At 41.3% G+C, this 72,089-nt stretch overlaps 1 protein-coding gene across 7 annotated transcripts; it reads right to left on the bottom strand.

Annotated features, from left to right (window-relative positions):
• Positions 1-50,265: 50,265 nt before the first annotated feature.
• Positions 50,266-71,462, bottom strand: HERPUD2 (HERPUD family member 2). 7 transcript variants are annotated; one of them, XM_086742964.1, is made up of 9 exons: positions 71,350-71,462; positions 70,821-71,135; positions 65,064-65,141; positions 61,745-61,858; positions 59,534-59,691; positions 53,651-53,773; positions 52,991-53,314; positions 51,902-52,016; positions 50,266-51,284 (listed from the first exon to the last, which is right to left on the bottom strand). In XM_086742964.1, exons 2-9 carry the CDS (start codon positions 70,965-70,967, stop codon positions 51,123-51,125), a joined length of 1,221 nt encoding a protein of 406 aa, XP_086599090.1. In that variant the 5' UTR covers positions 70,968-71,135; positions 71,350-71,462; the 3' UTR covers positions 50,266-51,122. The 7 variants fall into 7 exon arrangements, with proteins under 7 accessions (XP_086599090.1, XP_086599091.1, XP_086599092.1 ...); XM_086742965.1 differs by having other exon boundaries at positions 71,306-71,415; XM_086742966.1 differs by having other exon boundaries at positions 71,318-71,386.
• Between the last annotated feature and the right edge of the window lie 627 nt (positions 71,463-72,089).

Genomic DNA, 72,089 nt, shown 5'->3' with positions numbered 1-72,089 from the left:
TGTTCCAGTGTTCCACCACCCTCATTGTAAAAAATTTCTTCCCTATGTCCAGTCTGAATCTGCTTCCCTCTATTTTAAAACCATTACCCCTTGTCCTGTTACAACAGGCCGTACTGAAGAGTTTTTCCCCATCTTTCCTGTAGGCCCCCTTTAGGTACTGGAAAGCCGCTGTAAGGCCCCCCCCAGAGGCTTCTCTTCTGCAGGCTGAACAGCCTCAACTCTCTCAGCCTGTCCTCAAAGGAGAGGCGCCCCAGCCCTCTGATCATCTTTGTGGCCCTCCTCTGGACTGATAGCCGTTAGATAGCTGTCGCCAGAAGAAACTTCTGTGGGTTTAGTGGAACCTGGGTACCAAAATGGCACATGCGACACCCACCTTTCCCGTCCTGGAGAGTCTTTCCCTACTTAGGTCTGAGGCCATTGATCCATGCCCATCACAAATGACAGGTAAAACATCCATCAGCTTTATCCATCACTGATATTTAAGGCAGCCTGCTTGCCTTGTGCTTCCATCGGCCTTAGAGCATAAAGACAATACAGTAACTCACTTTTCTGCCCAAAAACCTCTGGGGAAAGGGGAGATTTGGCTCCCCCATCCTCAGCCACAGCAAAACACAAGGGTGCCTTGCAAGTTTTCCTCTGCCCACTTGCAGCCTATGTCTCCCAGAGCAGGAACAGCTCAGGCCACTGCTTCCCCACAGAGCACAACCAGCAGGGATGCGGTAGCGAAGTGTCTGGTTTTCATCCAGCACTTGTTTAACCTAAGGAGGCCTTGGTAGTCAGCACAGACCGGGATTAACTCTCTGACAACCAGGTCATGGTCCTGCTTTCCCTCCAGTTCCATGGGTGTGTCATGATCTTCTGCAAACCAAAAGCAGGGAACGACTGACCCTAAAAACCTTAAGCTGCATGTTCTGACCCTCTCCTGATGCATGGGTGCGAACTGGGCAGAAAAGGTGAGCGAGGCTCAGGGTCCTGCTGCCTGCGAGACATGCCAGCAGGCTGGAGCTCTGTCACCTGCCAGACCAGCCAGCAAAGCCAGAAGAAAGCGTCACACTCAACACGCCGATACTGACTCGCAGGAGGCAGCGCCAGGCTGGGAATCCAGCTGGAAAGCAGACCTCCTCGCAACCCTGAGCCAGGAAGTGCTGATCTCCTGTTTTCTGGGTGAACGTTTTCACTACTAGCTTGAATACAAACAAGCAAGAGACCAGATTCTTCAGTGTTTACATCTTGAAACAACAGTTAACCATAAGCATGCTGCCCAGTTTACATGTGCGTATGAGGGTAAAATACTTAATTCACATTGTCTGTTCAGGTTTACATTGTTTCTGCCTCTCAAACTGATGTGCATTTCTGCATATCCAGAAAGAATTTTCACATCTGTGAACTTCTAGAATAAAACCTAAGGCTTTTAGGAATTTTCAGTACTTTTGAATTAGAGGAGAAGCTGGCAGAATTCTGCACATGGAGGTAGCATTCAAGTCCTTTTTCTTACCTCAGTGACTAAGAGCCTTGCTGTAAGTCAGACCTGTGGTAGGACATGGGAATTCTGGCTCACATGCTCATACAATATTTGCAAGGCTAGCTCTAAATCTGAGGTCCTTGTGCCAGTTTTATATTAACATCCAGCCTCTCTCTCTTTAAATATGAACGCTAACTTACTCTCAGCTATGTTCTCCCACTTGTGGTTGAAGAACTCTAATCTCCTTTGCTTCTGTCTCCAAATCCTTCCCATCAAACCGATCGCTGTGGAAATAGCGGTAATTGATAGCAGGTGCTTGAGACGTGTTTACGGCTCTGTGGCACCGCTTGCCTCGTATCTTGCCATATCATTCTGTCTTCCAACATCATGAACTTATGCTTGCTGATCCTGAACGGCTGTACAAGAAGATTGATTTAGAGATGGATTAGTTTGCAAGTATTCACTGCTTCTCTTAATAATTGAAGAAGCCAATACTAATATAATTTTTTTTACTAGGGTTCAGAGCAAGGTTTTTTTTCCCTTTCAATAAATTTTAAGGATTATAGTGTTTCAATTTCTAATTCCCTTCCCATGCTCTGAATAAAATTATACATATTGCAAAATAAAACAATAGCCCAAACATACTAGGATCAGTTGTAGATTGTCCAATTTATTCCATAATGTATAAGCTGTCCTGCTTCTCAGCCTGCTCTGTGCTGTATCCCCCTATGCTTAAAGAAAAATAAAACATACAGCAACAAAAGAGCAAGAACTTCCAGGAAACATATCTTGCCAGAATTCAAGTTGGATGGACATCAAGCAGAAGGAGTCTTCAGAGAGGAATTATGTCTGCAACAGTTCTCCAGAAGCAGTGTAGAGCAAGTTCAACAAGGCATAAAAGGGAGTTCCTATTCATTTTGCTAACACCATCCAGGTTGTAAGTGTTCCCCACTTCAGGGTGAAATTGCCCCATATCTGTACGACCTAATCTGAGTTACACAGCTCCAGTCCTCTGCTTCATTGCATATGCAAACCCCACATTTCTTTTATTCCCTGAAGCATGGGACAACACCTTAGCTCACGTGCAGCTTCTATCCCTACATAAAACACAGCAGTGGTCTTTCCCTGCTCTGCATTCCTCTTATTTGCTTCCATAAACGCATCAATATTTCCCTGGTGAGAGGGAAAAATGCTATTACTCTCTTTCACAAGAAGGGAAGAGATTCAAAGAGATATTAGCAAAACTATTTGGGGAATTTTGGCAAATGAGAGTGCCCTACTTCAGACAGCCATGACCCAAGCCATCAGAGGACCGTAACATGGCATATTGTAGTGCAAATCCCATTTAACTGCAGCTGTCATCCGCCCTGCAAATCTGGTTCCCAGTCTCCCACTGAAGGGTGATGCATTGGGGAACACATCGCCAGAAACAGACTGAAGCTGAGGTTCAGTTTCTTTGTGGGTCTGAAGAGCCCCCAGGCAAGCGGGACAGGACGGTTGTTCTTGCCAGCACAAACCTGATGGTTTTAAGCATCAAAAAAGCCACTGACCTGCCCTGGTATTTCTGAATGCCTCAAACACCACCTACAGCAATTCATTACTACCAGCATCAGGCATATGATCTGGAACTAGTGCGCTCACACGCAGAGCTCGCTCAGCAGCAAGCCCTCTACAAGCAGACCACCGAAATACTTCCTCTTTTCCTTGATAGCTGTCTAGGATGGCAAGAGCAACAAATTCAGTTATCTTCTACCCAATCCTGTGTGTGACTCCCATTCAGGTCACCCATATTCTTCAAGTTACTTGGAAAATAAATCCAGATAAACCCACAGGAGCTCTGCCTTCCAAAGTTTCATGTCACCTGCTGACTCACACACACTGTAACCTCTCCTTTCCCCTGCCCCTAGAAGTCTTGCCGCGTTGATCTGACCACCGATGGCGGTGTTGCACGAGCCATAGTACAACCATAGATGTGGGAACGGACGAGGTGTCATAAGATCTAGCATAAAGCTCATCAACATAAATGCCAATAACAGGCATGAGAGTGCCTCTCCTTTAACCCAAGGTACAAATGCTTCATGACTGGCATCAAATACTGGGTGATGCAATACCCTCAAGAGTAACATTTTCTTGTCCAGCCTGAGCTAAGGAAAGCTGTAATTCCGCTGCATTTCAGTTCACCTCTAAAGTGCTGCTGGAGCTGTCTGCTCCGCGTCAGATTTCCAGCTACTATCTCCACAGAATTGCAGATTCTGAAGAATTTTGATTGGCAAACGTCAAAACAAAACACTGTTAAAAAAAAAAAAAAAAAAGCAGCAGCATTTGACTCTCAAATGTTGATCTTTTCACTGTTTTGAAATTACAATCAAAAATGTCATATTTAAAGTTTTCCCTTTCAGAAGAAAACCTGAATAAATAGTCAAAGCTAACATTTGCTGACAATGAAAAAATATTTCAGCTAGCCTGAGAGAGATGGGGGTTTGCAGAGCCAAAATATTTCAACAACTCCTTCCTCTTTAGCTCTAAACTGGAACCACCTTTCTTAGCCCTAGCCAGCCTGACAGCACTTGGCAAACACAAATTAATTCATCCTTTTCCCAGTGGGGGAAGGAAGAGGGGCAAAACGATTAAGTGACACGCTTACGATGAAGTAGGATGTCTGTTGACAGAACTACAGAGATGTGTCGTGGCTTCAATCCTACAACATACCTGCCTGAGCACAGGTTCTCTTGCTGTGAGATGCCTCATTGTGAACACCAGCACCCATTCCTTAGCGCCCTCATACCCTGCACAATAAACCCTGTTGGGCAGAGACAATCTGTAGCAGCGAAAGCAAAATACTCCGGAGGCTGCCTGCCATAAAACGCGCTTTCAAATCTCAGTCTGACAAATCTGTTAGTTTCCACAATTTGGTCATCCTGACTACATATCCAATGCCTTCTCTTTAATCTCCTCTTCTGAAAGGGAAAGGAAAAAAAGAACAATACCCAAGAAAAATGTTTTCTTTATGAAGCCATCCAAACTTTTCATTACCTTTCTTTTTCAGGGAAAACTAATAACGGCAAACCACAAAAATATACACTACATGGTCTCGTCCTCTCCGATGTTACTGAGAGCAGAGGAACATGAAACTAAATAAAGATGTTTACTGACAGACTAATAAACAAATGGGCCCATTTTGATGTAACCTTGATGAATGGAGCATCCAGGTGTTTTCAATAATGGCAATAAGCACTACAACTCAAAGTATTTCTGATTCAAGTATAATGCATTATTAGGCCATTAGAGGCTGAGTATAGAGGGCCATTTGTGCTCAGCCCTATCAATAATGCTCCTTCCCAGCCTACATTTAGGCCAGGGGAATTAGTCATACGGATATTCTATTTAATAAAAACCTAAAGAAGACGCATCAAGAATCGCATTACATTTTAACAGGGTTACAGTAGTCCAGGAGGACCACAAGTTTAATTTTCATAAGAGCATTCATTCCTCAATTATGTCAAACATGAAAATGTAAATGGCAAATTTAATGCTAACAATATCCCTCAAAGCACATTGGCAGGTAGCAACCATTATGTTGAGTGAATGCTGGCTGCATAACAAGCAGCCCCAAACTAGACAGCATGGGATTAAAATTGCCAGGCTGAGCTCTGCTGATTACAGCTGCACACCGCCGAAAATATCCTTTGTAATATGCATGCAGACTAAGGGCGGACTCTTTACTCCTGAAGAATTCGCTGACTGTGCAAGAATCACTATTAATTTTGGCCAAAGGTGGTAGACACAAGATGCGATAGGCACTACCCTTTGGGTCTTTTCAAGAAAGCACAATGAGCCAAATTCATCCCGGGGTGTAATTCTACCAAAGAGGAGGGAGTTGCCTGCACAGATGTGCTGTGCCAGCTACTCCTTGCACAAACAGGAGTGCTTAAGCGGGAAGGAGAAAGAGCGGGTGGAGGATGGATGCTCACATCTTGCTTCAGGGATGCAATCTACAGCCTCCCAAATAATACAAGGTGAAAAAGCAATTGAAATATTCCGTGACAGAGCCAGACTATAATACTCCAAAGGTACCTCTCCAGTACATGAAGGAAACTTGTTGCTTTTGCAGACATCCAAACTACAGTGAAATACAAATGAGGGGGATAACATCATGGATTACACCCCATGCTGCCTGAACACAGCCCAAACCTCTGCCTTTCTGCAAATGCTTGACTTCATCGCCATGCCAGCAGTAACCTGGGACTCCAGCCCTGTTTCCACATAAAATAATGGGATCAGGAGTCAGATGTGGAGTGCACAAAGCATAGATTCCCCACCAAAGCCCTTAAAGGAAAAGGCATTATTTAATATGCATCGTGCTATTTAGGTGGTACTGCTGAACAAATGCAGCCAGTGCAATTCTGTGACATTCGCAGCTCAAGGGATTCGCATCAGGCTCTGTAAAGCATGCCAAGACAGCCAAGGTCTCACAGGTTTACATTTCCTCTCACAGAGCGGAAAGTATCGCTACCACTGTGGTTCCCAAATGCTTTGTTCAGAACAGAGCAGATTCATCTCTCTTACTGAGGTCACTGGAAGTATGTTTGTGCATTAAGGTTGCTTCTATACATGGTTTTGTGTGTGTCTTCTTTTACATATTAGTAAGACTACTTAAATGGATAGGTGTGTGCATGAAGCAGAAAAATTTAATGAAAATAATGGACATATTCATATACCCACTAAAGCACCATCATTGTGCAGCAAGGAAGATTCCTGCCCACCCTCACCCCTCCCTAAGATTTGCCAAACAAAACATTAATTCTAGACATATATCTATTCTGGTTTTTGAGGTAGGAAATGCTACTCAGTCACGTCATCTGCCCGACATCTCCAAATCTACTCAAAAAGCAAAGTTCTGCTGAATCAGAACAAGAATGGGATGCTTAATGAAAATAATATTTTTCAATAGCTTTTTAAAAAGTAGGCACGAATCAAGACCTGGGCTTTTTCCCCATAGAAACATCTGAAATGTATATGCAAGGAGATTTGAGGTACAGATCTGTATTTTCGGAGAGCCATGCCACTAAACCCTCCAAATGCAGCAATGCTTTAGTTTAGGTGGGAAGTCAGCTCATTATGGTGCTTGGTTATACCTAGGTGTGCATGACCAAAAATCACCTACCAGCCTCACGTTCCTGGGAGATAGGAACTGACCCCACCTACCAGTGTGCAACAGAGCCACGGTGGCACTAGCTGAATCTTCAGGATTTTCCAAGATGCCCAGAGCAGAACTGTGGTCAGAAAGCACTGAAGAAACCTGGACTCTGTGTACCCTGAAGATCTTTATCTGCCCTGATGCTCTCATTTTCTTCTTGCTTTCTCTCAGACAGTGCTAACTAAACCTCTCTCCTTTCCACAGGCCTTTCTTTTACCCACTTTTCTTCATCTCCTGGTCCCTCTAAGTCAGCAGACTCCAGCAATCAGCAGATCCTTCGTTATCCTTAATCCCCTGTCAGAGCAGTCATTTCTCACCTCCCCTCTTCCACCTCCACCCTATGCAGCACTGCGCTTGCGCCTGTACTGAGACAACTCTGCTCCCAAACCAAAATCTTGGCATCAGATATTTTTGGAATACGAAGGGATGAAAAGGCATTTCCCCAGTCAGATTCTGCAACTCCTACTTCTCTCTTTTCCAACTATCCCAAACCCAGCACTCCAGTCGTTGACAGATAAAACGTACACACTTTACCAACTGGCTTGTTACACACAGGGACTGGCACCAACCCTTGTCACACAAAATAAACTCCTGACGCCAAGCTGCCCCAGGAGAGAATTATTTCTAGTGCTTACACTGTACAAGACAGAAATCTGGAATAAGCAATCTACCAGTAGGATTTTACTGTTGGTAGTTTTATCCTTTTCACAAGTCGGCAATAACAAGGAATGAGGCACAATAGCATAAGCAGAGCTTCAGGTTAAAACGCACGCACTTGTCTGATTTAACCTTCTTATCTCTCCTGCTAAGAGGAGGAATGATTCTGCCTCTTGGCCAATAGAAGTGGTAACGTCTTGATTTGGATTATACCAGCTCAGAAGACAATTTGCAACATGTCTTTCCACTTGCTAAGCTGGCATGGACACACTCAGTGTGCATTTGGAATATACCAAATTGAAGATAAGAGAGAAAGAGAGATCAGGGAGCATGGGTATAAGAAAAAATATAGAACACAGTTGATGAAGTTACTTAATGAATGGAAAAAATTAGAAGCTATTCTTGTTTGACAGTCCAGTCATAGGAAGCTAAGTTGTTTTGCATGGACATGATTCTATGACATTTTGGAAGGAGTGGATAAAGTTTTGGGAGACTTCCTTGAATTTCTAGAGCCACAGAGAAATCCACTATGTCTTTATTTTTTCTTGGCATAACTGAATATTTCAAGGGAGCTCAGTTTTCCAGAGCTGTAGAAGAGTGAGCTTTCTTTAATAGCCTGTAATAGGAGTCACACTTTGCAAAGCGTATGCACTCCGAACGCAGCAGATGTTGTCGCATGATGATTGGTTCTTGTTATTTCAGTCTCTGTGCCCCAGCTTTCCTCCAAAGATTGCTGCGGAAACTAGCCCAGAACAAGTGCTACAGCGTGAGACCCTCTTTAGCCAGAGGCTCTTGTGTCAGCACCAGGAAAGACTCAGCTTTCATCAGCCCAAGGTGAGGATCGGTTCTCACTTCAGTTTTGAATTTCAGAAAAAAAAAAAAAAAGGGTTGTTTCATGGTGGCTTCACAAAACCCCAAAGCAACCAAGTTCTTAAGTACTGGAAGGACTTACCTATGAGTACACTAAACCAGCACCACCAAAGGCAGGGTTTCCTGGCAGGTCAGCACACCTTGACCTTGACTCACAAATGCAAGCACCCACCTCTGAGCTCAGCTTTCACATATTGGGTATTCTTCATTCAGAGTCGGCCGTGTTTTCTTTTCTGGGGCAGGTTATTTTAAGTCTACATAAGGTGCTGTCAGTCACCAACCTAAGAGAACTGCTCGGACCCCTGGCTTTGCTCTCGGCATCCCGCGAGGAACTTCACAAGCAGTCCACAGCTATATTGGCATATGGCTATCACCACTCCGCTCCCCAGACGTCTTAGAATAATAAACTGGTAATTGAAAGGCGAGTTCAGTGCTGCTGTTTGCAGAGAGCCATGACCGCTGAATGATTACCACAGCATGCAGTGCTACAGAGGTGTTGAAAGAGTCTATTAGTCTGCTTAGTCTAAGGCAGTATGGAGTGTTAATGCAAGCTCTCTGGAAACAAATACCCTGCGCAGACGACACAAGAAGAGCAAAGACTGGGGGGGACAGGGGGGAGGGGCGCTATTTTCTCCGTGGGGGTTGTCATCAGAGAAGTGTCATACTTGAAACATGTGAGAAACGCACAGAGGTAGGTCACCAGGGCTGGAAACGCAGGCAGGGAAGGAGTTGTCCTTGCAGCCTGGTTGTAGTTCTTGTAATGGAGGAAAGACAAGGCCAGAGGAAGATTGCTGCTGCTTGCTGGCAAGGAGTCACACCCATCCTCTAACATGGTGTGCTTCTGAGGCTCAATCCCTGTGACTTAAGATCACCAATAGGTCATGGTCAGGAAAAGACAAAGATTGCCACATTCAGAAGTCAGAGGAATAAGCAGGTCTGACCTAAGTTGACACTCTCCCACTAATACCCTTATGGGATGCCCACTCAGCTCCTGTCTCAGCATCCATGAAGCTCGCAAAGCCATTCCCAGCCAGGGGAGCTGCAAGCACCAGCCCCAACAGCCATCCTCACTCCACCAGGTTTGCAGCATTACACAGTGCCTCTGCAAGCTGGCGGTTCACCGCCGGTCCTCGGGGCAGCAGACACTTTGAGCAGCCCCTGGTGGGACTGCAACACATGGCACAAGCAGAGGGACACAATTCACAGCCCACTCTCCCAACAATCAGCAAGGCTAAAATAAGACATTTGCTGATGGGATGTATCAGCTTTGGTCATGACTGGTTCTTAAGTAATCACAACCTGGAAGGACTGTGGGTTGCTTTGAACAGTCAGAACAGCTGCCTATCATGGTGCAAGTCTCCTGCTACAGAAAAATCCTTATAGATAACTTTCATCTGTCCACAAGTACCTAACCCACAAGCAATATTTTGTAAGATATATTGGAAACACTTTAAATAGTTTTAACTAACAGCATGAGATGCTTTACCATATCCAGGTTGGTGCCTTCAAGCAGACTTGAAGTAGATTCTCTCTCATCTCTTCATTTTTCTCATCAGGAGGCTGATCTGGCATCATTTGAAAGTTTGGGGTTGACCTTGTTTGTGTTTATCAGCTCTTCTGTTACGATGGCTCTGGAAAAGGGTTCAGATCACCTTGCTCCCAGTTGTTTCGACACAAAAGCAATAAGATACCAAACACTGCTTTGAACAAAGAGGCTTTCAAATAAAACCTTATAAACCAGAAAATAGCACAAAAGTATCCTCAGGATCTGGAGGAAGAGATTCAATGAAATTACACCTGTCATGTCAGGTTAAGACTTTAATTGGGAACCTCAGGCACTCAAAGAAAGGCAAAAATCTTGCTTTGTGAAACCTGAAGTCAAATACTGCCCATTCCAGTCTGATCTCCCTTGGTGCAGGTAAAGCTATGTAACCAGTCCAAGCCGGATTTGACAAAATCATGGTATATTCCCCATTATTTCTCCTCAGCTTCTCAGATGCTGTCCATGGAAGTCAGCATAGAGGTGTCAATACACACTGTATGAAAACCTGGCCCTTGATATATAATGGAAAGGCAAGTAGAAGTCAGAGCTGCCCAATGCCTCTCGTCAGCTGGGGGGAATTGCAGCTGCCCCTTGTCCTCAGGGCCACCCACACCAGCAGGGAGGCTGAGCAGTGAGCAGGTGGGGTGATGCTGGTCCCTGCCCAAGGCTGGAGCTGTCTGTAAGGATGCAGTATCAGCCCTATGCTTCTTTGGAGGACAAACCAGCATGGAGGAAATCTGATTTCCCAATGCAAGATGCTCAGAGATTTCTCCCGAGCACAGGATCCTTCTTCAGGGTGGCACTGGGAGGCACTGCACTTCTCAAAACACCCTGAAAATGCTGCTACTGCAATTAAAAGTGCCTCTCGCCTTTCCAACCAGAGTAAATCCCTTTCTGCCCAAATTCAGCCAAATCCCTGTGCTCAGGTGTTGCTTCTCCGCAGCCAGCCCCCTCCGCTGCTGTCAGCCTGCATTAACGGTCCAGCAGATCTGGAGGGCAGGGTTTAACGCGCTGCCTTGTGATTCTGCCCGCTGAGGATGTCCAGTGGCATAAGCTCATCATATGACTGCATGCTGTGCACATTGGGGTAACCATGTGGAAGAGCTAATTACAGGGCAGGAAATTAGAGCACAACTTGGAGGAAGCAATCTTTCAGCACGCAGCAAAGCCAATCATGCAGTCCTTAGCAACTGTGCTTTAAGTAGCAAGAAAACTGGCTGCTCAAGGATGACCTGGGTTAAATATCTCCCTTCCCCTCTCTGTTTCCTCTCAAGTTCTGCTGTGGCTGTAGAACAGCTCAGTGGAAGTCTAAGCAATGTTGTCCAAGAGAGATAGAAACCTCCCTTCATTAACAGTTCAGCAGGACACTTAAGCATGTGCTTAAATTTAGGCGTATGGATAATCTTACTGACTTCAACAGAAGGAGCTTGCATGCTTTTTATTAGGCAGATGAAGGAGAACCTTGCTGAGTCAGATCCCGAAGGTTCATACTTTCTTCAAGATCAAAGGCAGCACACCAGCTCCTACGGCAGAACCCACACGGCTGCCGTTTATTTGCTTTACACTGACTACATTCAAGTGGGATGAAGTACAGTTTCCATGCCAAATTCAGCTCTCTCACTTTGTGTTTTGTTGCAATTTTTTTTCTTTTTGAGCATGTCGGCAGAACAAGTTGATTTTTGACAATGCAGAGATTTGCAGCTGAAACACTGGGATAGTTTGCAAGTTGCTGTTGTGCTAAAATATAGAAAAAAAATCTGCAATAGGGCTAAGTAAGATGTTAAGTGAGTTTGAATAATGTTTTCATTGGCACTAAGACATCCCTGTCCCCTCCCCGCAAGGTTTAGCAAGATGGAAGAATGAACTGCCAGACAGCGATTCCTTTTGACTTGGGAATCTGCATTTACTCCTACTGTTTACTTTGAAATCTCTACATCAGTAGGACAGAATAGTAGTAAAGTGTCTTTGAAATATCTACCCCCTCGCCTGCCCCGCCATCCAAATTATCACCAAAGCAAAGAGCACAAGCATCACCCTCCCTAGCTGATAGAGAAGCTCTGGAAATAACATCACAGTCACATGAAAATAGGCTCAAGACTAGATGGCTGCAAATAATAAAAGCTTGCTTTTGGCCCGCTAACTTTGCAAACACCGCTCTAGGTCAAGGGGTGAAAACATGGAGAGCTGTCAGATGACATACAGAGCTCAGTGGATCGGTTGTAGCTGGAGGAGAGGATCAAAGCGCTCACAGCCTGCTGCCTACCACTGAGCCGGGCAGCAAATACACATCGTGCCACTCAGCAGAACAATTCTCCAGGAAAGGCTGGACAAGTCTCCATAACAGCCATCACGTGGGCAAGACCTGATACCCCAGGAGCCATACAAGGAACCTGAAAGCTGAGAGGTGTCACAAGGACAGAGGTAGCACTTGAGATCATTTAAGTCTCCAGCATCAGCCGGGTGGCTATATCCAAACCAGACCTCTGGAGACTGAGAAACAGGAGTCAGCTGAGGACAGTAAAACAGCTAGTGACACAGATCCGCTCTGCAAAGGGTGTTGGCAGCACTCACACCCGCAGAAATGCATGCCTACGTACACACATACATATTGATCCTTTTTGGATCTCACACTTTTTGGTACAGGTTGAAAAGCAGACAGCAGTTGGGTACAAGTGACGTCCCAGAACATTTAAGAGACATAAATTATGGTCTTGCTCAGAAATGTGATTGAGGAAGAAGAAATCCTTTGTGGGCTTCTTGCCATCTCAGCAATTTGCAGTTTAAATTGCTTTATTTAACATGCACCAGCCTTTGCATCAGGTTTTCTTAAAATGCGTACCGCAAAGTGAAATTCAAATACAAAAGCCAAGTTATTTTATTTCCAATGAACGTACCATCTACTTAGCAACCAAAAAGCCTCAAATGCTCCAAACCATACTTGGGATCACTGTCAGCTGAAGAGAGCAGATTAATACTGTGAGAACACAAACTGGAGAAGAGCACAGGCTTACGTCAGTGCTTGCTTTCTCACTCCACTGCTGGTGCCAGAAGCATTGCAGAACTCAGCTAATCCCTAAACATAACCAGAAGGAAAAGCCACACGACATTCTCTGACAAAACACCAACAAGGATCAGGTTTGTCAAGTAAAAGGTTGTTGCACTGGAAGGTCACCTTTTCAGGACTATTTCGCTTTATCATCCTTGCTCACACAGATCAACCAAATAACCAGAACCAGGGAAAGTTTTCCACTAACACATCTCTAAATGTATCTTTCCTCTGAAGCAATGGAAAACTTTTAAGGCACTTAGATGCCATGATGATGAGCATGGCATTAAAAAATGTAGATAGATAAGATAGGGCAGGGGAGTGTCTGGCAGGAGTCAACAGCTGTAATTTGACATGATGATAATTTCCCTTGTGAATGCTGGGGCAGGGGCAATGTGGCTCTCACATCTTCCATTAGCAGGGCAACAAATACAAAATATTCCTCTAAAAGAGGTCTGTAAAAATCGCCCTATCTCTCTAGCCAATGTTTAGAGCCACCGAGAAAGTCAAATACTCCACTCTTAAATGGGAGGCTAAGGAGTGAAAGGGACAGCATCAAGTGCTGACAGCTCATCAGAGCTCAGACGCTAAGTGAAAGAGAGATCAGGGCTTGGATTAGGACACTGTGGTAAAAAGACAGCACCGAGGAAGAGACAAGATCATTAAGGACAAATTTTACAGAGAGGTAACAAGCAAAAATGAATTTTGCATGTTTATCAGCTTCCTTCCCTATAGCTATGAGGACTCAGAGGAAAGAAAAAAATATTGTAAAATCATCCCTTGAAACCAGTTAGCTGGCAGCCTCCTACCTCAGAGGAACGTTATGCTGCAAGGAATATTACGTGACACCAACATATGGGAATAAAGCACAATTGGAGGGCAAGTAAGGCAATGCTTTTAAGAGACATTTCAAAGAAACAATTTCCCACTTCACATTTCACATATGTACCTCGAAACAACCTTCTGCTTCCGTGCAATGCATGGTTGCATTGCCATGAGATTAATTCAATCATTTAAAAGCCCACACATCCTTTAAATGTTTTGCAGTAATTCCAGCAGAGCTTGTTTTTTATTCCCAGGCATAATGCTTAGGAGTCCCTCCAAGTTTAGTCAGCCACGAGCAATGGAGCAAATTTGGATAAACTATAGAGGACTTATTACAATTTGCTATTATAATAATTAATAAATAATGCTATGAACATCACTGCAAATTGCTACACCCTCCCCTGATTCATACACAATTCTTTCTGCATGTATTTCAGAAAACCCAAACTTGTTTTTTCTACCAGGTTTCTTTACTCACTGAACAAACGGCACCTCTGCAGTCACAGCCAGGGTCTGTGCAGGAATGCAATTCAGGCAACTAAAACCAGGATACACTCATCCCTTGATACCAAAGTTCAAGTGCAAAGGAATAACCTTCCTGCAGCTCATACAGACAGAACAAGAATTATATTTCTATTTTGTCTTTTCTATGTAACTGCTGGAAAAATTTATGAAAAGATACAGAATTGTTTTGTTTTAGAGGTCTTGAACAAATTTCAAGTGCTAGTGCTAGGGCTCAAGTGCACAGGGTTAACCATGAGCTCTGTCCTCCACATTGCTTTACCGTAACACATGCGAATGTACACACATAGCAAACCCTAGCAGCTTCTATAGCCATTAATATTTTTTTCTCCAAGTTTTTCTCCTTTGCTTGGTTTTTGGGTTCAAAGAAGAGCCCTGGCCCCCTGCAGCAATGAGCATTTGTGCTCATTTCTCTGGTGCCAACCTGACACAACAACGTTTTACAGCCTCCTGCAGCCCCACCAAGCCATGGAAATGGAAAGTGGGGAAGTCCCCATCATCCTGATATCCTGGAAGTACCCGTGGTGCTTCAACCAAGCTTCACCCATCCCTCCATCTCAGGCAGACATACGCATGGAGTTAAATAGCAAAAAGTATGTCGAGTTGAAGAGTCTGTAAATGAAATTATGCCACAGAACATTCCCGGCTGGCATCAGCATCCTAGCACGCAACAGATGCTGTTCAAAGCTCCAAATTAATTTCCACAAAATAAATATATAAAGGATATAAAATATAAACCTTCCATGACAAAACTGAGGCAGAATTGACAGTAGAAGCAAAGCAGAACATAACAAGAAGGCAGCTAGAGGTTTTAATCTACTTGTACACATATACATATTTATATATGTATACCTGTAAGTATTTTACATTAGCAAGAGGTTTTACTATGGGAGGAAAAAAAAAATCCTGTCTTACTGGGGTAGAAAGGTCAAGGTATTTTAAATTAATTTTTCCACAATTTGTGTCTGACAAACTGATGCTGTCTAGGTAAGTACTGCTATCTCTGGATGAGCTCAGGGCCAGCAAAACAAGGTGATAAGGAAGGGACATCATCTTAAAACCAATAAATCTCTTCCCAGATGGCATTTTTATCTGAGAGTGCCAAAAGAAGCTAGACAGGAAATTTGTGGACCTATATCACGGTAAACTCATTAAGAGTAAGTGAGTTTCTGAAAGACTAAAAGCGAGTTAATCTGGTGCCTCTGATTAAAAAAGGACCTCAGCACTTCAGCTCCATCAACCTAATGTTTACAGGGTATAAAATAATTTAATCCACCAGAGTATCAGTCCTGCAAATATTTATGAAGGCGATAACATAACTGGCTTGCATTTTGAAGAGGTCCCCAAACAACGTGCTAAAACCAACGAGTGCAGCAGCACGAGCATCAAGACTTCCCTGGATGGACTGAGAGGGTTCCTGCTCAAAGGATTTAAAAAAACAAAACAAAACAAAACAAAACAAAAACAAAAACAAACAAAAAAACAAACAAAAGAAAAACCCCATGTTTGGTGTTAAGATGAAAACATTAAAGCACAGGAGCTTTTCTCTAAAGCAGTGCAGTCCCTCTGCTGTGTTTCAAGAGACGAGATGCAGAGCAGAGACTGTCTCACTCATAATAATGTAGAAAACGACATCAGGAATCCACACAGGACAGCGGAGCCCGGGTGCAGCCAGCTGTGGGCATGATTTCTATTTGTCCCACGGAGCACGTCTGTCCCATGCAGACCTCCAGGCTGGGGGGGAGGGAGGCAACCACCCCCAGGCACGTGGTGAGGCACTTGCTTCTGCCTGGGGGCATGAGGGAGGTTTTGCATAGTTTGGCCCCAGCTGTCTCTGCGTGGGTTTTGAAGTTGTGAAGATGGCACGGTAAAACTCCCCTGCCTCCCAAGAAGGTCAGTGCACCAAGATACTCCAAGCACTCAACTGCTATTATAAGGGGAACAACCAAAATCAGCTCTGAGCCTCCCTGGTTCTGCAGGCAGCTGCAGCCCAGCTCCAGCAGCAGCAGACAAGGAAATCCTTTGGCTACATCACACCCACTCAACCAAATATCTGTTTGCGGCTAGGTCAGCTTTTGGCCCAGCTTAGTGCCACTAGATCTGCCCCGAAGTACAGTCATCACCCTGCTCTCATCCCACCGCTCAGCTGTGAACCTCAGTTACAGGGGAGTTAGTGGGCTCTCTTCAGCTCAGACATCAGTTCTTGAGACAGGGCTAGTGAGACCACCAAAGTTAGAGATGACCCCACCACAGCCACAAGTTGTACCACTGGAACAGATTAGAAACTAGGATCTCATCCTTCAATTCTCATAGAAATATAACAAACAGATTTTAAATTTACTGGCATCATTACTGGACAGATTGAAGCATTCATGGGAACCACCTTTCAAACTCACAATGCTGATTTTCCTTAGAAAGAGGAGAGAGTAAGTAAATACTTACTTTGCTGTATTTTTTGAAGACAGTAAAAGACTTTTCCATATACTTTTGCAATTGTAGCCATAAAGTATTTGTACAAGAAGGAAGATATTGTTGGCAGAAAAAGCATATTTTGTTCTTAAAACTAATATTTAACTAATGCTCAGAAATGCATTTATGTAATCTGTGCTGTTACACTGATGTATTAATAATGAAATTGTAGCTCTTCAAGAAAGTAATGAACATTAACAATGGAAGTGGAATCAGAATCCTATAATGCAAGAAATACTGCTTGGTCAGCTGGACACAGAAGGTGCATCAGTGATTTGAGTAAGAACATGAAAGGACCATAACGATAATGACTCACATTGCATTTGCATAGTTAGTGCCTTTCAGACGGAGAGTGCTCTCTGGACTTTTTAAACTGCTAGCCCAGGACTTGCCAAGCTTTTGCAGAAGGATGCTAAGCACCATCAGTTTTTGGGGTACCTCTCTAGTGAGTTAATTGGGTAGGTTCTGCAAGGCTTGTCTTTGGGACATAGCAGCAAATCTTCCTCCCAAAAAGCAACTGGCCTCACTATGGCCAGTTCATTCCCACCCTAGGTCTGTTTCCTGGCTTGCTAGTACCTTTTTGATGCTGGGCCATTCAGGGAGAACACCCATATTTTCTCATAATGAAGCTGTTCTTGTACAATGTTCCCACCAGCGCGTTCATCACAGGGACCACAGAGACATCTGTTGTGCCCCTGCTCCAGGGTGACCATAGGCTTGAGGTCTGCACTCCCACTGGGACATAACATGGTATCCCTTCAGGTTCCTGGTCCCCTTAGTATCCAGATCATGCAGAAATTTTTGCTTACGGGATGTGCCCAGGTTTCCTTACCATTAAAAAAAAAAAAAAATTTAAAAAAAAATTAAAAAAAAAAGAAAAAGAGACAGATAGGAGAGGAGATTCTCACTCTGAAGCAGCATCTGGCTGCAGCCACTATATGCCTCCAAACACAGAAAAAACTTGTTAGCCTAAAGGCAACCAGAGCAAATCATGCAGTTTATAACAGTTTAGACATAAATGAAAAATTCTTTTTTTTTTTTTTTCAAAAAAAAAAAAAACCAAAAAACCCTATAAAGTCTTCTGTGGTCAGTTTTAGTGCTGCATGTAGTCCTACAGACTAGGGACCTTTTTAGTGTCTGAAATTCAGAGATACTGAACGCATTGGAATTGCATTCTTCTCCAGTTTGCTTGGAAGCAATATGGGCTCATGAATAACTATAGCCCAAGAAACATCAACATTTCTATCAACTGCTACTGAACTAGAACTGAAATCTTGAAACCCAAATATAGATATTTCTCATTTCCTGCTGCAAGAGGTGAGTGGACTTTCTATGCCGTAGATCAATAACCAGTAGAAGCATCTTTATAAAAGCAGGAGCACTACATGAATCTTCCCATGCTACACATGGTGTCCTGAGGACAGTTTTCTGGTAGTCTGGAGTCTACTGAAAGTTGAGGTTTTCCCCCCTCCTCTCTCTCTCTAAACAGATTTCAATCTTCTTTGATTTTCCATGCATGAGCAGCCAGGCTGAATGAGCAGATCTGTTATCAGCTGCAAGGAGCCTGGGCTTACAGCTGTTGACTGATAACACTCTGCAAAACCTCCACTCAGCACACCAGGTCTTGTTTCCCCTTTGCTGATGCTCCTCAGGGATCCTGGGCTGAAGTTTTGCTTGAATGATCCCCTACCCCAGCGCTTGCTCCTCTCAGTGGCTTCCCCGTGCCTGTGCGACAGACCCAGGGTTCAACGATATGCCAAGCACTGGGCTGCAGCACTGGATTTTGCCAGATGAAGACACAGAGAAGTTTTGTGTCCTAGGGTAAAACCATAATAAATCATTTGCTGGCAAGAAATATCCATGATTTTGATTCTTGTGCCTTATTTCAGCAAGAACAGTGGAAACATAAAACCAATCAAGGAAACAAGAATAGAGCTCACACTGCTAACATCTCCAGCAGAAGAGCCGCGAGTTTCAGATGTACAGCCCATGACTTCTCAGAGACAATGCGTCGCCTTGGTGGTTTGATTTCCCAGATTCAAGAGTCAGTATTTCCAGAACAAAGAGCAAGTGAGTGGTTCTCTGGGAGAAAGTACAGTGGTAGCAAGCATCTTGCACACACGCACAAACCCAAACCATTTGTTTTGTGTCAAGGGAATAATTGTCAGCCGAGACCCTAGAGATGGTAAATTGAATTGTCTGTTCTGCATATACTAATGGGAGCTCAATTTTAAGTCAAATAATGCCCCGAGACGATGCAATGTTGAAAAGCAAGTTGTTAACAAGGAGAGGGGGCTGAGGGTGCTTTTCCACTCAGAACATGCTCTTGAATTTTCCTTCCAGACTCAGAGGATTAGGGTGATAAAGGGACAGGATTTGTTAGGAGTATTTTAGCTGACTAACGCATGGAAACAACACAGATTGCTTGCATCCTGTTTGCAGATTAATCACTAAGACTTTTTTTTGTTTTGGTTTTTTTTTTTGTTTGCCTACGAGTGGGAACTGTGCTGGTAAGAAAAGTTATAGCAAAAGTTTTCCCAGAAATGAAGTTACCTACATAACCTTTATACTCAATTTCTACATAGAAGAAAGAAGGGTAAATCCTTACTCAGCTTTTGGCATACTTGAAAACCTGATATTTCAATGCAACTATTTTAACTACTTATGCGTTAGCAGTCAAAGCAGCAGTGAAAACTAAGGTTGAAAAACTTCCCTTCTAGATAGACAGCAAGTCTTAGAATGACTTTCATATATTTCAAAATATTTGTTTGAAAACAAGAAATGGAGGTGGTAAGCCTGGAATATGAGGATATTTTAAACAAAATTTAAAGGAAGTATTGCCAGTAGAGTTTCCACCATAAAAATGAATTTGTTTAGGTCCTGGTCTTAGTGAATCTAGTAAAAATTTCATAAGATTTAGTAGTAATGGAAGAGCTTGCTTAGTTTTTCCTCTGTATACATTTGATTATCTTTGATCAGTGGATTAGAACTGATGATTTGCACTTTGTTTTTCCTCAGTTTCAGGTACCAGCTCTGACACACATGGACACTGCTACTGTGTTGGAGACAGCAATTATTTTATTCATGAAGAGAAAACACATTGATTGTCCAAAATGAAAAGGTGGTCAATCTTGTACACGCCTACTCATCCTGCAACCAGCATAGGTGAAAAATACCGATGTATTATTTGTTTGTTTTTAACTGCTGTTCCACAAGGGATCAGCTCTGCCAGAGGCTGACATGGAGACAAGGCAGGATGAGCAGGGTCTTGCCACGTGGTGGGCACAGGCTGGGAAATGGGGACAGCAGCTTCCCAAGCTGCAGCCAGGGCTCCTCACCACCAGTCTCTGTTGTGCTGCTCTGATGATCACGCCTCAAGGAAAGCTTCCCTGCTGGTTTAGCAGTGTTTCTTGGGCCGCTCTCCCACCATAAATCCCTGACTGGCTTGTCAGGAGGAGGAAGGCAACTGGAGTCAGAGGAACAATGAAAGCCTCAGACCACCTACCCCGGGATCAGCAACGCCTGCACAGTCCAGGGAGATGCACGCCGCTGAGACCCTACGCAGGCACTGATATCAGTGAGAAAGTTTTCTGATTTACAGTCTTCATTCCTCTGCTGGAGCTTGGCCAACGGCCACAGTGTCAGAGGCCTTTTCTTCTGTCCAGGTGTTCATTTCACAGCTCTCCTGTGCTCCAAGAGCTGTCTAGTTTAGGTTGGCAATGCTGACTGTGCATTTTTTATTTCTTTACAGATAAGGCTTTCCACTACAGAAATATTTACATCATGATCTTCTTGTTTTTCCATTTACAGCCCTGTGCTTAATTCTTCCATAGCATCTGCAAGGCATTGATGCCCAGAACTTTGCATAGGAAAGGCCTCTCATGATCCATCTGTCTTTTGGGTGTTGTCCTGCTCCACTTGAGCTCAATGGGGCCTTTACTGGTAACATCAGCAAGAGACTACCAGAGAGACTCAGATTGCAAATCTTGAACACATTGCAGCCCAGAAGCTCATAGTTCACTCCTAAGCAAGTGGCTGTTTTTGTGAATAAATACATTCCTGCAAAGCAGAGGCTGCTCCTGTTTCCGCTATTGCGTTCAGATTTGTGAAATCCTCCCAGCTTCCCACCACCAATGGTGGAAATCATATCCATTTTGGGGTGGTCACTTGATGCCAGGTAACACATACTCAAAGAATGGGAAGGATACTTGTTTTAGCTATCCCCTAACTCTTGCCCCTCACTAAAGGAGCCAGAAGTACCAAATGCACCCAATAGCCTGCACTCAAGCCAGAAGCAACATCACAGGTACCAAGTAAGCACTGCTAGTGAATAAGATACCTATTATATTCAACTTCACCATGGTTATGTATCATAAATGAGGGACCTAAAAGCATTTTCCCTTGCCTTGCTCTAGTCCATATGCAGGGCCTGTTTCCTTCTTGCCTGGGCCATTGTTTAATTGATTCAATCTTTGCTAAGTAATTTTTACATATTTACACCTGCATACTGCATAGGTATACATGAAAACATATGGGGCTGCAAAGTCAAACCTCTCAGCTTTATCTGCTCTTAGGATATCTTTTCTCCATGCCTCAAATTCTCCAGCTCCGTCCCTAGTCTCTCCTATCCATACATCTTGCAGGTGCTGTGTGATGACAGCTGGACAGCCATCACAGGCATTTTTCACAGCCATGGTCAGCACTGCTCCTAAATTTTCCCAGAGGGGATTGCTGTTGAGGCTGCAAGTCCTTTTCAAGATGGCCAAGAAATATGATAGCCCCCTTTGGATCCTGAGGAACCTCTTTGGTAAGAGCCCAAGTACAGAGAGGTCTGCAGTCCTTGAGAAAACCTTAAAACCTTCAGTCTGAGAAAGTTTAAGAAAGCAATGGTGTTTCCAGAGGGGAGTGAGAGCATGTACCTGGCTGATGCATCTTTTAGGACCTTTGTGGCACTGCTGCCCCCCCAAAAAATAGAAGCCACAGATCATTCAGCATTTCTGTTCCTTGCAAACTGACATTTTGAGAACGTTTTCTTCCCCCAGCATGAAAACTAACCACTTTGACATATTATGTCAAAGGAAGAGACTGCTCATTTTTCATCTAAGGAACATTTCACTTAGATTTCCCCACAACGGAGCATCCTGCTACGACTCCTGGAGCTCTCAGACCCCTCAGCAAATCTCGCAACTTCCCAGCTGCCCCCCAAGTCCGAGGGGATTCATAGCAGTCCCTGTCCCATAGCAGGCACCTCACAAGCAAGCCTCTCCATCCCTTCATGGGAAAAGAGGTCTTGAAGAGCAGTTTATCTGATCTAGAGTGTCCATCATAGTTTTGATATGGCAAGCAGTCCTGCTCAAAGGATAGAGGGGCCTGTGGCTTCCTGACCGCCCAAAGAGGTTTCAAGAGCAGAGCACAGAGGTGTTTATATCCTCCTGATTCAGGGCCACAGAAGGTCAGTTCTACTACAGGATGGCTCTGCTCCACCCCAAACAGGACCAATGCCCAAGGGCTCATCATTTCCTAGAGTAACAGAAAATGGCATCTTAAAGCTGCTTGCCCGGTAGAACAAACTTTCCTGCTCAGGAAGCACAGGCTGCACTTCTGGTTTAGCCCTCATAGAGGTGTAAAAGAACTCAGAAGGCATCTCTGCCTTTCTCCCTTTGTACCTCCAGGCTCTCCCTCAGCAGCAGGAAGTTGTCCCACAGAGCTGCACCTGCAGCACAGCCACCATCTCTCAGGGCTGCTTTTGGCCAGGCTTGCACCCCTCCTGAGGTAATGACTTTCTTTTCAGCAGCAGATTAGATGGTGGGAAACCTCGGTGGCTGTTAAAGCTATGTCAGGGCAGGGGAAATTTAGCCAATACCCAATCGTCCAGTGCATCAAGGCTTAAGAGAAGCTGTCAGCCACATATTATTTTAATTCTGGGGCAATTAAGAGACTTTTCAGCAGGCCAATTCATTACACATTTGAAAGCCACTTTTTAACTTTATTTTTGACACCAGTGGCAGGACAGAGAGATTGAGTACCAGCCTCCTGTTAGCAGATGCAAAGACCACGTGTCCTATTTTTCAAACATAGCATCGAACTTTCCCCCTAGACCTCCATGGTTCAGTCAAATTGAATAAATGAATAAGGATTTTTTAGCTGTCTAACTGGAAAATATTTTCCCTCTTAATAAAAATATGATGAGCAAGCACTGGGGAAATAGGGGGAGTCTTTCCAGAGCAAACTCTATGCACTTATTTCATCTTTTGTTTGACAGAGACGGGCAATTTAAAAGAATCCCATTGCAGAGCCGCATAAAACAGAGGAGCTTCATCCTCAGCCTGTCATTGATCTCAGCTGTCTATCCTTGCAACTTTGTCATCAGTCACAGTGACCACGTCACAGGAGTAAACATCAGTAGACTCGGCTTAACCTTCGTCCTGCCTCATGACCTGCTTTACACTAATATTTTCCTCCTTGCTAATTCTTTTTCTTTTGTTGTTCTTTATGCCAGGAAAGGTGTATTATTACATGCTTAGAGTACTAGCCTCACTGTGTCTACAAATCCAATGAGACTTTCCTAGAGGATGCCAACTGCTTTCAGAAGCCAAAAACTCACACAGGAACACTTTCGCTTTCAAACAACATGAAGACCAAGGTTATACTTACCAGGGAATAAATTATTTTAGGCAGGGAGGAGGGGTTGGGAAGACACTTTTCTTGCACATGCCACCAAGTGACACGTCTCGCAGCACAGACAGGCTGCAAAGCAGCAAGGATGTGTGTGCTCCAACAAGGAGACCACGTTACCCCAACTCCTGCACCACACTAAGCACACAAAGCTTTGTATGTGCCTTGCACATAGAGGCGTTTTGACATGCTATTGTTTTTACAGTTTCACATCATCCTTACAAGCCCCTGACTGTGGATCCTGCTGAAATCAGTGTCTTCACACACATGCCATATACCAAGGGACCTCTGCTACAACTCTGCCACATCAAAGGCAAAGCCATTGAAAAGGTACAGGGGATAAAGACTTACAAACGTACTGGTCCTCATTACAGCTTTAGAAGGAAGAAAGCTGCTTCAGATAGCACCAAATTCTTTATGAAAGTGCTAACAGGCTGCAGGAAAACATCACCTCAAACAGTACTGGATCCTTTAACTTAAATGCCTGGTACCTACTTGTAGGTGTAAAGTCAAAGGAGAAGAACGTAGTATATTCAAAAATAAGTCCAGTCCTCTAGTTAAATAACAACAAAATTAAAAAAAAAAATGAAAACAAACTTCAAAGGAAGGAAGGAAAATGCATCCCAGAAGTAAATATGTTCTGTGAAAATTACCACAAAATGCCAAGTTATATCTTACAAAGCACTAACCAGAAGTCTTTAAACCTTCAGACGCCAGCTTATCCAACACACTACTCTGCTCTTCTCAACTCAGGATATGTGAGGATACTTAAGGAATGCAACCCAGATGTTTATGCTTTTTTCAAATTTGAGCCTTTCTGAAACACTAAACCAGTGAGATGAGTAGAGTTTTTCAGCCACCAGACACCAGTCTGTCAATTACAAAGCAGATAGGCTTGTCTGGCTGAGCTGGGAAAAGCAGGGAGCAAGCACTCATGCTAATGAATACTGACAGGGAAGATTCAGCAGGTAGATGTACTTGTCAATATTTTTTCTTTTATGCTTGACTTTTAAATTGGATCATAGACCTCCATCTTCCCATTCGGGGAAGATCTTGTTTGTTAACAAAAAGTTAATTTTGTAAGGTAATTTCTGCTATAAATCCTGATGCATGCGGTCCACAGCAGAACCACAATATACCTCAGCTACTGGGGCAAGCGCGTTGCCAGAGGGCTGCCGAGAAGGTGGTTAATCTGAAATTCAAATTCCAACACATTGCCTGTGTCTGACTTGTTTCCGGGCTTACAGATGTGGACAAGCCAAAAAAAGAAACAGCCAGTGAAAATAATTATCACCATTATTTCTTGGCAACCACTTTCCCATGTGTATCATTTGGTATATTTTTGTATTTTACATGTCTGCAGATAGCTTTAAAGGTATTACTGGTGTTTGGACATGTGGAAGTAAACCAGATCCCTTGGCTTGGCACCAACTTCAGGTTTTTTCCCAAATTGCCCATTTCTAGTAAAGATTGTAAGATCACCAAAATCCTTTTTGGTCACAGTGACAAGCACAAGAGAAATGGACTACACTCTGAAATAAAGAAACTCCCTTAGGACAATGTTCTCCATGGATCAAAGCTGTCTAGCAGTTCACCTCCGTGCTGCTTTTGATCCATTTCTCTATCAGGATTGAGCTATGGGCACAGGAGCAGGAGTATCTCTGAGCACACTCTCCTGCTTTTCCTTCACCTTTCAAGAGCTCCACTCCAGCACAGTCTTCCCCAGTGGAAGCATGCTGGAGCCAGCTCCTCTCCAGAGCCCAGTCACTGCCTTCCCTCCCAGTGCATGGGGGAAGACAAACACGGTATGGTTGAGTGTGTACGGCTTTGGACTGGGAGTCCAGGACCTCCCTTGTCAGAGCTAAATTGACCTTACAGCTACTGAGCACCACAGATGCCCATGCTCCTGCTCTATCCTGCACTTTTCCTTCCCTCCTTCCATCTGTACCCTCTGTTCCTCCAAAAACCTCTTGAGGGATCACAGTTTCTGCTACTCGCTCTAGATGCTTAGGTAATGCAAAAAAATTAGTAAACCACAGAAAAGGTTCAGGATTTTTACTCCATTACTTCTGTTGCTGCCCTTCAGGGAAGGAAAGCCCTTATCCTGCTAGGCAGGTAATCCACAGCAAGGTAACACGTTCACTCAAAATACAAAGTCCTAGCACATGTAGTTACTGCATGGAGTTTTTTTTTTTTATTGCAAAGGCTAAAATCACACTTGTTTTTTTTCTTTTTCATAACAATCACAGTAATAAAAGCATAGCTCAGAAAATACTGAATTGGCATTTCTAAAGCCTCTTGGCTGTCCCATTTTGCTCTAGAAGAGCTATCTTCTTGGCACTCTCCTACAAAAACATAGTATGTGTTGCATCACACACTAATAGCCAGAAGAGCAACATTTATACTACTTTATATGAATGAGACATGAAGAAAAATAAAGTGTCTTATGGATAACTCAACAAGCTATTCATCTAACTGGGTCTTAATTTATTTGATCTATAACAACAAAATATTTCCTCCTTTAATTTCATTCTTTAAATTCACCAGATGACAGGAGAATATTGTAAGCAGAAATTCTGTACTAAAAACCACATTCCAGTGGTATTGAGAAATCACTTTCTTGTGGTGGAACTAGAAGCCTGCTCTTGGAGACACAAGGATTTCTTTTTCTCTGCAATAGTTTTCAGCATTGTTGAGTTGTAGTGTACACTACAGAACAGATCTTATTTTGGATGCCAATGAACCTCATGGGTAGTAAATCTTTTTTCTTAAGCAATTAAATGTCTGTCTTTAATCTTTCATTCTCTTGATAGAAGTGGTTTCCAGGATCAGGCTGAAAGCCAGAAAATAATCTGCAAAACAAAGGTTCCCCCCAGCTCTAAACTACATTTAATATTTCTTTTTCACTGCAATCATCCCTGCTGTTTTCTTTTTAAATCTTTTTTTTCTTTCTTCACTGTATTGTAAGAGACCAACTTTCACAGCTGGGGAAAAGGGAGCAAGTTTTGCGACATGCTGTCTTAAGAGACCTGAAGCATCTTTACACCCCAAATCTTGCCCTTTCTATTATTCATTAGGGAAAGTGCTAAAGCTCGAAGAGATGTTCACAGCCCTCACGCCTTGCTCTTGCCTTCAGAATCTCAATCACAACAACACTAATCTAGAAGTCCATGTCCTTCAGTACTTCTCCTGTTTAGTCTCTCCTTTCATATCCAGGTGGAGAAACTCACTCAATGCTGGCATACCAGTTGATCCCTTCTACCTGTAAATGAAATATTATTAAAAAAAAAAATCAACTGCTAAGATAATACTAATTTTAAGAACTAGAGGGTCCCAAGACATTTTACTTAAGTATTTAAATGAACTAGAAAGCATTTGTTCAGTAAGACACCATTGCTTTCTATTAACCCTACACTTTCTGCATGCCAGCAGATATATACATGCATCACCAGTGGTCTTGCCCTTTCCAGGGAGGACTCTTTGCATTAGGAGTTGTCTGACAGACATCACCCAGGGCCATATTTCAAAGTAACAGAGAAGAGTAGATGGAATTGAGATACCCATCAAACTGTGAACCTGAAACCTCCTGCCAGTTTGCATGTCAAGTCATACATTCCGCGTCGGCGTGGACATCTCTGCATATCAGCATGTTAGACTTGTCCATTCTGACTGGAATGGATAGCTTCAGAGACTGTAATAAGGTTTAATGCAGGTCCTCAAAGCACTCAAATTATCTGCTGGAAGTTGAAAAGGAGTATTACACATACAGACCAATATAAAATGCATTGTATATTCTGATGATGTCTTACACAAAATAAATACTCCTTCGTTGCAGTTTTAGGAGTGTCTAGAACATTATGGGACTTGGCATTTGGAAACAAGTTTTCATTAAAAACACCACTCAGGAGATACATGGGGCTGCATGACAGTTCTCCGTTTTCCAGACTTCAGTATGTGGCTTCTACCCCTTAATACTAGTTTGGGTTTGTTTTGGGTTTTTTTCCCAGCTCTGATCAAGTGAGCTGCTGAGCTGGTTTTTTTCCTTCTGCTTCCATAGTACAATAAACTCAGCATGATTTGTGGGCATTCAGCACTTAAGTCTGATCCTGCAGACCTTTAAGCCCTTGTTTGAACCTTTAACCCTCGGGATGTTAAGCCAAGATGCCTGAGATTATTTAGTCCATATAAACTACCTGCATTTTCTCTTTATGGCCCCTTGCTCAACTGCACAAAATATGAGACCAAATTCCAATCAGTATCATACAAAGACAAGATCAACAGTCCTGCACCCTCTGTGGGCTAACAAAAATCCTACAACACATTTCAAAAAAGTTGTCCACCTCTCTGATGCCCTTTTTAGACTCTCCACCACCAGTTGCTGCCTCAAGGTCTTCTAAGCATCAATTCATGCAAAATATTTTCATGAATTAAAACAAATAGGAAGATGTTGAAATAATTTCCTAAATCAGAGCCAGAGAATATCCCATCATACTTGTTTAAAGTCAGTGAAGGTATGCGTTAGCACTGTTGACTGGATATGCTATTGAAGGAGGCAACGGGATTAGATCAGTAGCCTTTATTTATCAGGAGGAACAGTCTATTAACTTCAAAAACCTTAGCCATTGACAGAAGATAATTGCTGTATTTGCTTAATGATGTCAGGAAAATAAACAGCTGTCTTGAGTTCTCTAGGATCTGAGAAACTGAGCAAGCATCTGTAGCCACTGAGTAGATGAACTCTTCGCCTAAGACACACTACACCTTTCACATTGCTGTGCTCCTACAAACAGGAGCCAGAGGCATGATGTGATACTCGAGTTATCGATTTGGTTGACACAAAAGACGCTGAGAAGACAGTCAGAACTGCAGATCATGTGTGTTTTAAGGGAAGCATGGCTCCAAAGAGGTCAAAAAAGTAATTGGGTGGTAATACAATTGTGTGAGATCATATTAAAGCCTAAAGTTATTCATTTTATTACATTTTGCTGTTAGCCACTGAACCAACGATCTATCTAGGTTGAAGTTTATTTGGTTAAGTTTAGAAATACACAGAAAATGAACATTTCAGTGTCATCTTTGGCTTTCTTACCTAGGGCAGAGTTCAATATACTCTAGGCTAGATTTCAAAGCTATTGAGCCCGCAGGAAGCAGTAGGTACCTAAACGCCCTGGGCAGGGCTACTCCAGTGTTAAATGCTAGCTTAAATATAGATTCTTCCTACACACCCCTAAAAGGATTGTGTTTTTACAAAAGCAGATGCTCTCTCAGGGAACTGCTATGGCGTGCCCTTGCAAGGTTCAAGCATAAAACATACCCACACTACACTTGGCTAGTGAGTGTGTTAATTCCTGTAGAGGCGCTCCACAAAAATCATTAGACAGCCCAAATCTAGAATTCTGATACTTCAAATCTAGAAGTTTCAGCCTAAACAGCTGGACTATTTAATGGCTAGCACACATGGCCTGTTTCACTACTAACTACTAGTACAGCCTCCCTCTGCAGCAAAGGGAAGACGAGAGGTGTGGGAAGAGCCAGGCTAAACGGAATTAACTAGAACAAGTTATAAGGAATTGTGTTTAATGGTTGGTGTTCCTGGTGCTTGGCCACATCAAATATTCAACTTGTTTTTAGAAACTACAAGAAGATGCAAAATTTGACTCCATTTCACTGATCTCTAAAAGCTCAACTTCAGATTAGCCCAAACTTCCATTTTCAAACAGGTGTCCGCCAGGTATTCATTTACAGTTGCACATCAAAACCATCTGCACCTCCTAGATTCATATGTTCAGAAAGAAGAATCAGACTAAAGGTGGGTTGTTTCAAATGAATATGCCTTTGAGCATTGGGTTCACTACAGGTTGTCTGAACCTAATTCACAGTTCCTTGACTTTATGAATTTTACCTGGTTATGATGTGAACCTCAAAGCAAAATAGGAGCTAGCAATAACTGACTTTCCTATAGGTTAAACACACAGCTATTTCTTCTTATGACAGGAGGTTCATCCTGACAAGTGCCTGCCCACATCACAAGAAGGGGCATCAGCTAACTGCTGCCTAGAACAGCTCATGGTCTATGGTACCTGCCTTCAACCCAGCAAAGCAGAGATACAAGCTGTCCTGCCTGCATGAGCTCGGCAGAATGCACTGGGACAAAGTTTCTGCTCTCATTTATCCCAATCTCATTTCCTGCTATCCAGAAGAAACTGGAAGACAGAGTTCATGCCAGACTTAGACCATCTTTACTCTGTTTTGCAACACCACACTTCCCATCTCACAGCGAGTACGAGGCACAGAACAAGTGACAAATCCCAAGCATCTCAACAGCCTGTTCTGCTTTAAGAGCAAGGGGCTGCTAACTGCTCTGCAAATACCCGCTGTTGGTGCAATCAACACATGTGTGCATTTACTTTCACTGCAATTGTCAAAAGCTACTCTCCAACTGAGGCAGTGAACAACCCCACGTACTTGCAGTGGTTGCCTAATTTGTTGGGCTACTTCTATATGACAGCATTACTACTTGCTATGGCAAAGCCCTAATAAAATCAACTGCTGGTAAAATTCATCAAAATCACCTGGCATAGATTTACTAGAGTCATACTTTGCTTTTTAGTGCAGTGCTCTCCCCACATGAATTTGCAAGGAGGTGCTATTCCCTTTCTATTTCCAGCCATCTTGATCATAGCTGTACTTGTGCATCTAGTCACCCCAGAAGGATTTGGCTCCAAGAAGGGTCAGTTCTCTGAAATCCTAAACAAGCCATCTGGTTAGATCAACAAACCTTCTAGAAGCCCTAATGAGAGCAAACTCACAGGGGCCGATGGGAAGCATCTCGCAGTCAATCCATTGACCACTGAACTTGATGGAGCACAGACAAACTGACAGGAGGTGTTCAGTCACCTACATGGCCGAAGCACCAGCCACACACCGGTGTCATACTGGGCTCTGCTGCGTTCTGTCTACCATTGGCATTACATGGATTTACTCAGAAAATGCTTGCTTAAGGTGATGTCATTGCAAGGAAAGAAACCAATGGATAAGACCAGCTAAGACAGTGATTAAAGAGCAAAAGTTTTTCCATGATAATTTTTTCTCTCCTCAGCCAGAATATACAGCTAAATTTTATTTCCAGAGAGGCCTCCATGTTATTCCCTTCAACCTTCACAATCCCTCTTGTCCTCTAAAATCTGCATACACGTCATTAGGCAATACACTCAAGGATATCAAACAGTAGGCAATTAATGTTAACAACTGACTCAGTCTTCCTTTTCTTTCAGCAGTAGTTTGTGGTCTTCTCAAGCAGACTTTAGAAGAGAAATAGAAGAAATTTAATACACACCAGCTAGCAAAAAATAATACATCCCCACAAGGGAAAAACAAACAGAGTTGGATGTGACTGCAGAATCTATATTCAACCTGCATCCAGTGCTCTGCTATTCACAGGCACTTTCACTCTTTGCCAGCAAGAAGCAGAATGGCAGTAGTCCTTTGCCAACTTCCATACGTGCATCTCCTGGTTACTCTTGACTACATACATTTTTCTTTTGAGTGATTACGCCAAATGCCAGGGCTTTGGCATTCAGCTATGGTTCAATATTCCAGACCTCAAGAACCATGTTCAAGTCAGAGTAGTTTTTATAAGGCAATGCAAGTTTATTTTCTTCTTTAAGGGTACCATCTAGAGTTTGGAAGTGGTTATGCTGGCCATCAGTCAACACCGTAGTCTAAAACTGTTACTAAGGGAAGTAGCTACTAGAGGTTATTTGCCATGATTAGACCCAGCAGCTCCTCTGTGATCTCCATTCTAACAAGGCAGGGATAATTCTGACATAACCTGAAAAATTAAAATCTCTACTCACTATACAGCTTTGTCTTCTGATGCAATGGACTAGATGCAATAGTAATGGTTTTACCAAAACCAGTGAAAAACAGTGCAGGAGTTTCAGGAAGGCATTATGCATTGTAACGAAAATATTTTGTCACATTTTCCAATCATCTTATTGCTTTTATTTACACAGAGCCAGCTATTAGCAAGTATTCTATTCATCTGAAGAAAATACATTTCCACCCCCAACAGCTTTGCCTGGAACACAAGTAATCAGGAATTGCTGCTGCTCCAAATGAAGGGTATAAAGATGCACAAATTATTGCTTTGTAGCTGGCAGAGATGCAATATTGTTTAGGAAATAAAAGCTAAAGAACACACTTAGCAAATCCCCGTGCAGGCACAACCCACATACACACAGAAGTAAACCAAACATTTCTAATGTCCTCTCTCATCACTCAAGAGTGAGATGTGAAAACTTCACTCACAATATTTGCCACAACAACAAAAAGAGCATTCACCTTCTACTCCTGATGGGTGGTGATTTACAAGCCCAGAGTGACAGTCTCGTTACCACACACAGAGACAGGCTCCTCGTTTAGACTCATGCCAGGCTGGGCTCCAGGATCCCAAGAGGACTCTCAGTTCCCTGCATGATGGGAGGTCAAAAAACCAAACCAAGCAGAGGCTGTTCCTGGCAAGATACCACTGAACTGCATGATGGAAATAGGTTAAAAAAAAAAAAATATATAACCAAGAGGGTGCAGGGTGTTTTCAAACTAGCATTTTAAATATGTTGTTCTTTCAACTTGGAAGTCGACCTGAAACAAAAGTACATGCTGAGCAACACTGTGCAAACAGCTCAAGACTTCCTAAGTTACTCAAACCCTGTCACCAAGAGCATCAAAATTAAAGTTCTGGGAATAAGAGCTAAGCAAGAGTTGTGCAGTGCAAGCCCTGCTCCACTTGTCCAACAATTTAAAGACAAGAGGAAGCAAATATAAGCAAGTCTCCTGAACCCTGATGTTGTGCACAGAAGTGCACTTCTAGCAAAATGTTTACGCTTGTGTTTCAAGGAGGCAAGTACTACATGGATACAACTATTGAAAAAATAACAGCATGTCTCTGGAAAGGACTATTGCAAGGTAAAACATTTTCTCTCAGAGATCAGTCCTTGATTCTCCTTTCCCCCCAACAGAGAAGTCAGCCAACTGTTTGGTGTGAAAATAAATTCTCCCAGTGTGGCCACAAGCTGAGCTAACACAAGAAACATTTCCTCTTACCCAGCTTCTGCAGATGATGGGACTTGGTCCCAGGGCATTGTATTTAGTTTCAGTCTAGAGCTGCAGATCAGCCCAAGGCTGGGAATCCCACCCTCACCCTGGTATGAAGGAAACGGTGTTGAAAGGAAAGCATTTGGCTCCAAGAGGAAATATTATTTTTAAGGACTAAACATTTAGCTGCTTAGGGTATAAACCATGTAAAGGAATTTAGCCAGAAGTATGTATTCAACCAGGGAAATAACATACATCATCTCTCAATATATTGTAATTGGTTTTGTTAACAAAATTAAAAGAGAAACAGCAATTTGGTAGTGTTTCAAACAGAGATGGTCCATATTTTAACAGAGCAATTCAGATCCAATGAAGTGTATGTGCATTTATTTACCTTTGTCTTGGTACATAACTCAAGCCCATCTAGGCAGCTCTCCTTCTGGGTTCTACTGTGGAACGGCAAACAGTGGTGCAGGCACGCACACACACAAATTCACACTGAATTTACAAAACAGTCATCAGATTTTGGCCAGATAGAAGTCATATTAAGAGAGCTCTGATTTAATGCTATTGCTTCCCAGCCAAAGCTAGGACCCCATTCTCTTCAGTGCCCAGATAAGGTCGCCTACGTGGAACATGTGGTACCTCCATAGCATTGTTATGCAGACACACATTCATCCTTAGGGCCATAAGGCCACAGACAGACAGATCCTCTCACTCACAGAATAATTATTCACACAAAGTCAGAGCAACATACAGAATATTTCTGCACATGCCCTGATTACAGGGGGGAAAAAAAAAAAAAAAAAAAAAAGAAAAGAAATGGCAAAAAAACACCTCAAAACACCCAACTCTCCTTTACACAGCCTTTTCACTTTAGAAGCAAAGCAACACCAAGTTTGAAGATTTACATCAACCTTGCAAGGCTTTCTGGGGACTTCAAAGCACCATGGCTATAACACAAAAAGCACCCAGATGAAGTAAACCCAAAACCTGGAGAGTATTAGGTGCTTAATGGGATACTCAAGAATGTCTGACTGTGTTACGCCTGTACTGCAGTCACTACTACAACTACAGTTCAGTGTGGAGGTACTCTAATAAAAAATTCAGCTGAGTAACAGGATTTCAGCATTTAGTCTTTGCTGAGCTCTGATCTAAATTCTGCTGGTTCCTGAGTAGGCAGCTTACAGTTCAAATACAGCTATAATGTACTTCAAATACAGCAGCTGTTCTGTCTAAGAATAATATAGACCGGTCTCAGCTTCCAATTTCCATGGAGCTTTGAACTCCAGCTTTTAGATCCAATTGGGAAAAGAACGGGCTTTGAGAAAGGATTATTTCTGAGGACTAACAATTTAGCTGCTAAGAGTATAAAATGTACAGTAATCTAGACATAGACAGCTCTGTGCTAAAGTAGGAGAACAATACCCAACACTAGGAAGCAACATACGTACCTACCTTGTAGTAAAGCACTAAAACATCTATGAGTAATATACACTGAGGAGGTCTACATTCAAATTTTTTCAGCAATGGGCACCAAACTGCATAGCCCTTCCCATGTGTTAACTGAGCTAAGCAAGCAGAAAAACTAATTTAGGGCTGGAGGAAAAATAATGGAACTTATACTTCCATTAAGTCTAATCACTTCCCCACCCTCACCCCCCCCCCTTCAAATAGCCAAGATTTATGCTCCCAGTATGCTGGGACACATGATGGGAGAAACAGGACAAATCATTTCACATCTGTAAAATTATGTCACTGTACCCAGCACCCACATACAGAGACTCACTGGACCAAATTAAGGGGCCCTGGTAGTTCTGGGATTTGCAGGGAAAAGCCTTCATCACTCATTCTCCTGGCACAAGCCAGGAGCCTAGCGTTTCCAGAAGTTTATTATTCCTGTTCACCAGTACACAGTGTTTCACTAATGTATCTAAACAATCTCCAGTTAAAAAAAAAAAAAAAAAAAAAGCAGACATATGCTTATCACTGTTGGGGTGTGATATCAAACTAACACCAGCCAGCTCCAGGGGAAGGTCCGAGACTGCAAAAGCCAAAGGGAAAGAGGAAGGGAAGGAACCAAGCAACAAGTCCAGCACAGGTAACACAACTCCCAGGAGAGGAGACAGCCAAAACAGAGCTCACTAAAGGTATTTTTTAGCAGCCAGCTCTGCTGAACCACCAAACTGAATTGTCTCTAGCACAGCCTTGCCAGCTGTCCCTTTCCATGTTGGCTCTGCACAAAGCTTGAATGCCTGAAGTATTTTCTAGCTACTCAAGGCATTGAGATAGGATGGGAGCTAGACATTCAGGTGCTTTCAAAAAGTCTTAGTAAGTGACTCCAAGCTCAGGATTACTTACATTATCTTTTTTAATCTTTGTATTTCCTTGCTCAGCTTCAAAGTTGTTTAGTTGCATATTATTTTTACTCTCTTCCTCTTCACTGGAACTTTTATTCTCCTCTCTCCTATCAGTCTCCATGAAGGCCAGTCAGTTTTCCACTTACCTTTTGGCCCTAGATGACTTGCCTTGTAGTCATACCAGTCTGCCCAAATCAAAGGAACAACATCTATGAAAAGATAGCACCCAGCTCTCTCCACCAATCCTTTCCTATACAGCCCTCCTACAGAATTTTACTGCTTGTTCAGGGAGCTTCAACATTTCCAAAATTTGTATTTATCAACACAGTCCTCAAGAACAAAGATCTTCCTAGTCACTCACAGTACTCAGACCAAGTTGACCTAACAACTCCTAGCAAACTTCACAACATTAAACCCCCCCCCCCCCCCCCACCTACTACACAAGGCTCCCAGCCTTTCTATAGGCTCCTGCTGGGACTGCATTAATTCATATCAGCTGTAGCTTGGAACCAGCAGCTTTCTCCCAGCTGATGCTGTTTCAAGTCATCTCATCCCGAGATAACAAAGCTTAGTAGATGCCATTAGTTTTTCTGACTAATATGTTTCTTCTTCTGAGAAAAAACACATAGTGTCATCCTTCTAAGGGCTTTTGCTTGGGAGAAAAAAAGAAAAAGACCAAAAATCCTGTAGTGCAAAATTGGTCTGGGAACTTTAAAGGAACCAAAGCAAGCATGAGTTCCATGCCCCAGGACATGATGTTCCTCCTTACTGCTCTGTGTGAAGGAACAACTTTTTCCCTTTACAAAGAATAAAGAGGAAAGACCCCAAAGTCTTCCCAAAATAAGTACTTAAACAAGTACTTAAAGGTAAGGACATATCAAAATCCATCCCAAATGAAGAAAACAGTTAAATCTACACTAAAGGAGGTATTCATTCCCACTGAAGTCAACAGGATCAAAGCATCCAGGCTTCTCTGAAGTAGACTAACGGGCTGACTACCCCCAGAAACAAAAACCTGGTGGTAGAGTTTGAATCTGTGTTTGCAAAGCAACACGTACGTGTACTGCTCTGTAAGGCTGTTGTCCAGCTGCTAACACATTGCTCTAATAAAGTGGAACAGAGGTTTTGAAATTCACTTGGATAAAAATTGAGCCGGAGCTAAAGGACATCATCAGAAGTGTTGCTTAGCAAGGATCTGGATGACTGAGATTTAATAATGGATGATTAGAAAAGCATCGCTGCACTTCAACAGTTTGAATAGTGCTACCCACTGCAGTCCCAGGAAGAGTAATTCAAGTTTATGCGAACCAGTACCAAAGGAAAACCATTCTCAGGAGTTAAGGATCAACCACTCAACTTTGACATTTGCTCTGGTGGACAATGAATGATAAAAGAACTGCTCTGTGCAGATCACTGTACTGAGAAGTTACTTTTCACCTCTATTTTTAAAATTATTGTGTTTATCCAAGGTCACTCTTGGGAAAAATGAGTGGTTAGTCAAACATATATTACTTAGTTGCAAAAATAATAAGGAACTTTTTAAAAGGAGAGAAATGAGAGTACCAAATTGACTTGAATTTATTTGACTTGCATTTTCTCCTCATATGGGAAAACAAATGAATATTTACATACTGTAAAGTCAAGTGTCTAGCCACCAAAATAATGTCTTCAAAAAGTCATTAGGAGAAAAGGTCTTATTATTTGGATAGATTTTTTTCCTTCTGTGGTTCGTTCTTCTTGAAGTCTAAATAAACACTCAGGCTGCAGCCACATTTCGTCTGTTGGAAGTCTGGGGAGGTTGCAAGCCCCAGTGTTTAAAGTGCGAAAGTTTTCCTCTTGGTGAGCAGCAAGAGCAGGGCTCCAGGGAACTGAGGGAGAGGCTTCATGGCCTGAAACAATCATCTATTCAGACTGATTAAGATGAGACAGTGTGGGAAGACATTTCCAATCCTCCCTGGCTGCAGCTGGAGGAAAACAAGCAGTCTTAAGTACACTACCAGAAGGAGATGTCCACCCTTACGTAATATACACCACAAAATATGGGATAACAGTGTCCAAGGGAACCCCACCTGAAGTCCTAGAGCTCAGACATCTCAAGCTCTTCACTGGAAATCAATTCACCCTCAGTATAATGTGTTTGTCTACACATGCTTTAGGAGGCCACGTTATTCCATAAAGCCTCCATCTGCAGAGTGTTGAGCGCTCTCCCTGTCTTTACGTTGCAGTGACAATTAGAGGCACTCCACACTTCAGAAAGACTGACCTGTGATGCCTCTACCCTTCCTAGAAAGCAATTCCACATCCAGCTTCATAGGTGCAGTGGCCACTATTAGGGAGGGGCAGGAGGGCCAAGGAGGGTTGTGACTTCCCAGCCTGGCTGGGCTGCAGCTCCAACAAGATGTGCTCAAGACATCACCTGGGATGCCACTGGCGAGCCACAGCTTTAGCAAACCAGCAACTGCCACTGCTTTTTCTTCCAATTCAGGACTGACCCAGGTGACACAACTCTTGCCAGCCAAAACCTTGCTGTGGCCCACCTCAGTTTTCAGGTGAGCCAGAGCTTGGGAGCTCGGAGCTATTGTGGATTTTCATGTAAGACAACGCTAGAGGATTGTAGGACAAATGGCAATTGTCTTACTGAAACTTCTTCTTAATTAGCAAATTTCAATAGAATTTTTCTCTCCCAGTGTCAGCTAGATAGAAATGTTGTGAAACAAACCCTTCCAGACATCAAAGCAAGAGAGTGATTGTTTGTGGGTTTCAGGCCGAGCCCAAAACTGGATCCAGATCAGTATTTGGAGACATGCTTTTTCATTTTTAAGAGCCATTGCCCAACATGATTTCCCAAGGCCCAGAGCCTTGGTCCATATGAGCTTCATCCCCCGCATTCCTCGCAGTGGCCAGTCTATTGTTTGTGAGCATCCCCAGTAAAGCTGTTGTAAATAATTTACACAACCCTCAGCCAACTGAGGCAGAGAGGGTACCACCACGGTCATGTGAACATCTCAAGCTATAGCCGGGTTACTTTCCACGTGATGCGAAATGAAAAATAAAGCCCTGAGCATTCCAGTCATACCAAGTGTGCTCCTGACAGTGCTTTTAAACAAATCTCTACTGTTCGAGGGACAGAGCAGAACTGGAGTCTGTCTGCTTCGATTTAAATCTGTTCCTGAATGATGTCCATGAGTTAACAGGGAGAATTACAAGGGAAGGAACAAATAAACATTACAAAAAGAAAAAGAAAACCAGACTTTTTAAACACTCAGGCGCTTGGATAGTTCCCAGGCTAAGCATCCATGTGTTAAAGAAAAAAAAAAGCCTTCTCAACAGTGTATAAGAGTGTACAGCTCTGAGGCTGTGTAACCTGTCTGCAGATCATGTGCAGATTTACCAGGGGGGCAGAGAAGGGTAATCCCTACCTTGTTCCCATGAGCTGTGCCTTGCAGGGGTGCATGGTCTCAGGCCGTACTACAGGGCTGTTGGTGGGCACATAATCCACTCCACGTGGGCTGGTGTACAGGTTGTCCTCTCCAGGAAAGGGGGAAGTCATCCAGGATGGCAATACTCTCTGTCAGTATGGGTGGTGTGGTCAAGCGCAAACAGCTTTAGCTACTGTACATGAAGAGGAGGTCTGGCTGCTACTGGTTTTTAGGACCATTTCTGCCTTTGCTTTCTACTGCAGCAAAGGAAAGACTTACTAAACTTTGTTTTGGATGTACCTCAGGCAAAGTCTTTCTGGTTTTAGGGCAACGGCCCCACGATTCTCCTTCTGTGCCCACACTTTCACTACTGCAGGACAAGCAGAAAGGCTGTGGAACCTCTCACTCCGCTATGTGAGACATTAGAAGCCCAAGTTTGGAGACATGGATGAGGAGCCACCGATCACAGCCTGGTGTTAATGTACAGCACTGAAACACAGCAAGTCCCTAACAAGTGACAGCAGGTCACTTAAATGGTATCTAACTTGTCCCGCAAAAAGCCATCTAGATTCCCATTTGGCCCAGATCTCCCATTTATGTGGTTCAAATTTATGCCCACGTTTAATGCAGGAATGTTAGAGCCAGAGTGTAATTTGTGTTCGTACTTCTAATAGCTATCTAGAAAATATTAGAGAAAGCCAATAAAAGGAAAAGCTTTCCTCTGTCTCTCTCCTGAAACTCCTCTTCAGCTTAACCCAATTTTCCAAGTCACTTAGAGGCCTTTAAATAAAATGAAATCCTAACGATGTTGCTGCCATGAATAATTAATTGTACCAGTACAATCTCTCAAACAAAATCCATTCTCATTAGATTAGAGGGTTTCTCAAGACACACGAGTTCATTATGGCATTTTTACATCCTTCTTGTCTCTTACGTTTCTTTGTCTTTCCTTGTCTATGTCTTTTCTTGTTTGTGTCTGAGACCCAGGACTCCAGCGCCTTGGTAGCCTCCAAAACAACATGCCGATGCCCGGGGAAGAGAGCTCCTGCACAACCAGGCACACCGTGGCAGGAGTGTGAGGGCCCCATCTGTAGCTTATGGGCAGCCCAGCGGAGTGGGCAGTTCACTGGACACTCCTGCTTCCAGAGTCCAATAACTCATTTTGAAAGGTTTACCCTCTGCAAAAAGCTCTAACCTTGCACAGTTTAAGGAACACGGTTCAAGTTTTGTGTAAAATCTTTGTTAAAGCCCTTCTCAGTGGTTTAAGTTATAGGAGATGAAATATATTAACAATATATTAACTGATATTAACAACCAGGCACAAGCTTGGTGGGGGGTTTTTTTGTTCTTTTTTTTTAATTTTTGTTTTGTTTATTTTTTAACCGAGCTTTGTATTCAGATTAACAAGGAAAACAGGTGAGTTAAGGATAGAGGGTCAAAAATCTGTTGCACATAGGAATGGATTTGTCTGCCACGGTTTTGGTAAGTAAAACTTCCAAGACACTCGGAGCTGCATTTATCCAGAGACCAAAGAAACTATTTTAAGTATAACAGGAGTAATTGACAGTATCCTTAATAACAGGCTTTGCCACAAGAAAGAAAACTTCTGTCCAGACACCATCCAATTTGAACTGCTGGCATCCAATACATTTTTTTCTTGAGCCTTTGACAGTCCAGGTCCATCCAGTGGATTTTCTTCTTTTGACAGTGACAATAGTGTAAGGAATGAGAGATCCCTGAAGTCCCCAAAGCAACTATTAATAGTCTTTTGGAAGATGCATAAAAATAAAATCCAGATCATCAAGTGTCTTCAGGAATTTAATTTGATTTTTCACAGAGACAAGAATTACTTTTGGTGCCGAGGACAGGCTCCAAGTCTGATAATTACATTTCACCTCTTTCATGTGCCCTGTGACTTCAGTGGGATATGGCATTGCCGTGCCACTTTGGATGCTTCCTCACAAACTGCAAACCTTGCAAGCACACACTGCTAACTGAAAGGGACCTCTGCCCTGTCATTGGATTCCTCAAGCACCATCTTACATCTACCTGCGGTCTTCATCCTCATCACTATTATTGGGAAGGTATCACTTCCATGGTTAGGAATCATCTTCTGGCCCAAATTTACTTCTTGAAGCTTATATCCATTCCTCTTCAGGCCAGTTTTGTCCTTTACACTAGTCTTCCTGACAGAGTTTATCCTCTTGATATACTCACATGCAACATTAGTTATTTCTCAGCTTCCATCTTCTTAGATGATTTAAATTCTCCTGATCATCCAAGTGTCCCTTCCCTCCATGCCACTCCACTTTGGAGATTATCTGTGGTGAAGATGGGAGGCTGGAACTGTACACAGCGTTACATATTAACACATTGAATAGTGGAGTTAATAATTCCTTCCCTGCTGCCAATACCTCATTTGAGGTACCTTAAGACATCAGAATCGTAGATACTTTTTTCCTGGTTACTTTGCACCTATGACTCCTTGTGAACCTCTGATCATCCAACATGCCCAGCATACTTCCTTTGCTGTTTCCAAGTGCTATGCTCTTGGTTTGTAAGAGTAATTCTTGTTATCAGTCACTAATTTCTTCACCTAGCTCTTTGCATTGCTGCATTTCATCCCATTTTCATTAGCCCAGTCCTCACTGAAGCACATCACCATCCTCTTTGTATTGCTGATGCCTCATTAACTTCATGTCAGGATCAAATTTCATCGGCACTCCAGAGCCTGGCTACAGACGTGCTCTGGCTAGAAGGACTGTAACCACAACACATAACCTACCACTGGAAGAACCCAAGGGAAAGGGATGTTACCCCATTATCATGTGGCTGCTCATATTAATCCATCCTTAAAAACACTGCCAGTTTTTATGCAAGATGATTAATTGAACTATTCAATATGAATTTTTCCCCTCAAGGCTATGTTTAAAAACGTGTCTCCAGCCCTGTAATCCCCCCATCAGCAAAGCTTCCTGTTATCTCTTCTTTATCTAGCTTTTGTATTCATCCCTATCTTATCCATCTAAACTAATAAATTCTCTCAAAGAACCATAAAAATCTGCTCTGCCAGACATGATGTTCCACGTTCCAGTTGTCTCTGCAGCACTTCCCTGTAAAGCTTTTGTCTTCATTCAAAGTAGAGAGAGGTTCCGCACTTTTGATGTCAGCAACTCCACGATTTCTCTAAAGCCAAGTCCTTGAGCTCATTAGTCCCCCTTACTCCATTCGTTACTACTCTTGAAGTTTGCTTTCCTGAAATAAAGCATCTTCATTTTCTTTAACTGCCTTTTGATTCAAAGGAACTCTGCTGGCATTCAGTCAATCCAAGCAGTTTGGTTTGGTTTTAAAAATCAATTCTTTGGTAACATCCTTGCTACTGATCATGAATGAGTCTCCAGTACTGATGACTCCTATTTGACCAATAACTGGTGAAGAAATCTGCCAGTTACGGGGCACAAGGCTACCTGGATCCTACTAATCCTAGCTGCTGTTTTCCTTACCCAGATTTTCCAGATCAAATTTAATTATAGAAACCCACTCATTTCTAAATCTAAGCCTGGGTATCTGCAAACAAGACTCCCAACACTACACTAGTAGATTTTTTAGGGATTGGTTTTTTTTTTTTTTTAAACCATCTTTCCCACAAATATTTAATCCAAAGTGGGTCGATTTGGCCAGTGTTATCCCTTTTTGCTTCTTTGTCATCTGTCATACTGTGAACACAGAATTATCAATACCTTTAGCTTTATTAATCTTTCCTGAATAGCACACCTCTTTGAACATCTGGTTTTCTTTTATGATCTCTGTTCCCAAAATGTATTTGCAATCCCACCGAGACCCTTCACCAGTAATTCATATGACTATTACAATGTTAATTACATGTTTGTGTTAATACCCTGCTAGCCTTGACACTACAGTTGTATTTTTAAAAAACTGAAATATTTGTATAATTATACACTACTCTGCACACACATATGCCCTGCTGCTTAACTGAGATAGACTTTTTTTAATAATTTGAGTCACTTCCCTGACTCTTCTCTCACCAAAATGAGCACTTAGACTTACGTCTGTCAGCCTCAGTGCTCCTTTATTGACTACTGTACCTCCTGTGTCTCATTTTCTGCTCCTTGCATATAGACACCACCAAGCCTCTCAGGTCCTGCACTCACAGGTCCAGTTCTGTTACTCACTGGTAACTCTTCCAACCAGCTACCACAGTGTATATATGCACCCTCAGGCCACCAGCAGGCCCATACTGGCTTGTTTTGCATATCCGTGGCTGCAGTCACAAGGACTCCTCCCACAGCTTTGGCATCTAGCCACCTTCCTTCTTCAGAACACCTCCACCACTATCTCAGAAGCCATCTTCTATTCTGTTGCTTTGCTTATTTAAAAAAATTAAAAAATAAAAAATTAAGTGCAGAATCCTCATCACACCAGCTTCGTGGCTCTGACTGCTGTGCTCCTGTGCTCTCTACTGATGTGTCTTTTGCAGCAGGCAGCTCCGTATCTTCATGGAAACCCAGCAACTGACGGTTCATTTACTGCAGTTAAAGGCAGAAAATCTCTCTCACGTGGTCTAGGACCCACAATTCCTCTTCTACACAAACTACCCCAAAGTTTTCCAGCAGATTCTGAGTAGGCTATACTGAATAAACCGTAGCTCCTCAGATAGACACATAATTGAATGTGAGTGAGTGCATGCGTGTCTATGTGACTATACAGAGTGAGTCAGTCTGTTATCCCTACAAGCAAGGTCACTATAGCTATTAAATTACAACGGGCAAAAACATTAGCGTAGGCATTAAAATCAAAACTAAATTGATTTTTGAAATGATCATCATCCTTGTTTGCAATTACAATTTTTCCTCTTAAAAATGGAAAATTCTACACAGATAGAAGGGCAGTACAATAAACTCTAGAGTTTTCTGTTAAACTTAGAAAACCAAGATAATTCACCCTTAATGTTCCTTGACCTAATTCCTTTGTCTTTTAGCATCACAAGGGGCAGAGAATACTAAGTGGTATCGTCTGCCATATGGGTACCAAGGCAATAGGCTCTCAGCTTAAGGATGAAGTAAAATCTCATGGTACTTCTATGGAGACAACAAAGCTTTCTGAAACCTGTTTCAGTGATGCTACTTGACCTCTCAAATATCTGATTTAAACAAAAAAACACCAAAAAAAACCCCACCAAACTTACTTCTATTTGTGATCTTGTTATTCTTTGCAGTGTTGGGACACTGCAGACCCTCAGCAATGGGCGATTATACCTCATGAAGTGAAAGACCCTCCCCAAGAAATGCAGAAATGGAGTTTAACCTGGTATCTTACAGGAAATGCTTTCACAACCTCCATCTCAATTAGTGGCATTTCACATTGCTCAATTCTTCACAATAGGCCAAATACAATTCAAAATCATTGGCAAGCCCGTTTTTGAGCTGACATGGAACTGCCAGGAGAGGAAAGAAGGGCAGAGGGAGAAGGAAAGATTTTTCCAAGCAATCATTCAGTGCTTTCATACATCACAAAAGCCAACTCCCAAACAGAACTTTTCAGCAGTAGCTTTGAATGCACAAAAGAGGACAGGATCTTTGTCTACATTAACAGAGAGGCCTTAAAAGCAGTATGAAACACTCCACTAGCCAAAGAGAAATCACCCTGGGTATGTGCAATGGAATGGAACTGAAAATATAGCCATAGATTATTTATTTGACCAAAAAAAATAATCCCTATTGTATAATAACCTACAATTTTTTGTCAATTCTTCAACTTGGTTGAAAAAAAAAATCTGATGTTGTTTCCCTTGAATAAATATTAAAGTTCTACCTGCTTCTTTAACAGACATCAGACATCTGAAAATGCTTACAAACACACAGCAAAGAATAAGAAAGCTTCCCAACAAAGTCCCTCACAACAGATTCCCTGTGCTTCACCATCTGTTTTTCACCACTGCCCATCTTCATGCTATGCCAGTCTCACACAAAGCAATGCCAGAACAAGAAAAACAAACATTAACACTATAATCTATGCCTCACATTTTACACATGGAAGGTCCTTAAATTGCAGTCACAAAAAGGGAGATGAAGCCGCTACTGAGAAGAATGGAAGGAAATTGGGATCTATTTTTCATCAGAAGTCTCTTGAGTGCTTACAGTGACCTGTAAGATGACAAAGACCTACTCTAGACACGCATACAGTCCAAAGTACAGAGGAACTGAAGGATATATAATTTTACATGTGAAATATACATCTGTACTAGCTCAGATAACCTTGGGACTAGATCTTTGTAGAGTGCAAGCAGGCCGACATCCACTCAGCTTATTAACCAACGTCATCTGGTGCATATGAAGAGGGCCAAAAGTTCCAGGGTTCTGCCTGTGTTTTACTTACATGTATTTCCCTTGAAATCCAAAACCAAGATGCTGTCCAGACCAGTTTAGTGCCTTAAAAAATGTGCATTCCTAGTCCCTGAACTGGACTTTGGAACAATAGCTGTGGTCTCATGAGACAGTCTTTGACAGCAACATCCCCTTAAGATATTGCTGCTGCTGAGCAGTGCTCTCATACCACACGATGCTGACCCGCTCCACGATCTTCTCACGCGCCCATGGCTGCGAATCAGACCAGAGAACTGGTTCAGCCTTTGCAATCCGATAAAAATGACAGCCTCTTCATGATTCAGCCCCTGCCTGGTGCCATGCTGTAACACTGGATAATATCACCAGTATTACATATAACGGTACTGGATCTCTGCAGATACAGTCACCTCACTTTGTAAAGGACCTCAAAAGCCCTCTGTCAGAGGCCATATGAGTTCCAGCCCTCACCAAAGAAATGCAATAGGCAAAACAGCATTAAGGTTTCAGTTGTCCTCCACCAGCAGCGGCTGGGAAAAACTTATTTGGATTACTTAAGACAAATGTTTGCTTCAGAAACTAAAAAAAAAAATATATACTTGCTCTGAAGAATCATACATCGTAGCTACTTGCTAGGAAGACCCGGACTGCCTTTTACGTTATAGGTAGGAAGATTAAGACATATCAAGACCAAGTCAGTCATAACTGTCTGAATTAATGATGTGCGCGCTGTAATGTGTTACACCCTATCCTTGTGGCTACAGGGGAAAAAAAGTTTTTTTTTTTTTTAAAAAAATTTTAAAAATCAACAGTGTTGGAAAACTAGCATCCAGCCAAAGAAAGTGATGATTCCACATTTCCCAGAGCTAGCTCCATGTCACATAATCCGAAGGCTGGTTTTTTTCAGCCAGATGAAGACAGCAGGGTGCCTAACTTGTTGCAGCAGCCCTTCAGCAAGCAGCAGCCTTACCCCACACATCCGAATGCGAGAACCTAACTGCTCGGGAACAGGCCCGCTACAGGCAGGACTGTTTGGAGACAGCCTTGAACATGAAGGTCTGGAGCCAGAAAAAAGGTACAGCGATGGGAACGATGTCACAGCTCCCTGCCAATGCTGCACCCACCCATCTGGAGCAAAGCTCGCGTCTGTTAGCGGCAGAGCGCTCAGCCTTCATCCAAACTGCTGTGACTCGCTTCTGCCGTGGGTACTGCAGAAGGGCTTGGATTGTAGTGATGGGGTTTTAAGAGAAAGCTACCCAGCCTTCCCTGAAAGCGTCAAGGTGAACACCACGCCCGCTGCTAGCGGAGACACTTGGTAAAAGCGGCAGGAAACACCATTTTAAACACCCAACGCACGTTTAATCACTCCAGCGCCGCGCTGCTGCGGAAGGACGAGCGCACAGAAGGATTTCGCTGACTCCCGCCCGCGGCCAAACCAGCGCTACCCCCGCCCTCCCGCTGCCAAACCCCAGCTCGCCGCTGTTTGGCCCAGCCCGGCCCGGCCCACCCCGCCCGGCCCCCAGTGCCCGGGCGCAGCCGCCGCGGTGGCGGCGGGGCTGTGCGGCGGCGCCACCTGGCGGCGCGGCGGAGCAGGGCCGCGGCCCGCGCAGGGTGCTGCTGGCACAGCAGCCTGGGGGGGGCGGAAGCGGGGGCTGGCTGCTCCCGAATTGTCCCGTCACACATGATGTGTTGTCTTATTTTGTCTATTACTCACCGCTTTAATTATCTCTGGTTAACACATTAGAGCATCGAGTGCCCACCGGCCAGAGCAGCTGCTCATTTATTTTCACAGCACTGTATTTCCTCATTGCTGCGGTTGTTTCATTACTACAGTCGCACCTCACATCAGGTTATAACCAAAACACTTCAAGAAACCCACGCAAACACGCCAGCTTTAACACAAATAACAGCTTTTGGCTTTTCTTTCCAAGCAGCAGTATAGATCAGCAGAGTCTTTTTGAAAGGGCAAAGAAAACACACACACAAAACAGATTTTAAAAATGAAGAGAACCACAACTCCATCTACTTCCGTCCCATAAACTCCTTACACCTAGATTCTCCCTCCCTTCCTGTAAAGCTGGGGGGGAGGGGGAAGTTGTCAAGTCTTTGACCTCCACCCCCTGCCACTGTGAGATTTAAACTACAATTGCAGCTTCCCTGGTATACGCTCCCTGCTCCAAAAACTACTAGTAATGTCGCAGTTTATTCCTAGGACAGCTAAAACTACGTGAGGACGAGGAAAACCAGTCAACATTGCCTGGTGTTTCATAAGAAGTCTGAATGAAATTCCAGGAGTATAATCCTTCTTTCCCTTCTACTCCTTCCACAGCCATGCAAAATTCTAGGACTAGTTTTATTACAGAAGTGGCACATAACTATGCTGTCATAAGGCCCACAGAGCAAGCCATTAAATGAAAGTTTAAACAAAAAGATCAAGAGAACAACTGGACGTCTCCAGCTTCACAACTCCAGGCCCTGACAATTCAAGCAGTGAAATCACATCACTATCATGGACATACATTTTAAAAATTAAAAAAAATAAATATGAGTATTCATTGCTATACAGCAACACTTCCTCATGTTGTTTAAACAAAGTACAAAGCTCTAAAACAAGCACAAATTAATGTCTTGGTAAAGAAGTGGAAATACTATTCATGTAGCTTGGGCATTCTCCCACTGGATACTGTGCTTACCTCTGTAAATTCTCGGAGAAGAAAGTACATCAGCCAGCCCCAGCCTTTTTATGGATCGCTCCTTCAGGTCCAGTATGTGCTTCCCTCCTCTCCAACCATTGCTACTGGGTAGCTTGTCTTGCAAATAAGTCTAAACTAAGCCTTCATAGTAGTCACCCCAGCTTCCTTCAAAAGTATGACCTTGCATAGACAGCTGCAAGTGAAAAAATCCTGCTGAGAGCAAGCAGCTGCCTCCCGTGTGACAGTGCCTGAACAAACACCAGATCTAGAACTTGTGTACAGCCACTGCCATGCAGAATGGCCGGATCCTTTTTTGGGGTGAAAATCATGATGAAACATATTTATTACCTTGTATTATGTCGTTACTCAATGAGCAGCAGCTTTGAAGCAAACAAGGGCTGAGAGTGATAAAGTAACTCATTGCCAGTTTGCATCATCCCACCTAGACTAACACTGTGCACACCACCCACACATACAGCCACGCTGGCACAAATGTAGTTAACTTGCAACACCTGTAGCATCAAAGCTTCCCCAGCACAAGTAACACAGTATCACCCCCCACACTTCCACAGCTATAGCTTGCGGAGGAAATGCAGACCTGCAGCCTCATTAAGGAAGGGTGCATCCAGCGGGGCTGCTATCTCTGATCACCCACCTACACAGTCAGAAAAAAAAGCAGGTGAACAGGGGTGAACTCTGAACTGCTTCCTTGCAATAGCAAAGGCTGCTAAAAAAAAAAGACTTACACTAGCGAACTTTCAGGCTGTACAGGAAACAAGCAGCAGAAATATGATCAGTCACACCACAGGATGGAACAAAGTGATTTTGCATCACCTGTTACTATTACAAACCTTGCACACAATGGTATTTTTTTTTCTTTCTGCTGCAGCATTACTAAGAAGGTAGCAGAGTATATCCAAGACAGGAGCAGCCTTTTCCTAAACTACCATGTGAAAATTTCTGAGTTACCTGCATTTAACTGCAAGAGAGAGCAACTGGAAAGCCAATCTGCCTGTTAAGGTCTCCAAACCAAACAGCAGCATGAGGAAGAGCTTGTGAGCTGACAAGTTAACAGGAGAAAAAAGATCCCTTTCACCACTATCCTGCTCCCAAGATTTCTCCTGTTTGAGCTGATGGTACACCTGTTTGTTAAACCAACAGTCCCATTGCCAAACACAATGTAAATTGTTGTCAAGAGGTCAATGCAGATGTTTGTATGGTATTGCAAGGTATTTCTTCAAGTAAGCACAGTACTGAGAAATCATGCAAAAAAAAAAGCAGGTGTGAACTACTCTCTTCATACACCTGCTCCATCAGTACTGCTGATCTCATGTCTCTTCACAAGAAGTAGTATTATGGATGGCACATGCTTCAGTCTTGTGTCTTTCTGGTGACTGTCTCTGTCTTAACACGCTCTGAAGCTGTTGCACATGAAGAACTGATCTGACTTATTTTCATCAAGCTTTTTTTTTTTTCCAGAAAAAAAGCACTATCCTACCTGAATTTGCTCTTCAATGCTTGCTTCATACTTATTCATGATCACACCTTCTCTCATCTCTGCTCCTCCAATTGGTCTTCCTCTGACTCCAACTCTTTCACTTTTGTTAACACTTCGTATCTCATTCTTATTCCTCACTTATTTTCCTCAGTAACCATCTTTTTGCTTTTCCTTGCTTAGATCTCAGTAACGTTCTGGAAGCTGGGAGGTTCAGTGACCTTAAAATGTTGTCGTGGAAATCCAGATTTTTCCACAAATAGCTCCAGCTCTACGATCCAATTAAAATTCTCAGAACATCTCCTTCAATAGCTAAATAACTGTCAGGATTTCCCATTTCACCATCTCAACCTTGTGTAATCTATGAACAAATTTATCCTAGTCTGAATATGAACAAGGAGTGACAATTCCATGCTTTTTAACCAAATCAGGGCTAACAGCATAAAAGCAACTTTCTTAATCTAATCATCAAATAGCAGAGAGCTGTCACCAATTGCTTCCTATAGCACGGACAACAGATGAAACCTAAACAATGACAACGACAGCAAGAAGCTATTAACAGCTGACAGCAGCTGGACAGCAGTAGGTCCTAACTGCACAGGTTACAGACCCACTAACTCCAGGACAAAAAGAAAAATGAACTTTTTGGAAAAGCAGGAGGGAGAACACACACATCAAACAGATGAAACCTCTTCAATGCATTCCACAAGTAAATCTTACGATATCCAAGAGTGTCACTCTGTGCCATTCCTGTAAAAATATAAGTTTTTGTAATGGTTCTAAAATGTTAATCAAGTTAGATCCATCCACCAAATTAAAAGGGTAAAATCTATTGGATAAGGTTTACAAATTTTATGTTTACGTAGTAAGAACCTCAATTGAGAGCAGCTCTCCCATAGCATAATTAAACATTATTTATTCATCATTGCTGCCTAAACATCAAATAAAATAATTGAGGCTTATAAGACTTAGATTTCTATTTCTCCTCTTGACAGGTTTTTAAGTTTTTTAAGGTTTTTAAGAATTATTTTGTAACGCCAAAACCATTCCATTTAGGCTGTTTAAATTAAAATACTTATTTCTTTTTTCCAACTGAGAGTCAACTCTCAATAAGGCCTAGGAGTCCTGACAAATGTTGCAGAGTATAAACCCAAAGAAAATTTTTTCAACTTTGAAACTACACTGCAAAGCTTCAGCACTTTGACATGAGCACGCAAACAATAAACCTTTATTTCTCACTTGTTCAGATCTATTTAAAAGCTTTGCCCTGTACCTAAAAATCAGAAAACTGGATAAGCTTTCTTTTGGTTGTAGTGTAAGAGCATCTTTGCAGACATTTTAATTTAGATAACACATAATAACTTCAGGATTAGGAAGAAAAAACAAATGAAACTTACTATGATTAAATCTAAAGAAAGCAGTGATAACCAAACTGACAGCAGCGCTGTGCTATTATCTTATGCACAGTTTTCCTTTTCACAGTTTCAATTACGCCAAGAATACGAATATCCTGCTGTTGAGATGATACCCATAATTGTGCACGCTCTGCTACAAACATACCACTTTAGTCAGTATCAGTAATGCCACCGTGATAACTTTATTCCATTCTCAAATCAATCACATCCTCATCCTTAAAGATGCACTATTTAGTTGTTTGCATCCAAATATGCATATAAACATCCAAAAGTGTTATTGTAACAGTTTTTATTAAAAAAACCTAATGTACATGTTTTTCCCCAGTACAGCTATATTTTTCTTAAAAAGTATTGTATGTATCAAACATTTAAGGTTTATCTCATCACTGTCACTTGTCTTTGAAGAGCTGTCAAACACCTCCACCTTTAATGAACTTCAGTATAGCCTCAAGAAAAAGCTTTTAGCTTTCTAAATGTATGAGAAGAGGCTTAGTATTTTGTGGCACGAAGACAACATGCTACTAACAAATAATCCTTGTGTTTACAGCACTCTTTCAGGAATGATGTAAACTTCAAATCCCAAGTAATAATTCATACCCTGCATAAAACTAACACAAGATACATTATTCAGATGAATAGATAGCATTTGGAAAGGTCTGTCAACATCCAGATTTTTAACAGCTCTTTAAAGAGGTAATGGTGCAGATTGAGTACAAGCTTTTTGCCTTAGTATAATACACATTTGAAATTAAAATAAAACATGGAAGACTAATATCTTTACATTTTGTTCTTCAGAAAAAGAAGAATCTTAAAGAAAGCATTTAGTAGTCCACTTGTGCTTAAAATAGTTAATGCATGAGAAAGCAAAAAGAAAAAACCACACATTTTTGTACACCATGATCAAAAAGATAACTTTATAAATTTTCAGAAATTGCACTGTATTTAAAACACTCTCTAGAATTTACTTCTCTTCTATGTATGGCTACTGAGGCTGCCTGACAGTTCCTTTTTCCACTTTAATTGCCAACCTGTGGAGGCCCTTCAGGGATGAGTGATGTGAAGAAGGTCGTGATAAAGGACCAAGCAGAAGCCATGAATCCAGGCTGCTGCTCTGTATTGGCATCTTCCCCTGCATCTTCTCCACTGTCTTCATCAATTCCATCATCCATAAGTCGCTCCTTTAAAAACAGAAATTGAAGCAATTCAACTGCTTCTTTTCTTGCTCTGACAAAAGATAACAAGCAGTATCTTCCTATATAGAATCACAGAATGGTTTTGGTTAGAAGGGACCTTCAAAGGTCATCCAGTCCAACCCCCCTGGAAAGACCAGGGACATCTCCAACCAGATCAGATTGCTCAGAGCTGCATCCGACCTGGCCTCAAACATTTCCAGGGATGGGGCATCCACCACCTCTCTGGGCAACCTGTTCCAGTGTTCTACAACCCTCAGTGTAAAAAAATTTTTCCAAATATCTAATCTAAATCTACCTCCCTCTATTTTGAAACCATTACCCGTCATCCTATTACAAACACAAACATTAAGTAACTTCTCTCAGAACAACCTCCTGAAGAGTAACTAGCATGGAGAAAGTCTGTGATTGGATTAGAATCAATAATTTTCAGACCGCAAAAAAACCCAGAATTTAAGCAGCAGGCACAACATCGAAGACAATGCTGAAAGCTTTTTGGTTAAACCAACTACTTTTCATAAAAGTTGACTTTCTGTCCAGGCATTACAGCTTACTTTACAATATAAGACACGGAAGTCTCAAAAGGCATGGCTGCTCTTACTCACCATCTCTTCAAGATCAGGATTATTTGGAGGTTGTCCATCACGGTTCACTTCCACATTATTGGCTGCCTGTTGCTGGCCTCCCTCTTGCCTAAAGGGGAACCATCCAGCTTGGTGTCTATGTAAAAAAATGGAACAGTTGAAAACCTCTCTTTTGAAAGGAATAAAAAGACTCTTCTGCTACAGCTAACTACTGCAGTAAATTCTTCAAGTACTTTCAAATGAATGAAGCTGCATGTATTTTTCTGCAAGTCTTACTTCTACATTCAACAGCTGGGGTCTTGCTAAGATCTATTCTTTAAGTTTCAGAAGTGCTGTTCAGAACTCTCTGCTCCAGAAGATTAATAATTTAGCAAGATTAGATGATTAAATATGTAGAATACTTTTTCTGGGCCTCTTCCCCATTTTTAAGTATTTAAGTTAGATTAATTTTCAAAGGCAGTCTTAATTTTCATAGTTTGAAGTTGACTTTTTGTGGAAAAAAAAAAATTAAATTTCAGCTAAGGTTTGAACCATGTTACGTTTGTAAACTAAGTAAGTCTCTCCTATGTTTTCTAATGTGTACATTCTGATTTAAACTATCATATCTGCATGAGAAACAAAAGAGTCCTTGTGAGGACTGACACTACAGTGTAAGGAAATTCTCAGTCCAAAATATCAAGCCAAAATATCAGTCCAAATATCAAGCATTACTGCTATTTTCCACATCTGTTTACATCCCTAAGGTATTTTCAGATATAAAGGGAAGTGATGACAACAGTACTGATATTTCTTAATAAAATCGAGAGTGCTTAGGTCTTTATGATGCATTGTAAAAAAATTTTTAAGTCCTTGTAATTCTACCAGAATTTCAGAGCACTATTTCAAGTATAAGTAGTATGCAACTTACTGTAAAAATGTTTTGAGAATTACTTATTTTTTCATATCTGCTTCTCTGCTTCTTTGAAATACATTTTTTTTTTAACATCACACTATAAAGGAGCAGTGCCTAAACTTTTGTATTTGGATAATTTTTCACAGTTTAAAGGGATTATACACTAGGACCATACTCCACGTATCAGATCTGCAGTTGTACTCAACTGTTGTACTCACAAATAAACCAGCAGCATGGCTCCCATTACCATGATAAATCGACTGAAGGAAGAATAGAAGTATACAATGCTTAGAAGAATTGCTGCTCTAGAGAATGTGTACATCCAGTCCAGCCAGTCCCGGTTGAAGTCCTCCTCATTCATGACTGGGCCACCCTGTGCATTCATCTGAATATTTGGGTTTACAGGTCTGTTCTCCTGGACGGCTACGTTTGGCGCTGCTGCGGGCTCATTTGCAGGAGCACGTTCCGAATTTACCGCCTGGGCAACTGCAGATCTCACTGGCTCAGTGCTGGAAGTCACCTGGGCTGAAACAGCAGCTTGGCTAAAAATGTAAACATAAAATTAGTTTGTCAAAAAACATGCACCAAAATTTCTAAACCTATTCTTGTCCTCTTTTCTACACTAATAAAAACGAAGTTTCAGATATAATAAATAACAGAACAAACTGTACTTCCCCTTAAATCTTTACTTATTAATACATTCAATTTAATTCCAATCCAAAACTGGATTTTACAATTTGCTGGACAGAACTCAGTGTAAAACAGCACTGCCAGACAAAATAAACACAGACACTTTGATCCTGCAAACAGCATTTACATTTTTAATACCTTCCTTTCATTAGTGTAACTCAGTACTACCTAAGATAGTGTAGACTTACTATTGCATGTAGTACTGACGCACATACATATGTTGCCACCAGATCATCTGTAAGGGACTGAATGCAGGATACATAGAAAATCCAGCAGGAACAGCTTGGCCTGGAAATTGGTTGCCTATGTTGCTATAAAAAGATTTAAAGAAAAATATTCAGTTCTAAAGTGCCACATTTATGAAATGCACTAATATTAAAAACAACTAAAGTAGCCTTCTTCTTCTTATTTGTCCTTCTACAATAATGCACTGAAGTAACACTGAAATAACATGTAGAGAGATCATCTCACTCATTCCAAAAAAGCTCTATATTTTCATATAAGAATAAGCAAAGCTATTTCTACAGAAAGAGGATTTATGTTTTTGTACTTAGATGTCTGTCACTAGCTGCATCTCTGGGACAAAACCATATTGAAAACTTTTCAAAATTGTGTATGTAACTGCAGAAATTCTTTCAAAAGATTCCTTTTAAGTCCAAAGGTCACCCTTAAAGGCACTGCAAGAGCTGTCAGTGGAAAACTTACTGGCTTCTATAACTTTCTTTTGGAAGCAATACCTGAAATGCCACTGTGATCAAAGACACAAAGAAATAAACAGGAGCAAAGACACCAAACTAATCTTTCAGATACAGCTTCTGAAGATCACAACTAAGAATACTAAATTATTTACACTCCCCCCACTCAACATTTTGAGCATAAGCGATTCTCATCCCTACAGGCTTTTAACTCCAGCTCACATGCAAGAGATATAAAGCTCCTATACACAAGTCTTAGTTTTGGTTTTGTCTGCTTTTAAACTTCTTAGCCTCTCTTACCTCCTAGAGCATATAGCATGTTTTGGCAAGATTTCCAACTCTTTCCCCAAATATTTTGATGTAGTGAGCTGCAGTAAAACGTAGTAAACCAGGACATCTTTCAGGACAGCATGAGAGTATAAAGCATGAAGAAAAGTTTATTCAGACTGCAGGCAGCAAAAGCTGAGACTGCTGTAGTTGTACTGCAATCTACACTTGTTCCCTAAGTAAGGCACTCCCTGCAAAGATATCACCAAGAGATTTCATTAGTCTACCAGGCACTCAGATAGACAAGACATGCCCAGAAAGAAAGATGGGAGGAAGACATTAAAATATCTTTTTTTTTTTTTTTTTTTCACTTTTACACATGAATAAGTATTTCACCGCAATTCTGGACAAGAGCCTGCCACACAACTCCATGACCTCTGCGAAAACTGCTATGTTTGTATTTAGTTATAACCTGTTTTGACAATAGTTTGGTTTGGTTTGTTTTGGGGTGGGTTTTTTTTTGGGGGGGGGGGGGGAGGGAAGAAAGCAAAAGCTACTTTCCTGATACCACATACAAACTGAGATAATCATAGGCAATACTCTGGGTTATTTCAAAGAAATTGCAAGGGTGAACTGGTAGCCCTGCTGATGCTACTTATTTATGCAAAATTAACATGCTGGAACAGCAAAGCTGTCAAGCTGCTACTGAAAAACATCAATCATGCTTTTCTCTTTATGGCTGCCAGCTTTAAGATGTGGTTTTCTATCCCCCTGAACTAGCAAACACTTTGAGAAATACGACTCCTCCAAAATTCATAAAATACTGACCCTCAGAAATCTAAAGATGATTCAAACATTCTACATGGGTGTCATTAAGTACTATGTTGTGACAAATCACTGAGCAATGTTTCAGCTTCAAGCAGGTAGAATATCACATGGTGATGTGAACAGGCAGGACCACTCACTGTTCAACCACACCTACGTCTCCAGCTCAGTCACCTAAGCAGTGCTACCCAACTTGCGTGAGTGAGCTCTGCAGGAATTTACCAAATCTTTTTCTCATCTGTTAACAGATTTTAGGGTGGTTCTTCTTTAAAGCTGTCAAGCTGAGCTCAACAAAAGTTGAGAGGCCTTAGGCTAACAGCTCTCCCTCAGATATGTCCTTTAGATATACTACAGGATTTGAACCTCTGCTTTCTTCCAAACTCTTTCAAAAGTTGCTTTCTTGATGTCTTAAAATAACAGTAGATTAAGAAACCGGTCAACCAAGACGAACCACAGAAGATTTCAGTTATGTGATGTTCTTTCCCATTCAGATACTTTTATAAGTTTTTTTTCCCCATCAGCTTTTCTAGGAAATGGGACTTTCTGAGAACTAAGACTTAACTTTTCAAGATCTGACTCCATTAATGAGAAAAAGTAGACATCAATATTCAAGAACTGGCTTCTGCCTCAGAATGTCAACTAGCTCAGCAATATTTTATCTGCTCATCAAAAAACAGAATGAGGCAGATGTTGTCAATTATGCAGTATTACAGCTGCCAGGATATTAAGTTAGGTTTTGAAATTCAGGAGGAACTCTAAAGACAGTGTAACGTATTTCACTTAGAACAACTGCTCCAAAGGAAAAGGCTCTTCTCTGTAAAGCCAGCTTGCTGTTATAAGAAAAAGGAAAGTAGCATGTGCTTTCTCTTCATTTTTTTCCAAAAGGAGGAGAAAGGCAGGAAGCAGACTATTTCAAAAGAATGGTAGCAACAGCACAAGAGCAGAGAAGCAAATTGGATAGGCATACACATATCGAGATTGGAGAACAATGCAAACTAGACAGTAGAAGAACAGTTAGGTAACTCAGAAAACAGTTTTTAAGGTTCAAATAATAGAGGTAGCTTCAGAATATTCTGAAAAGAAAGAGGCATGCTGCTCCTTAAATGGCTAGATAGTTCACAATTACTTCTTCTGGCCTATGGAAGAAACCTAAAATGAGCTAACTGGGATTCAATTTGAGGGTAAGGTCAGACTAGTTAGCTAGTGTCATCATGAAGATGCTGCTCACCACTGATGGAAAAGTAATACTTTTCATTTAGACTTTAAAAGTTCAATCTGTCATCTGCATGACTGACAGTAACTGCAGTTGTTTAATGACCTTGACTCACAAAGACATCTCATTTAGTTTTAGTCTCAAATGAGCCTGGGATATCAACTTGAAGAGGTATTTCAATATCCGCTACCTTAAAAAAAAAAATATACATACACAGCAAGCAAAGGCTACTGATGAAGCAAGGTATTTATGTCCTAGAACATGCTGTATGCTGTCAGTATGTCATTTTGTTGTTCACTTTCAAACATGACTATGTACACAATATGAAAACATTTCATCAGATGGGCTGCCCACACTTCACATATAATCTCATTGCCTTGATGTTTCCTGTCCTGCTTCCAAATACTCTCCAATCTGAGATGCAAGCCATTTCAGGACTGAGCCCATCTGTTCTCTTTGTACCTGCCTAGCACAGCGGGGTCCTGACTCACCACTAAGTCCATAGGAGCAGACAATGCTGTGCTTGCTCTCCACAGTGTAAGACTGACTTGGTAGATATACAAACTACTTGCCCAGTCCCACTTCAAGTCTAGAATTTTAGAAAACAGAATTTACAAAAGCTCAAAAGCAACAGAGAATTTTAAATTGCTTTCTCTGAAATATTTTAACAATCTGAGTTAGCTGTTTTCACAAAGGTTATTCAACTCACACACTGAAGCTTTGTGCCAGGAACTGAAAAACCATCAAAACCATAATTTAATCACCTAACATTCACGTTACTTACAAATTACTTTACTAATGAAAGCGTTGCACAATGCTCAAGAAAACTGACCTTCACTTATATTTTCAAACATATGGAGACCTTTCCCCATTAGTAGAGCCTATAGTTCATCATGCAGCTAGAATAAGTGTTTCGTCACGAAAGAGTAAGACAAATCCACAAGGTAACGCTAATTTCAGCTACGAATCTTCATTGTACCTAACAAGTCTCAGTCTATGTACAAGTTACCTTAAAGCTAGATTTCATTGCCACAAATTATGTTTAAGAGAGCAGCTAAAAAACAGAAAGCATATCTTATTACCAGAATACAAGTAGCGGTGCCCTCAAGCAAAAACAGTTGCATCTGAGAAGACTACCGAAAGCATTAGAAAGAGTTTTTTAAGATAACAAACTACAGCAGGCACTGGCACAGACTATTTGGAGGGGAGCACAGCCAGTGCCCAGTAGCCTGCAGCAAAGATCTACCTTAAGTTCTAATAGTGTTCCATTAAATTACTTTTACAAAAAAGGCCTAAGGTTATTTAGGGTTCATTTATTTTGACATTTCTTTTCAGGTGAGGACTGCATTTTTGAAGCAAATCTCCAGTCACCTCCTCTTACTACAGTTTTGTTTCACCACAGAATGCTCTTGGATCACCATCTGCATTCCTTTTGGATTACACCAAATTGAAACATGTGATTTAGATGCATTGCTAATGCTCTTTAGCCACAAACAGGCACCTATTCAAGGTGACCAAAACAGACATAGTCCAAATGAGACAGAAAACACTAAAATACGTGCACTGTGAATGTCAGGTTCTCAGCACCTCTTTCAGTCTACATATCCACTCCTCTCAATTCACATTAATGCTAACTCAGACACAGACTTCGTATTTTTACGTTATTCTTTTTTTTTCAAACACAGTTATGTCTTTCAAACAGAGGCTTCCCAGTATTTTAATTATTTCAGCTAAAAGACTGAACAATGGTCCTGTTGCCTTTTTGAAGTCCATAGGCTAGAGTTCACCACGCATACCGACGAAAAACTCATTCTCAGGGTATGCTTACGTGAAAAGCTAATTAGAAAAACATTAAAGGTTCTTACAGATTAGTAGTTTACACAACACAAAAAATTGCTTCCAGAATTAATTTATGTTACACCAAAGAACAGTCTTGACACTCAACCTAGTGTCATCTAGCTTTGTCAGAAAGGCAAATATAACCACTTCCCTGGAGACGCATGTGGTCAGAATAACATAAATGCTCCACTCACTACAAAGGCAATTTCTTCCCAGTAGACAGTGCATTTCAGATAAATAATAAAAAGGACTTGAAGGTATTCAAGATGAAAACTAGTAAAACTAGTAAAGTCTAGGTTAACTAACAAAAGAGTAAGTAAATTGAACTGAAACTAAGTGAACTTTCAACAGTTCTTGACATCAGTTTTCTTTCCAGTGACAGAAACAACTGTTACTGTTAGCAGGTTCACAGGGCTTTTTTGTTTCAACATGCTCCACAGAAAATCTCTACAATCTATACAGTATCAGGAGAACACCTTGTCAGAAAGAAATCTTTAAAGCGTTCCCCGAGGAAATGACAGCTATCATCTCAGAATGCAGTACCCTCCTGTTGAAAAACTTCCTTCCAAATGGAAAACAAGTGGTAGCAAAGCTCACGTGGGTTAAAAATTCCTAAAGCTGATTTTAAGTGGAAAAAAACAAAAACAAAAAACCCAAACCACAGAATCTTGAAAGTTATGTAATAACAGATCTGATCTAGAAGTGAACACTGGTTGTCACATGTGAAAAATGTAGATACACAAGCACTTACTCAAAACACCCGCGTATCATTTTCACAGTTGTAATGCAGAACACGCTGTGGAACTCTTCCAGGTGTGGAAGAGTTACATCTCTTATGCGTCAAAAACTAAGAACCATCATATTCTGATAAAAATTTAGTGTTGATGATTACAATAAAGGATTAGAAAAAGCAATTAGAACAAATCATTTTAACAGTTACATTACTAACTACATCCACTAGATAAATACAACAGTTGCACTTATCAACAGAAAATTGCAGGCAGAAAGCATGAAGAAAAAAACAAAAAACAGCCTGAAGGGGAGCACCAAGAACACATACTCTGACTAACTCCTGGCTAAAAACTTCAATGCTCATATTAAAATGTTTTTTAAGTGTGACTTATGTTTCCAGATAAACTAGCCAAATCATTTTGCAGACTGTGAAAGAAATGTAATCATAACTGAACATTTGAGAGCATGAAAGAGCTGAGGATTGCTTCAATCTCACTTACCCTTGCATCAAATAAGGGAACTGGTGGCTTGGTATGGGATTGCTTTGTGCTTGTGGAAGATTACGATGCCTCACTCCATCTGCACTAGTGTTCAAAGATGTAGATGAAACTTCCTGGTTTGTAAGTGAGGCAGCAGTTGATCCAGAATGGTCCAAATTCTTAAAAATAAATAAAATTGAGGTTGGGGATCTTTTTGCCACAGTTACAAGAGTTACTACAATGTCTTAAAAAACTATTTGGTTTAATGTTTTGTCATAAGTTTCATTGAGAATATAAGCACCAGGACAGTCTTCTGGGGTTTTACTGGTTCTGGCAAGCCTTTAGTAAAAACAGAAAATCAAAACTGCACCCAGGTGCACACACAAAAAAGTGAAATTTTCAGAAAGACTTAACACTTGACAGGTCCCATGGAAAACCACAAGTCACTGGGAATCAAAGTTTCAAAGCTGACTCAAACTAAAGCTTAATCCAAAGAGTATTTATCAGCAACAAAAATCCTAATGGCTACTGTTAACAAAAGTAACTACAATCTCAGGATACGACTTTATATTCAGAGATCACAGCATGCCTGCATTGGCTTAAAATATCATTCCTCTGTTCTTGTCTTCAGTTTCCCCTTCTACTCATCACCCTCTTCACTGTGCCAGCTGCCCAATCCAAACTGCTGTGCTCACTGCTAGGAGAGAGCAGGGGGTGGGAATAGGGGAGTAGCTATGAATTAATTGAGCTCCCAGAAACACACCTAAAACTAGTATGTCAGATCTTCAGTGCTTTCCAAGATCAATACTCAACCCTGAAAGCAGGATAACAGCTGGCTCTCCTAGATTATTTGTCACCATAACAAGACTGCAATTTGGCTACTGAGATGCATTATTTTAGTTTTATTAAATCCCCAAATTCTGTTGCTAAGCATTACTGTAATGTTTACTCAGTAGAAAATCCTCTTCAACTTTGACAACTCAGGAAGTGAGGAGCTGCAATTACTTAAGACATCCATATCACATTTGCCCTACAAAGGAAAACAAGAAAAATTTACCACTAGATAGTGTGGGGGAAATAAAAACAAAAACTAAATGGAAGAACAAAGGCTATTCAAACTTTGGGTTTAGGTTGTTTCCTTCAAAGTATTATGAACACTGTGCACACTGACTGCTTTAAAAGCAGTCATTAATCAGTCATTTCAGTAACTGATCTACGTGGCAATGAAACAATCACAAAGCAGGCCCCGTGTGCCACTTGCAAGCACAGTTACAAATACAGTCTTTGAAAAGATGATGCAACCACTGTCCACTCTCTACTATTGCTTAAACTGCTCGTTCTTACGGTCACATAGCAGTCAGAAACAGCACCCTATCCACAGAGGAATGAAGACTTATTACTGGAAGGGTATTACCCATATGCTGATAATCAACACACCACAGATCAGAAGTACCTACAAAGGTATTGTATATATTCCTTTCTGACTAGCCTTTAAGGGTCGCTTAGTGATACTGTCAGCTCTGGAAAAACCCAAGAGAATTACAGTGATGATGACCAAGTCACCAACAGAAACATTAACTATCCTGTCAAAACAGAGTATAACCAAAGAACATCAGCGCTTTTGGTGGGTGTGAAGAGGGGAAGACTCAAGACACCCTAAATAAAAGTGTTTTGTGAACAGCTTAACTAATGAAACAGGAACACTTTCTACTTCTCACTGTCTTACAGACATCACAACTACCTTGAAGCTACTACATAAACACCGGTCAATTCCTGCCAAGCAGAATGAACGGTGGCCAAGGTCCACCTGTCTATGTCACAACAAAGGCACTAATTCAACTGCACTCTCTTCAGTAGTATGAATTTTCACAAAATAAATCAGAAATTTAAAAAAAAAAATTAATACACTGCTCAATTTCTGCCAAAGATACGGGGATATGAAGAGAAAGGAAAATGTAGTTTTTGATAAAGTGTTAAAACTAAAGAATAGCTTTGAAAAAACAGTGCTTTATCATCTAATAAACATTATTGTGTCACAGTTTGAAAAAAGATCTTTGTTTAAATGAAGTGACATGCTTAAATAATCAAGTCTAATTGTACAAATTCATATGGCATGCTCTAATTTCACCACAATTTTACAGTCAAATTTTAAAAATTAAAAGATAAATTCCTGGAAAGCTTCCTCAGTGTAGAAGAAATTCCATGTCCTGTGCACAAAAAAAAAAAACTCACTGAGCTACTGCTGGAGGTTGAAGCTCCGTGACCTTCTCTACTGGTGCTGGGTTTTGGAGAACTTGGGGGTGTCCGGGAAGTACATACCAGATGAACCATATGATATTCATCTTGCTAAAAGTTAAAGAAATTGAAGAGCTAAAAAAACAATATTTGAGAAATTTACAAGCAAAAAATGTCTTAAAATCCACTTTCAAAGTTGCATTTGCAATCAGTAAAGAAACATTTACAAAATGGAGATATCATAAAGCAAAACTTGATCCTAGGACAAGTCTACTGTTTCACAACTAATGTTTTCTTAGCAGCTGTCCACAATGACATACTGAACATTCACTTACCCCGGGTTTTCCCTGGAACTGCCATACAGAAGAACCAATGGAAACCACACAGAGAAACATGAGGAAGTATATTAAAGCTTTATCTTGTCTTTTGGAAAACTTTCAAACTCTTTAGAGGGCTCAGTTTCCCCCAGAGTTAAGAATGCTTACATTTGCACTGAGGTATAATGAAGAGCATTATTCAACAAACACATCAGTGTAGGCGCTGGAATTCTGCAAGCAGACCAAGAAAAATGTACCAGCCATCCCCTTTACCTCACTGCACTCTATGCTTGGCTCAAGTGTAATCTGCAGACATCCAACTGAAGAGCCCCTGCAGATATTCCACATTCAGGGAACGCTATTTGAAGTGCTAGATGGGACTCGAGTATTCCTAAATATCTGAAAGTGAGGAAGTGAATGAGTGGTACCACTTGAAGCTATGTCAGCATGCAAGTAATCAGCACACACCAACTCTTCATGAATATGCTTTCCCTCACAACATGCATGCCACAACTTCAATCTGAAACTATTTTACTGTACCAAATGAAAATACTCCATTATATCAGCATGCCTGAAGCTTATAAGGCCATAGAAACAACAACAGCTATGACTGTATTTAAATTGCACACTACAGCTTCCTCAGTAATCAAATTTTAAACAAGAAAAGCAACCAAAAAAAAAAAAATCTATCCTCTTCTGAAATCAGTGTGGCATACTCAAGCTGCAGCTTTTAATGAGATTATATTTAGAAATACCAGGCTTGGAAGTTGTGGCTTGGTCTTTTTTTTTTTTTTTTAACTGTTAAAAAAATGTTAACACACACGCTTACTCATTTTTAACCTTTAGGAATAAAGAAAACTGGATAACTGCTTTTATACATCACTGTGTATTACTGCTAGCATAGCCTACCCGTTTCTACACTTATTTAAACTCGTCTGTATGTATCAGTTTCTAGCCCCAAGCACAGCCTCATTATTACATCATGGGTCCTTTCTTACTAGTTGGTGATGGTAAGCAATGATCAGAGAGCACTGAACACAGGCGATAAGCATTCTAACCACATCAAAAGCCTTTAACCTAACCAGTCATCTTCTTTCTAGGCAAGAACTTATGCCACATGGAGAGGCAGAGGAAGCTAGACATACTACTCCTAAGCTTTACGGTGTAGAGCTTTATTCAGTGTGACAGTTTATTGTCATAGATTTCTATTTATACCTAACATGTTGAACATCAACATGCTTGAAAAGTGGCACAACTTACAGCCTCAAGGTATTTTATATCAGCAAAATGACACTGCTCAGTATCAAAAAGCAAGTATCACAAAGCTGATTTGAGAGATTTAGTAAGTCCTCAGGTACCAGGAACTTACAGCTATTCAAGCAGGAAGAATACGGCAGAGAATGAGACAGAATCTAAGAGCAGTCACACCTTTTTTTCCCAAAAGCTCTCAAAAGCCTGAGCACAAAAAACTTCTCTTCAAACACAAATTAACTTTGTTCTTAAGACTGATGAGTATGTTTTTAGATTCACTAAATTTCTCTAACTTAACCCAAGGCCTATAGCTACTAAAATGCCTTTAAAGTCAAATACAGCCCCTGTATACTGAAGGAAGACATTAGTTAAGCAAAGTTTCTCCTCTAGTACATAAGTAAGGTCTGAAATTGTGTTTCCTAAAACTAGTCTGCTACAAGCAGGGCAAGTGAATTCAAGTAATTTTGTCCCTAACAAGCAAAACTAAGATTTGAGGTAAGTTTATATAGGCATTTTAATGAACTTAGCAATAGTCCAGCTCCAGCTTTCTAGTAAACATATACATAGTAAATTTCAATCATTTTCTGGTAAGCAGTTAAATTCAATTTAATAAAATCTATTTCAGAATGAATATTATAAAGTAAAAACAGTGTTAGTCTGCTCAAGATTCTTCTGCATCTGTTTCTCCACACTTAAAACGGAAGGAAGTTCAGTTGCCCACTTTCACTAAAGCATCATTCTCCTTTAGAGACTTCCCTCCATACTAAATATTAAAATGTAACCCACTCTTGCAGTCTGTACATTGATTTTTACCTTAATACATTACCATTAAAAAGTATCATTAGCAACATCCAGGTACTGTATTACAAAGCTTACCTATTTCATAGGATTAAAAACTATGTAATTGTTGAATGACCTAAAGTATTTTCCAAATACAGCTACTGATGCATTCTGATCTGTTTACAAGGAGTTTAAAGACTACCCAACATAATGCATTATGTTTTCTGTTACCATTAAAATTGAAACAAAGTTCTTAACTATCTGCCCTACATTCCATCTTATTCTACAAATTTTTAAGAACCTCAGTAACTTAATGAAGTCCCTATTGCTTGGTAGCATCAACGTAAACTATCTGGACCGATCTGAGAACCAAGCGTATGTATTTCAAGATTTCCTACATCAGATATCATGTGTATTGAAGATTTGGATTTAATGTAAATGTGGACTGGAGAATCCAAAGACAGATTAGTAAAATTGTTTTTTTCCAAGATCAACCAGCAAGAACTTTCCAACATCATCAGGAATGGCTGATAGCTGACAAACAAAACCAGGAAAACAAACAGCTTTCCTAGCAAAACCATTCAGAAATTTAGAATTCTGGTTTTGCACATAAACATATATTCGCAAATATTAATCTGCTTACACAAATGACATTTTTAATGTAAGTTCTTGGATTTAAGTATGTACAAGACATGAAATTATTCCAAAACAACAGAAATTTGTTAAACATATCACTTGTTTGGGACTTACACAGCCTACTTGCTCTCCCACCAACCAGAAACATGCCTCTATCTACAAGTATCACAATCCTACATACAAGAGATACTTGAAAATACATTTTCCTGAACATATCAACATTACATCTCTCAATACAACAATGAAAATTTGAAGCTGAACATCACAATTCTAAATTCCTATTTCCAAAAAATGGGTTTTCATCAAATACATGGTGTTGATATAAAGCTTACTTTTCTGAGAACATCTTTCAGCTGCAGATGATCAGGAAGCAGTCTGCCAGAATACACCAGTCTCTGATCCTTTGTAGACTAGGAGATGGGACAAAGAAAGGAATTTAGCTTTTTCCTGCTGTACAGATATACAGCTGGAGATAACATTTGCAGATGAGAAAACCCTTTGCAAATCCAACCACCAACAGACAGGCTTAAGAACATTTCAGAGGCTTCACAAGTCCAACTCGCAAATTAATTCTGAAAAAGAATTCTGTTATTATGCACTCTGCAAGAGTGCCATAAAAATTAACAACATTTAACCGGCAAATGCTGCCCAAGAAAACTACCAAAAAAAAAAAACTTTTAAAGATTTGTTCTTTACCCTGCTCCTATTCCCAGGCATTTGCTGAAAAATTAGATGAAAAAGTAGCCGAGGCAAAGGAAGAAAAAAAAAAAAGTTAGTAGAATGATGGAATAATAATTAAAATATGCAGAAGAAGGGCACAAATTTCAATCTTTTTCAATACGGAATTTCTATTATTATTCCCTGCCTCCATCTCCACCTCAAAAAAAGAAAGGAAAAAGAATAAATCACAAGAGGAAACAAGTAAGAAAGCATTAAAAAGTATGAAGTGGCAAAAATAATTTTTTTATTTAACTTTTTTTAAGCTTTTGGCAAGCTTTTTTGCCTGTTTTTACACTTCCACAGTTTAATATGTCTTAGTAATGCAAACAAGGATTTACTTATTATTTTTCTTGAAAACAAATGTTACACTATTCATAAGATAATAATTCTTAACTATACTACATGGAAGAGATAATGATGATTTTTTTAAAAATGGAAACTATCTTGGGAACCTATCTACAGCAAGATGTCCAGTACACTAAAGCAATAGTTAGCTTACACAGTTAAACAAAACCAACAAACAAAAATTTCCATCTCACTCTATTGAGTTTATGCTGTCAGAAAGAATTTTAAATAGTCTTAATACTAGTGGGTCTCTAACATGCTGTAACTATGTCAATAAATAGCTTTTTTTTTAAAAGCTCCTACATGTCCACCCATATTGAAAGGATTTTAAAGAGAATCCAACTGTTACATCAGTTCAGTATAACTACTGCTTGAATCCTAAATTAATACAATAGCAGTTATCATTTGAAAGAGAACACTAACATAAACAAAAGCTAAATGAAGAAATCTAGCCTAACATCAGTGCAACAGACACGCATTATCAGCATGAAATATCCGAAGAATTTCCCCATCATGCAAACAGCTAATCTTACACATCTCTCCTCTTTCTCTCACAGCCTTCTGTTCCCCACTCTGCAGTCTCATTCATGCTGAGACACAAATACCCGAGATCCAGATCTCTATGATTAGAAAAAGCTTTCACAGAAGTTTTGAGGGTTTTTTTTTCTTGCAGTAGCCTTTTACAGATTCCAAATAATCTAGCAGAACACAGAAAAGTTGCAGAACTTGTTTTTTCCCCTGAAAAAAAAATCTGGTCATATCACCAGAAAAAAAAAAGTCATAGATACTGTAAGCAAGTAATTATAAGAAGTACACATTAAATCTAAGAAGTTTTTGCTTTAACTTTTTTCCCCAAAATTCATACTAGCTGTTCACAATTAAATATATGTCTTAAAAAAAAAAAAAATGCATAACCTTCCACATAGTACAGAACTGTTTATCACTTCTACTGAAGAATCATTTTCTATATTCTTCTGCATTTTTCTGTATTTTTAATTAGTGACATAATACACTATTTTTGTAAGTCTCAACACAGGAAACTAGTTATTTGGAGCTCCAATGGATAAAACACTGCAATGAATTCAATATCAATGCTGCACTATTTCTAACAACAACAAAAGCATGCCTGTCTCTCTTGTCAGACTTAGTTCACCTATACCATTCTGGTTGCTCCTTTCAAGCAGGAACAGGCTGCTAGCAGAATACAAGCTTACTTGCATTCTGTATCCCGGAAAAGCCTTCTTAAAAAAACTGCAGCATGCATCAACATTACAGAAAACTTTGATTTCTTGTAGATTAAAAACTTGTTGCTTTACAATGACCAAGGGAGCCAGAAGAAAAGTGTCAGAAACCTTGTTTCTGGGTTCTGAGATAGATTATTTGGAGATTAATTAGAAGAGCTAAGCAGTTCAAACAAAACAAGCAAAACACAACAACAAAAACCCCCTAGACCCCAAATCTTTGTACCATCATCCAACATGGCAATGGAGTGCTGTTTTGCCTGTCCCACTCATAATACAGCTTTCTCCATGGTCAAATTCAGATTATTCCCTTTGGTACCTTATGTATGAACCTTCCCTCAACCCTGTCTAATTAAGTACCTTCTCAAACATGACACAAGTAGTACTTTTTTTTTTAGTATTAATACTTTACAGAGAAAAAACTGCTAGATTAAAATGACCCCTCAAAGCTGATTACTACATAGCCCTCAGTAATATGTTTCAGCTCCCACAAAATAAAAGGTTACACACGTGTTCAATATTGTTAATCATATTAAGCTAGGGACATTAATGGGGGAAAATGAGGTCTTAAATCCCATACTCCTCCCTACATAACTTAAATACCTAACTGTGCACTACAGGATTATCACTTGCAATTCTCAGGGTGAAAGCCATCCTGGAATTCTGAAACGCAGGCTTTTTTTAAATGCAGAGAGAAGAGGTGATAAATGTGAAAACACAGTAATTCACATACATGCCAAAGTAAATGGAAAAGGCATTCAACTTATCCTCTGCCAGAGGACATTCACTACCACATCTCCTGCTTTAAAGGACAGCATTCTCACTGCTAGCTCAAACACTGAGCTGTAATGGAAAAAGACTTTATAAAAAAAAAATACATAATTAGAGTGGCCCCACTTTCAGAAGTGAGCACACAGCATTAGATAAAATTACTCTAGAACGTAAAGTTTAGAGTGAGGTGGAAGCCCATTTTCAGATCATAATGTAAAAGGTATGTATTTAAAACTAAGAATTCATCAGCTACTGTTTTTTTTTCTTCCATTTTTCAAGCAAGACTCCTGCAATGCTTAGTCCAAGTTAGTTATGTCCAGCACATTACCAACATGACCAAACCTAAGCTAATGCAGCAATCTCCTTTAGAAACATAGACAATCTCTGAACTATCCTATTTCAGCTACAAGACATCCATTATTTTGGCTACTCAACCTCTCTCCCATTCTTCCACAGGCAATAAAAATCCAAATAAACATGTCTGGTTAGAACTGTGGGCAAAGTATATGCTAGATGACAGGTACTCTGGAAGTGAGAAACAACAGTTTTAAATTAATGTTTATGGGTGCGATTGATGCAGCAGTCAATGCACTGAATGTAAGATCTGCCAGGCTGAGATATACAGGTTGATCTTCCAAGTTTTCTTTTCTTAAATAAACATTTCATCTCGGGGCACTATAACTGTAGTACTCTAGCTATCAAAAAAATGGGTCTAGTCACAGATAAAAAAAAAAAAAATTGCTAAATGTGAACCTTAGTATAGACAACTACACACTAATAACAACTAAACCAATTTAAATACTTGCAGTTTGTAAATACTTAGCTAAGTCATTTACACAAACTGAAAAAAAAAAATTAAAAAAAAAAACAAAAAACACAGACACCACTGTCTCATGGCCTAACTTCTTATTAGCCTATTTTAACCATCTAATTTCCTGATGATATACTCTTAACAAATTGTAAACTTAATGGCAGTATTTATAGTTACCAACAGCTTACTAACTAATTGACAAAAGCGTATAGGAGAATGAGGTACAAGTCACATGTGAAAACCTGAAAGGCTAAGCATAACAGTGATAGCAACTGATTTCTATTTTACATCCTTAACTTAAAGAACACCGCAATACCTGGGCAGAGCATGTGTGTTCTGATGCACTCTCACACTCTTAAAATAGCATTGTAATAGAAGTTATTTCCAGGACCTATCACATTCAGGGAATGTGGACATTTGATCAACAAGCTTTTGACGCTGATCTGCTTCAAAAGAAAAAGAAAAAAAAAAAAAAGAAGAAAGGGGGAGGGGAGAAGCTCCTAAAAGCAGAAGATTTGAACAAACTTGAAAAAGCAGTAACACTCAACTTCAAAAAAATATCAAGCCAAAACCAGACTTTTCAATTTTACTATACATTGGTGTTTAACAGGACATCTCCCTTCTCCTTTCCCATATTATTATTTTAATTTGAAAGGTTCTATGAAATAAAAATACTGTGTTCAGTTACAAGTTTAAGTGCAAGTACAGTAAACGCAAATTAAATGGGAATTACTGCGATAATTTTCACTAAAAAAAAAAAACCTCCCCATTCTTTAACACAGAACAATTTTGGTGATTCTGAATTAGTCATTTAATAAGGAGAGGCATGCTGAAGAATCAATTTTCAACAAAAGAAAGACGCTCCAGGAAACTAAAATTTAATATGCTACTCCTAGTTAAAACCTATAGTGCAACATAAAAATCTCTTTTTCATTAAGGATTCTTCCTAGAAGTCCAATTTAGCAAGATCACAGGATGAGTCAGAAAACCAATGTTTAAAAGTACGTCACAGGAGGAGATTCTAGTGAGGAGGACAAAGCAGCAAACAGCTGAAGTTATGCATTTGTTTCTTTTACAGCAGATAGGCTCTCCCAGTAGAGAATTACTCATAGCAACAACTAAATCCACAAACTGTCAAATACTGCTTAACAGATCTCAATGTACCGGTGACACAGCCTAAGTTGTTGACTGCTTTTCTTCTACCTTCTCCAAAAGACAGAAACTCTCTTTGAGGCACAAAGCCACTATTTTGCCTTTTTCATCTCTCCAAAAAAAGAAATCCACAATGCCAATAATTCTTCTACTGAACTGGATGAATACTAATCATTCATAACACAAATGCAACCTGTCTGACGTTTTTCTACAGCAAGGCCTAGGCCCCATACGCTGCAGCAATGTGGATGCAATGTCGCTCCCTCGATACAGTTTTCTGTAACAAGTTTTCAAATATACCATTCCATATGACTGACATTCTAAACCGGTATAGTATTACCTTTCTTTGATTATTTGTATGGCTTTGCATAGCCTCTTTTTAATCGCCAAATTTAGAACTTACAACAATTTAAAAATAAATAATATTTTCCTCAATGAACAAAAAAAAAAACTTTTATACTAAGTTTTGAAATACAGTCACAATTGTCATACAAATTTGTAGAACATCAGAGAGCAGAGTTTTCAGCACAACCTCAAAAAATGGCTTTTCAAAGAGAAAAAAATGGAAATAATTCTGGGGGTTGTTCAATTGCATGTTTCAAAAAGTATTATGAATAAACATCTATCTGCTCTCACACCTCAGTGAATTCACTCAATTGTAGTAACTTTAGCTATACCTTTTAAGTACTGTAATTACTTTAGACAGACCTCTTGCATTTACAGAAATTAGTCTTAAATTGAGTTAACTGAGATATCTAAATTCCAGTTCCTAAAAAAGTTAAATGGAGCATTAATAAGTGTCTTCAGCGATACCATCTTTCAGGATGCTACACTGTGATCTTCTTAAGGCATACAAAAGAGCAGGTATTTACACTGCCAACTTCCCTGAAAGCAGGGAGCCAGCCACTGCCTTTTCACAAATAACTCTTTGGCAGCTAGACTATTTATTTTGCAGAGCACCTACGGAAAGCCTTGACCGACTGTCCAGAAGTTACTGCAAGGCCAGTCTCACCGACAAGATGAAGAAAAAGGGCTGGCCAACAACTCACCGGCTTACTGGGGTAGACTTTAGAGAGGTGAGATTTTAGCTTGCCCACAGTCCAGTCCAGAAAGCAGTTAATGGTCTGGTCGGTGTATTTCTGGTTGGGGGCCTTGATGATGAGGGTCACCGGGTGATCCACAACGCTTTGGTCCATGCTGCTCACAGGGGTTGGCACCTCTCCTCTCCCCGGGGAGACGAAGCCCCTCGAACCTTTGGGCGCTCCAGGGAAGAGGGGGTGTTCAGCGTCCGGGGGAGAACTTCCTGGGGGGGCCCATCCCCGCGCTGGCGCGCACACCGCGGGCAGGGCGGTGTCGGCCGAGGTCTGCCCGTCGAGCGGGGGAAGCAAACAGAGAGAGGGGCGGCTTAGCGCGTCACAGGCACGGCACTCTACCTTCCCCCCTCCGGTAACCACGGCGACGGGGGCTTGCGCGGAGCCTCAACCACCCCCCCCCCCCCCACATCTCCTCGCAGCCCGGACATCCCCCCACTTACGCCCGCACCCACACAGAAAGAAAGGAAACGGGACAGCCCGGTACCCGAAATGCGCCCGCCCGGGCTGGGCCCCTCCACCCGCGGCACCGCCTCGACCTCCGGCCCGCTGTCGTTTGCGTAAAATGGAGACCGGAAACGCGGCGGCGTCCGTCCTTCCTTCGCGGTTCTCCGTCCGCGCCCGCTAGGGGGTGCCCGCCGGCCGGCCGGGCGGGGCGCAAGAGCGCACGCGCGCTCAACTCGGCCTCCCGGCGGGCGGGGGGGGGGGGGGGGGGGGAGGGAGGGTGTGTGACGCAATCGGGGCTGTTGGTGGGTGGGAGGGGGTGGTCGTGCGGGTGGGGCGGCCAGCGCTCTGCCTAGGGCGCGGTGAGGAAAAGGAGGGAAAAATTGTGTCGGCAGGACAGGGCTCGGGCCTCTGGAAATGTTGGTTTTTTGGTTTTTTTTTTGCAGCGGGGTGGCGTGTGGGGGAAACTGAAGAGCGCAGGGAGGGAACTGGGGGAAGCGCAGGTCCGCGGTCTCGCCAGGCTTGCAGCCGTTAGACAGAGGCCTGTGGTACAGGAGGTGGGGTGTCCGCCACCCTCCTGTGTCATGTTGGTTCACAAGAAAGCCTCGGCTGACGACTTTAAATACTTCTTAGTAACAGAGTTAAAACTTTTGTCACTACGTGTGTCTCGCTTCCATCACCATTGTGTGCGAACATCTCAGTGTATTCAGCCCCAGCATCTTCATGAGGCCAGGAAATCATAGAAGTACAGAATCATAGAATGATTTGGGTTGGAAGGGACCT

The sequence above is a fragment of the Chlamydotis macqueenii genome, chromosome 2, assembly GCF_036417535.1.
Source record: "Chlamydotis macqueenii isolate bChlMac1 chromosome 2, bChlMac1.mat, whole genome shotgun sequence".
Classification (NCBI taxonomy): domain Eukaryota; kingdom Metazoa; phylum Chordata; class Aves; order Otidiformes; family Otididae; genus Chlamydotis; species Chlamydotis macqueenii.
Note: the sequence above shows the minus strand (reverse complement) of the source record. Positions and strands in the feature narration are given on the sequence as shown.

Bases quoted from the DNA above. Each gene is read 5' to 3' on its own strand.
- HERPUD2 (XM_086742964.1), bottom strand. From the start codon at position 70,967: ATGGACCAAAGCGTTGTGGATCACCCGGTGACCCTCATCATCAAGGCC. The intron at 59,692-61,744 runs GTGAGTTTTTTT...TTTATTTTTAAG, and splicing joins CAACCTCCAGCAGTAGCTCA to AATTTGGACCATTCTGGATC. The intron at 51,285-51,901 runs GTGAGTAAGAGC...CTGTTTTTAAAG, and splicing joins ATCCTGATCTTGAAGAGATG to GAGCGACTTATGGATGATGG.